Below are 72,089 nucleotides of genomic sequence, written 5' to 3' on the forward strand. Positions count from 1 at the left end.
TCGGGATACAGAAAATTTTTCACGAATGGAATCAAAATTTCTAGGCGAATTCAGTGAGTTCCCAAAGGGACATGCTTGTATGAGTTTGCTTTTCAATATCGAGCAACATTTTAAGGAACGGAATCCAAGTATCATGGTGAAATGAGTAGGTTCCCAATAGGATTCGCATGTAATAAGCTTGTTATTCAAGATAGAGCAACGTTTTAACGAACTGAAACACTGTTTCTTGGTGAATTCAGTTAGTTGCTAGTAGCCTGCTCTTCTAATATGTGTACTTTTAAAGATTTATAAAAATTTGTTGAGCCGAATCTGAGTAACATGGTAAATTCGGTTACTTCCCAATAGGCCGCAGTAGTAATAAGTGGACTGTTCGGGATATAGAAAAATTTTCACAAATGGAATCAAAATTTCTAGGCGAATTCAGTGAATTCCCAACGGGACATGCTTGTATGAGTTTGCTTTTCAATATCGAGGACATTTTAAGGAACGGAATCTAAGTATCATGGTGAATTGAGTAGGTTCAAATAGGATTCGCATGTAATAAGCTTGTTATTCAAGATAGAGCAACGTTTTAACGAACTGAAACACTGTTTCTTTGTGAATTCAGTTAGTTCCCAGTAGCCTGCTCTTGTAATATGTGTACTTTTAAAGATTTATAAAAATTTGGTGAGCCGAATCTGAGTAACATGGTGAATTCGATTAGTTCCCAATAGGCGGCAGTAGTAATAAGTGGACTGTTCGGGATACAGAAAAATTTTCACGAATGGAATCAAAATTTCTAGGCGAATTCAGTGAGTTCCCAAAGGGACATGCTTGTATGAGTTTGCTTTTCAATATCGAGCAACATTTTAAGGAATGGAATCCAAGTATCATGGTGAATTGAGTAGGTTCCCAATAGGATTCGCATGTAATAAGCTTGTTATTCAAGATAGAGCAACGTTTTAACGAACTGAAACACTGTTTCTTTGTGAATTCAGTTAGTTCCTAGTAGCCTGCTCTTGTAATATGTGTACTTTTAAAGATTTATAAAAATTTGGTGAGCCGAATCTGAGTAACATGGTGAATTCGGTTAGTTCCCAATAGGCGGCAGTAGTAATAAGTGGACTGTTCGGGATATAGAAAAATTTTAACGAATCGAATCAACATTTCTAGGCGAATTCAGTGAGTTCCCAATGGGACTTGCTTGTATGAGTTTGCTTTTCAATATCGAGCAACATTTTAAGGAACGGAATCCAAGTATCATGGTGAATTGAGGGGGTTCCCAATAGGATTCGCATGTAATAAGCTTGTTTTTCAAGTAGAGCAACGTTTTAATGAACTGAAACACTGTTTCTTTGTGAATTCAGTTAGTTCCTAGTAGCCTGCTCTTGTAATATGTGTACTTTTAAAGATTTATAAAAATTTGTTGAGCCGAATCTGAGTAACATGGTAAATTCGGTTACTTCCCAATAGGCCGCAGTAGTAATAAGTGGACTGTTCGGGATATAGAAAAATTTTCACGAATGGAATCAAAAGTTCTAGGCGAATTCATTGAGTTCCCAATGGGACATGCTTGTATGAGTTTGCCTTTCAATATCGAGGACATTTTAAGGAACGGAATCTAAGTATCATGGTGAATTGAGTAGGTTCCCAATAGGATTCGCATGTAATAAGCTTGTTATTCAAGATAGAGCAACGTTTTAACGAACTGAAACACTGTTTTTTTGTGAATTCAGTTAGTTCCCAGTAGCCTGCTCTTGTAAAATGTGTACTTTTAAAGATTTATAAAAATTTGGTGAGCCGAATCTGAGTAACATGGTGAATTCGGTTAGTTCCCAATAGGCGGCAGTAGTAGTAAGTGGACTGATCGGGATATAGAAAAATTTTTACGAATGGAATCAAAATTTCTAGGCGAATTCAGTGAGTTCCCAAAGGGACATACTTGTATGAGTTTGCTTTTCAATATCGAGCAACATTTTAAGGAACGGAATCCAAGTATCATAGTGAATTGAGTAGGTTCTCAATAGGATTCGCATGTAATAAGCTTGTTATTCAACATAGAGTAACGTTTTAACGAACTGAAACACTGTTTCTTTGTGAATTCAGTTAGTTCCTAGTAGCCTGCTCTTGTAATATGTGTACTTTTAAAGATTTATAAAAATTTAGTGAGACGAATCTGAGTAATATGGTGAATTCGGTTAGTTCCCAATAGGCCGCAGTAGTAATTAGTGGACTGTTCGGGATATAGAAAAATTTTCACGAATGGAATCAAAATTTCTAGGCGAATTCAGTGAGTTCCCAATGGGACATGCTTGTATGAGTTTCCTTTTCAATATCGAGCAACATTTTAAGGAACGGAATCTAAGTATCATGGTGAATTGTGTAGGTTCCCAATAGGATTCGCATGTAATAAGCTTGTTATTCAAGATAGAGCAACGTTTTAACGAACTGAAACACTGTTTCTTCGTGAATTCAGTTAGTTCCTAGTAGCCTGCTCTTGTAATATGTGTACTTTTAAAGATTTATAAAAATTTGGTGAGCCGAATCTGAGTAACATGTTGAATTTGGTTAGTTCCCAATAGGCGGCAGTAGTATTAAGTGGACTGTTCGGGATATAGAAAAATTTTAACGAATGGAATCAACATTTCTAGGCGAATTCAGTGAGTTCCCAATGGGACTTGCTTGTATGAGTTTGCTTTTCAATATCGAGCAACATTTTAAGGAACGGAATCCAAGTATCATGGTGAATTGAGTGGGTTCCCAATAGGATTCGCATGTAATAAGCTTGTTTTTCAAGTAGAGCAACGTTTTAATGAACTGAAACACTGTTTCTTGGTGAATTCAGTTAGTTCCTAGTAGCCTGCTCTTGTAATATGTGTACTTTTAAAGATTTATAAAAATTTGTTGAGCCGAATCTGAGTAACATGGTAAATTCGGTTACTTCCCAATTGGCCGCAGTAGTAATAAGTGGACTGTTCGGGATATAGAAAAATTTTCACGAATGGAATCAAAAGTTCTAGGCGAATTCAGTGAGTTCCCAATGGGACATGCTTGTATGAGTTTGCCTTTCAATATCGAGGACATTTTAAGGAACGGAATCTAAGTATCATGGTGAATTGAGTAGGTTCCCAATAGGATTCGCATGTAATAAGCTTGTTATTCAAGATAGAGCAACGTTTTAACGAACTGAAACACTGTTTCTTTGTGAATTCAGTTAGTTCCCAGTAGCCTGCTCTTGTAAAATGTGTACTTTTAAAGATTTATAAAAATTTGTTGAGCCGAATCTGAGTAACATGGTGAATTCGGTTAGTTCCCAATAGGCGGCAGTAGTAATAAGTGGACTGTTCGGGATACAGAAAAATTTTCACGAATGGAATCAAAAGTTCTAGGCGAATTCAGTGAGTTCCCAAAGGGACATGCTTGTATGAGTTCGCTTTTCAACATCGAGCAACATTTTAAGGAACGGAATCCAAGTATCATGGTGAATTGAGTAGGTTCCCAATAGGATTCGCATGTAATAAGCTTGTTATTCAAGATAGAGCAACGTTTTAACGAACTGAAACACTGTTTCTTGGTGAATTCAGTTAGTTCCTAGTAGCCTGCTCTTGTAATATGTGTACTTTTAAAGATTTATAAAAATTTGGTGACCCGAATCTGAGTAACATGGTGAATTCGGTTAGTTCCCAATAGGCGGCAGTAGTAATAAGTGGACTGTTCGGGATATAGAAAAATTTTCACGAATGGAATCAAAAGTTCTAGGCGAATTCAGTGAGTTCCCAATGGGACATGCTTGTATGAGTTTGCTTTTCAATATCGAGCAACATTTTAAGGGACGGAATCTAAGTATCATGGTGAATTGAGTAGGTTCCCAATAGGATTCGCATGTAATAAGCTTGTTATTCAACATAGAGTAACGTTTTAACGAACTGAAACACTGTTTCTTTGTGAATTCAGTTAGATCCTGGTTGCCTGCTCTTGTAATATGTGTACTTTTAAAGATTTTTAAAAATTTGGTGAGCCGAATCTGAGTAACATGGTGAATTCGGTTAGTTCCCAATAGGCCGCAGTAGTAATAAGTGGACTGTTCGGGATATAGAAAAATTTTCACGAATACAATCAAAATTTCTAGGCGAATTCAGTGAGTTCCCAATGGCACATGCTTGTATGAGTTTGCTTTTCAATATAGTCCAATATTTTAAGGAACGGAATCTAAGTTTCATGGTGAATTGAGTAGATTCCCAAAGGGATTCGCATGTAATAAGCTTGTTATTCAAGATAGAGCAACGTTTTAACGAACTGAAACAATGTTTCTTGGTGAATTCAGATAGTTCCTAGTAGCCTGCTCTTGTAATATGTGTACTTTTAAAGATTTATAAAAATTTGGTGACCCGAATCTGAGTAACATGGTGAATTTGGTTAGTTCCCAATAGGCGGCAGTAGTAATAAGTGGACTGTTCGAGATATAGAAAAATTTTCACGAATGTAATCAAAATTTCTAGGCGAATTCAGTGAGTTCCCAATGGGACATGCTTGAATGAGTTTGCTTTTCAATATCGAGCAACATTTTCAGGAACGGAATCTAAGTATCATGGTGAATTGAGTAGGTTCCCAATAGGATTCGCATGTAATAAGCTTGTTATTCAACATAGAGTAACGTTTTAACGAACTGAAACACTGTTTCTTTGTGAATTCAGTTAGTTCCCAGTAGCCTGCTCTTGTAAAATGTGTACTTTTAAAGATTTAAAAAATTTGGTGAGCCGAATCTGAGTAACATGGTAAATTCGGTTACTTCCCAATAGGCGGCATTAGTAATAAGTGGACAGTTCGGGTTACAAAAAATTTTTCACGAATGGAATCAAAATTTCTAGGCGAATTCAGTGAGTTCCCAAAGGGACATGCTTGTATGAGTTTGCTTTTCAATATCGAGCAACATTTTAAGGAACGGAATCCAAGTATCATGGTGAAATGAGTAGGTTCCCAATAGGATTCGCATGTAATAAGCTTGTTATTCAAGATAGAGCAACGTTTTAACGAACTGAAACACTGTTTCTTGGTGAATTCAGTTAGTTGCTAGTAGCCTGCTCTTCTAATATGTGTACTTTTAAAGATTTATAAAAATTTGTTGAGCCGAATCTGAGTAACATGGTAAATTCGGTTACTTCCCAATAGGCCGCAGTAGTAATAAGTGGACTGTTCGGGATATAGAAAAATTTTCACGAATGGAATCAAAATTTCTAGGCGAATTCAGTGAGTTCCCAACGGGACATACTTGTATGAGTTTGCTTTTCAATATCGAGGACATTTTAAGGAACGGAAACTAAGTATCATGGTGAATTGAGTAGGTTCAAATAGGATTCGCATGTAATAAGCTTGTTATTCAAGATAGAGCAACGTTTTAACGAACTGAAACACTGTTTCTTTGTGAATTCAGTTAGTTCCCAGTAGCCTGATCTTGTAATATGTGTACTTTTAAAGATTTATAAAAATTTGGTGAGCCGAATCTGAGTAACATGGTGAATTCGGTTAGTTCCCAATAGGCGGCAGTAGTAATAAGTGGACTGTTCGGGATACAGAAAAATTTTCACGAATGGAATCAAAATTTCTAGGCGAATTCAGTGAGTTCCCAAAGGGACATGCTTGTATGAGTTTGCTTTTCAATATCGAGCAACATTTTAAGGAACGGAATCTAAGTATCATGGTGAATTGAGTAGGTTCCCAATAGGATTCGCATGTAATAAGCTTGTTATTCAAGATAGAGCAACGTATTAACGAACTGAAACACTGTTTCTTGGTGAATTCAGTTAGTTCTAGTAGCCTGCTCTTGTAATATGTGTACTTTTAAAGATTTATAAAAATTTGGTGAGCCGAATCTGAGTAACATGGTGAATTCGGTTAGTTCCCAATAGGCGGCAGTAGTAATAAGAGGACTGTTCGGGATACAGAAAAATTTTCACGAATGGAATCAAAATTTCTAGGCGAATTCAGTGAGTTTCCAATGGGACTTGCTTGTATGAGTTTGCTTTTCAATATCGAGCAACATTTTAAGGAACGGAATCCAAGTATCATGGTGAATTGAGTAGGTTCCCAATAGGATTCGCATGTAATAAGCTTGTTATTCAAGATAGAGCAACGTTTTAACGAACTGAAACACTGTTTCTTTGTGAATTCAGTTAGTTCCTAGTAGCCTGCTCTTGTAATATGTGTACTTTTAAAGATTTATAAAAATTTAGTGAGCCGAATCTGAGTAACATGGTTAATTCGGTCAGTTCCCAATAGGCCGCACTAGTAATAAGTGGACTGTTCGGGATATAGAAAAATTTTCACGAATGGAATCAAAATTTCTAGGCGAATTCAGTGAGTTCCCAATGGGACATGCTTGTATGAGTTTGCTTTTCAATATCGAGCAACATTTTAAGGAATGGAATCCAAGTATCATGGTGAATTGAGTAGGTTCCCAATAGGATTCGCATGTAATAAGCTTGTTATTCAAGATAGAGCAACGTTTTAACGAACTGAAACACTGTTTCTTTGTGAATTCAGTTAGTTCCTAGTAGCCTGCTCTTGTAATATGTGTACTTTTAAAGATTTATAAAAATTTGGTGAGCCGAATCTGAGTAACATGGTGAATTTGGTTAGTTCCCAATAGGCGGCAGTAGTAATAAGTGGACTGTTCGGGATATAGAAAAATTTTAACGAATCGAATCAACATTTCTAGGCGAATTCAGTGAGTTCCCAATGGGACTTGCTTGTATGAGTTTGCTTTTCAATATCGAGCAACATTTTAAGGAACGGAATCCAAGTATCATGGTGAATTGAGGGGGTTCCCAATAGGATTCGCATGTAATAAGCTTGTTTTTCAAGTAGAGCAACGTTTTAATGAACTGAAACACTGTTTCTTGGTGAATTCAGTTAGTTCCTAGTAGCATGCTCTTGTAATATGTGTACTTTTAAAGATTTATAAAAATTTGTTGAGCCGAATCTTAGTAACATGGTAAATTCGGTTACTTCCCAATAGGCCGCAGTAGTAATAAGTGGACTGTTCGGGATATAGAAAAATTTTCACGAATGGAATCAAAAGTTCTAGGCGAATTCAGTGAGTTCCCAATGGGACATGCTTGTATGAGTTTGCCTTTCAATATCGAGGACATTTTAAGGAACGGAATCTAAGTATCATGGTGAATTGAGTAGGTTCCCAATAGGATTCGCATGTAATAAGCTTGTTATTCAAGATAGAGCAACGTTTTAACGAACTGAAACACTGTTTTTTTGTGAATTCAGTTAGTTCCCAGTAGCCTGCTCTTGTAAAATGTGTACTTTTAAAGATTTATAAAAATTTGGTGAGCCGAATCTGAGTAACATGGTGAATTCGGTTAGTTCCCAATAGGCGGCAGTAGTATTAAGTGGACTGATCGGGATATAGAAAAATTTTTACGAATGGACTCAAAATTTCTAGGCGAATTCAGTGAGTTCCCAAAGGGACATACTTGTATGAGTTTGCTTTTCAATATCGAGCAACATTTTAAGGAACGGAATCCAAGTATCATGGTGAATTGAGTAAGTTCCCAATAGGATTCGCATGTAATAAGCTTGTTATCCAAGATAGAGCAACGTTTTAACGAACTGAAACAATGTTTCTTGGTGAATTCAGTTAGTTCCTAGTAGCCTGCTCTTGTAATATGTCTACTTTTAAAGATTTATAAAAATTTGGTGACCCGAATCTGAGTAACATTGTGAATTTGGTTAGTTCCCAATAGGCGGCAGTAGTAATAAGTGGACTGTTCGGGATATAGAAAAATTTTCACGAATGGAATCAAAAGTTCTAGGCGAATTCAGTGAGTTCCCAATGGGACATGCTTGTATGAGTTTGCTTTTCAATATCGAGCAACATTTTAAGGGACGGAATCTAAGTATCATGGTGAATTGAGTAGGTTCTCAATAGGATTCGCATGTAATAAGCTTGTTATTCAAGATAGAGCAACGTTTTAACGAACTGAAACACTGTTTCTTTGTGAATTCAGTTAGTTCCTAGTAGCCTGCTCTTGTAATATGTGTACTTTTAAAGATTTATAAAAATTTGGTGAGCCGAATCTGAGTAACATGGTGAATTTGGTTAGTTCCCAATAGGCGGCAGTAGTAATAAGTGGACTGTTCGGGATATAGAAAAATTTTAACGAATCGAATCAACATTTCTAGGCGAATTCAGTGAGTTCCCAATGGGACTTGCTTGTACGAGTTTGCTTTTCAATATCGAGCAACATTTTAAGGAACGGAATCCAAGTATCATGGTGAATTGAGGGGGTTCCCAATAGGATTCGCATGTAATAAGCTTGTTTTTCAAGTAGAGCAACGTTTTAATGAACTGAAACACTGTTTCTTGGTGAATTCAGTTAGTTCCTAGTAGCCTGCTCTTGTAATATGTGTACTTTTAAAGATTTATAAAAATTTGTTGAGCCGAATCTGAGTAACATGGTAAATTCGGTTACTTCCCAATAGGCCGCAGTAGTAATAAGTGGACTGTTCGGGATATAGAAAAATTTTCACGAATGGAATCAAAAGTTCTAGGCGAATTCAGTGAGTTCCCAATGGGACATGCTTGTATGAGTTTGCCTTTCAATATCGAGGACATTTTAAGGAACGGAATCTAAGTATCATGGTGAATTGAGTAGGTTCCCAATAGGATTCGCATGTAATAAGCTTGTTATTCAAGATAGAGCAACGTTTTAACGAACTGAAACACTGTTTTTTTGTGAATTCAGTTAGTTCCCAGTAGCCTGCTCTTGTAAAATGTGTACTTTTAAAGATTTATAAAAATTTGGTGAGCCGAATCTGAGTAACATGTTGAATTCGGTTAGTTCCCAATAGGCGGCAGTAGTATTAAGTGGACTGATCGGGATATAGAAAAATTTTTACGAATGGAATCAAAATTTCTAGGCGAATTCAGTGAGTTCCCAAAGGGACATACTTGTATGAGTTTGCTTTTCAATATCGAGCAACATTTTAAGGAACGGAATCCAAGTATCATGGTGAATTGAGTAAGTTCCCAATAGGATTCGCATGTAATAAGCTTGTTATCCAAGATAGAGCAACGTTTTAACGAACTGAAACAATGTTTCTTGGTGAATTCAGTTAGTTCCTAGTAGCCTGCTCTTGTAATATGTGTACTTTTAAAGATTTATAAAAATTTGGTGACCCGAATCTGAGTAACATTGTGAATTTGGTTAGTTCCCAATAGGCGGCAGTAGTAATAAGTGGACTGTTCGGGATATAGAAAAATTTTCACGAATGGAATCAAAAGTTCTAGGCGAATTCAGTGAGTTCCCAATGGGACATGCTTGTATGAGTTTGCTTTTCAATATCGAGCAACATTTTAAGGGACGGAATCTAAGTATCATGGTGAATTGAGTAGGTTCTCAATAGGATTCGCATGTAATAAGCTTGTTATTCAACATAGAGTAACGTTTTAACGAACTGAAACACTGTTTCTTTGTGAATTCAGTTAGTTCCTAGTAGCCTGCTCTTGTAATATGTGTACTTTTAAAGATTTATAAAAATTTAGTGAGACGAATCTGAGTAATATGGTGAATTCGGTTAGTTCCCAATAGGCCGCAGTAGTATTAAGTGGACTGTTCGGGATATAGAAAAATTTTAACGAATGGAATCAACATTTCTAGGCGAATTCAGTGAGTTCCCAATGGGACTTGCTTGTATGAGTTTGCTTTTCAATATCGAGCAACATTTTAAGGAACGGAATCCAAGTATCATGGTGAATTGAGTGGGTTCCCAATAGGATTCGCATGTAATAAGCTTGTTTTTCAAGTAGAGCAACGTTTTAATGAACTGAAACACTGTTTCTTGGTGAATTCAGTTAGTTCCTAGTAGCCTGCTCTTGTAATATGTGTACTTTTAAAGATTTATAAAAATTTGTTGAGCCGAATCTGAGTAACATGGTAAATTCGGTTACTTCCCAATAGGCCGCAGTAGTAATAAGTGGACTGTTCGGGATATAGAAAAATTTTCACGAATGGAATCAAAAGTTCTAGGCGAATTCAGTGAGTTCCCAATGGGACATGCTTGTATGAGTTTGCCTTTCAATATCGAGGACATTTTAAGGAACGGAATCTAAGTATCATGGTGAATTGAGTAGGTTCCCAATAGGATTCGCATGTAATAAGCTTGTTATTCAAGATAGAGCAACGTTTTAACGAACTGAAACACTGTTTCTTTGTGAATTCAGTTAGTTCCCAGTAGCCTGCTCTTGTAAAATGTGTACTTTTAAAGATTTATAAAAATTTGGTGAGCCGAATCTGAGTAACATGGTGAATTCGGTTAGTTCCCAATAGGCGGCAGTAGTAATAAGTGGACTGTTCGGGATACAGAAAAATTTTCACGAATGGAATCAAAAGTTCTAGGCGAATTCAGTGAGTTCCCAAAGGGACATGCTTGTATGAGTTTGCTTTTCAATATCGAGCAACATTTTAAGGAACGGAATCCAAGTATCATGGTGAATTGAGTAGGTTCCCAATAGGATGCGCATGTAATAAGCTTGTTATTCAAGATAGAGCAACGTTTTAACGAACTGAAACACTGTTTCTTGGTGAATTCAGTTAGTTCCTAGTAGCCTGCTCTTGTAATATGTGTACTTTTAAAGATTTATAAAAATTTGTTGACCCGAATCTGAGTAACATGGTGAATTCGGTTAGTTCCCAATAGGCGGCAGTAGTAATAAGTGGACTGTTCGGGATATAGAAAAATTTTCACGAATGGAATCAAAAGTTCTAGGCGAATTCAGTGAGTTCCTAATGGGACATGCTTGTATGAGTTTGCTTTTCAATATCGAGCAACATTTTAAGGGACGGAATCTAAGTATCATGGTGAATTGAGTATGTTCCCAATAGGATTCGCATGTAATAATCTTGTTATTCAACATAGAGTAACGTTTTAACGAACTGAAACACTGTTTCTTTGTGAATTCAGTTAGTTCCTGGTTGCCTGCTCTTGTAATATGTGTACTTTTAAAGATTTATAAAAATTTGGTGAGCCGAATCTGAGTAACATGGTGAATTCGGTTAGTTCCCAATAGGCCGCAGTAGTAATAAGTGGACTGTTCGGGATATAGTAAAATTTTCACGAATACAATCAAAATTTCTAGGCGAATTCAGTGAGTTCCCAATGGCACGTGCTTGTATGAGTTTGCTTTTCAATATAGTCCAATATTTTAAGGAACGGAATCTAAGTTTCATGGTGAATTGAGAAGATTCATAAAGGGATTCGCATGTAATAAGCTTGTTATTCAAGATAGAGCAACGTTTTAACGAACTGAAACAATGTTTCTTGGTGAATTCAGATAGTTCCTAGTAGCCTGCTCTTGTAATATGTGTACTTTTAAAGATTTATAAAAATTTGGTGATCCGAATCTGAGTAACATGGTGAATTTGGTTAGTTCCCAATAGGCGGCAGTAGTAATAAGTGGTCTGTTCGAGATATAGAAAAATTTTCACGAATGGAATCAAAATTTCTAGGCGAATTCAGTGAGTTCCCAATGGGACATGCTTGAATGAGTTTGCTTTTCAATATCGAGCAACATTTTCAGGAACGGAATCTAAGTATCATGGTGAATTGAGTAGGTTCCCAATATGATTCGCATGTAATAAGCTTGTTATTCAACATAGAGTAACGTTTTAACGAACTGAAACACTGTTTCTTTGTGAATTCAGTTAGTTCCTAGTAGCCTGCTCTTGTAATATGTGTACTTTTAAAGATTTATAAAAATTTAGTGAGCCGAATCTTAGTAACAGGGTGAATTCGGTTAGTTCCCAATAGGCCGCAGTAGTAATAAGTGGACTGTTCGGGATATAGAAAAATTTTCACGAATGGAATCAAAATTTCTAGGCGAATTCAGTGAGTTCCCAATGGGACATGCTTGTATGAGTTTGCTTTTCAATATCGAGCAACATTTTAAGGAATGGAATCCAAGTATCATGGTGAATTGAGTAGGTTCCCAATAGGATTCGCATGTAATAAGCTTGTTTTCAAGATAGAGCAACGTTTTAATGAACTGAAACACTGTTTCTTTGTGAATTCAGTTAGTTCCCAGTAGCCTGCTCTTGTAAAATGTGTACTTTTAAAGATTTATAAAAATTTGGTGAGCCGAATCTGAGTAACATGGTGAATTCGGTTAGTTCACAATAGGCGGCAGTAGTAATAAGTGGACTGTTCGGGATACAGAAAAATTTTCACGAATGGAATCAAAATTTCTAGGCGAATTCAGTGAGTTCCCAAAGGGACATGCTTGTATGAGTTTGCTTTTCAATATCGAGCAACATTTTAAGGAACGGAATCCAAGAATCATGGTGAATTGAGTAGGTTCCCAATAGGATTCGCATGTAATAAGCTTGTTATTCAAGATAGAGCAACGTTTTAACGAACTGACACACTGTTTCTTGGTGAATTCAGTTAGTTCGTAGTAGCCTGCTCTTGTAATATGTGTACTTTTAAAGATTTATAAAAATTTGGTGACCCGAATCTGAGTAACATGGTGAATTTGGTTAGTTCCCAATAGGTGGCAGTAGTAATAAGTGGACTGTTCGGGATATAGAAAAATTTTCACGAATGGAATCAAAAGTTCTAGGCGAATTCAGTGAGTTCCCAATGGGACATGCTTGTATGAGTTTGCTTTTCAATATCGAGCAACATTTTAAGGGACGGAATCTAAGTATCATGGTGAATTGAGTAGGTTCCCAATAGGATTCGCATGTAATAAGCTTGTTATTCAACATAGAGTAACGTTTTAACGAACTGAAACACTGTTTCTTTGTGAATTCAGTTAGTTCCTAGTAGCCTGCTCTTGTAATATGTGTACTTTTAAAGATTTATAAAAATTTGTTGAGCCGAATCAAATTAACATGGTAAATTCGGTTACTTCCCAATAGGCGGCATTAGTAATAAGTGGATAGTTCGGGATACAGAAAAATTATCACGAATGGAATCAAAATTTCTAGGCGAATTCAGTGAGTTCCCAAAGGGACATGCTTGTATGAGTTTGCTTTTCAATATCGAGCAACATTTTGAGGAACGGAATCCAAGTATCATGGTGAATTGAGTAGGTTCCCAATAGGATTCGCATGTAATAAGCTTGTTATTCAAGATAGAGCAACGTTTTAACGAACTGAAACACTGTTTCTTGGTGAATTCAGTTAGTTCCTAGTAGCCTGCTCTTGTAATATGTGTACTTTTAAAGATTTATAAAAATTTGTTGAGCCGAATCTGAGGTACATGGTAAATTCGGTTACTTCCCATAGGCCGCAGTAGTAATAAGTGGACTGTTCGGGATATAGAAAAATTTTCACGAATGGAATCCAAATTTCTAGGCGCATTCAGTGAGTTCCCAATGGGACATGCTTGTATGAGTTTGCTTTTCAATATCGAGGACATTTTAAGGAACGGAATCTAAGTATCATGGTGAATTGAGTAGGTTCCCAATAGGATTCACATGAAATAAGCTTGTTATTCAAGATAGAGCAACGTTTAACGAACAGAAACACTGTTTCTTTGTGAATTCAGTTAGTTCCTGGTAGCCTGCTCTTGTAATATGTGTACTTTTAAAGATTTATAAATATTTGGGGAGCCGAATCTGAGTAACATGGTGAATTCGATTAGTTCCCAATAGGCCGCAGTAGTAATAAGTGGACTGTTCGTGATATAGAAAAATTTTCACGAATACAATCAAAATTTCTAGGCGAATTCAGTGAGTTCCCAATGCACATGCTTGTATGAGTTTGCTTTTCAATATAGACCAACATTTTAAGGAACGGAATCTAAGTATCATGGTGAATTGAGTAGATTCCCAAAGGGATTCGCATGTAATAAGCTTGTTATTCAAGATAGAGCAACGTTTTAACGAACTGAAACAATGTTTCTTTGTGAATTCAGATAGTTCCTAGTAGCCTGCTCTTGTAATATGTGTACTTTTAAAGATTTATAAAAATTTAGTGAGCCGAATCTGAGTAACATGGTGAATTTGGTTAGTTCCCAATAGGCGGCAGTAGTAATAAGTGGACTGTTCGAGATATAGAAAAATTTTCACGAATGGAATCAAAATTTCTAGGCGAATTCAGTGAGTTCCCAATGGGACATGCTTGTATGAGTTTGCTTTTCAATATCGAGCAACATTTTCAGGAACGGAATCTAAGTATCATGGTGAATTGAGTAGGTTCCCAATATGATTCGCATGTAATAAGCTTGTTATTCAAGATAGAGTAATGTTTAACGAACTGAACCACTGTTTCCTTGTGAATTCAGTTAGTTCCTAGTAGCCTGCTCTTGTAATATGTGTACTTTTAAAGATTTATAAAAATTTAGTGAGCTGAATCTGAGTATCATGGTGAATTCGGTCAGTTCCCAATAGGCCGCAGTAGTAATAAGTGGATTGTTCGGGATATAGAAAAATTTTCACGAATGGAATGAAAATTTCTAGGCGAATTCAGTGAGTTCTCAATGGGACATGCTTGTATGAGTTTGCTTTTCAATATCGAGCAACATTTTAAAAAAACGGAATTCAAGTATCATGGTGAATTGAGTAGGTTCCCAATAGGATACGCATGTAATAAGCTTGTTATTCAAGATAGAGCAACGTTTTAACGAACTGAAACACTGTTTCTTGGTGAATTCAGTTATTTCCTAGTAGCCTGCTCTTTTAACATGTGTACTTTTAAAGATATATAAAAATTTGGTGAGCCGAATCTGAGTAACATGGTGAATTTGGTTAGTTCCCAATAGGCGGCAGTAGTAATAAGTGGACTGTTCGGGATATAGAAAAATTTTCACGAATGGAATCAAAATTTCTAGGCGAATTCAGTGAGTTCCCAATGGGACTTGCTTGTATGAGTTTGCTTTTCAATATCGAGCAACATTTTAAGGAACGGAATCCAAGTATCATGGTGAATTGAGTAGGTTCCCAATAGGATTCGCATGTAATAAGCTTGTTATTCAAGATAGAGCAACGTTTTAACGAACTGAAACACTGTTTCTTGGTGAATTCAGTTAGTTCCTAGTAGCCTGCTCTTGTAATATGTGTACGTTTAAAGATTTATATAAATTTGTTGAGCCGAATCTGAGTAACATGGTAAATTCGGTTACTTCCCATAGGCCGCAGTAGTAATAAGTGGACTGTTCGGGATATAGAAAAATTTTCACGAATGGAATAAAAATTTCTAGGCGAATTCATTGAGTTCCCAATAGGACATGCTTGTATGAGTTTGCTTTTCAATATCGATGACATTTTAAGGAACGGAATCTAAGTATCATGGTGAATTGAGTAGGTTCCCAATAGGATTCGCGTGTAATAAGCTTGTTATTCAAGATAGAGCAACGTTTTAACGAACTGAAACACTGTTTCTTTGTGAATTCAGTTAGTTCCCAGTAGCCTGCTCTTGTAATATGTGTACTTTTAAAGATTTATAAAAATATGGTGAGCCAAATCTGAGTAACATGGTGAATTCGGTTAGTTCACAATAGGCGGCAGTAGTAGTAAGTGGACTGTTCGGGATACAGAAAATTTTCACGAATGGAATCAAAATTTCTAGGCGAATTCAGTGAGTTCCCAAAGGGACATGCTTGTATGAGTTTGCTTTTCAATATCGAGGAACATTTTAAGGAACGGAATCTAAGTATCATGGTGAATTGAGTAGGTTCCCAATAGGATTCGCATGTAATAAGCTTGTTATTCAAGATAGAGCAACGTTTAACGAACAGAAACACTGTTTCTTTGTGAATTCAGTTAGTTCCTAGTAGCCTGCTCTTGTAATATGTGTACTTTTAAAGATTTATAAAAATTTGGTGAGCCGAATCTGAGTAACATGGTGAATTCGGTTAGTTCCCAATAGGCCGCAGTAGTAATAAGTGGACTGTTCGGGATATAGAAAAATTTTCACGAATCGAATCAAAAGTTCTAGGCGAATTCAGTGAGTTCCCAATGGGACATGCTTGTATGAGTTTGCTTTTCAATATCGAGCAACATTTTAAGGAACGGAATCCAAGTATCATGGTGAATTGAGTAGGTTCCCAATAGGATTCGCATGAAATAAGCTTGTTATTCAAGATAGAGCAACGTTTTAACGAACTGAAACACTGTTTCTTTGTGAATTCAGTTAGTTCCTGGTAGCCTGCTCTTGTAATATGTGTACTTTTAAAGATTTATAAATATTTGGGGAGCCGAATCTGAGTAACATGGTGATTTCGGTCAGTTCCCAATAGGCCGCAGTAGTAATACGTGGACTGTTCGTGATATAGAAAAATTTTCACGAATACAATCAAAATTTCTAGGCGAATTCAGTGAGTTCCCAATGGGACATGCTTGTATGAGTTTGCTTTTCAATATAGACCAACATTTTAAGGAACGGAATTTAAGTTTAATGGTGAATTGAGTAGATTCCCAAAGGGATTCGCATGTAATAAGCTTGTTATTCAAGATAGAGCAACGTTTTAACGAACTGAAACAATGTTTCTTGGTGAATTCAGATAGTTCCTAGTAGCCTGCTCTTGTAATATGTGTACTCTTAAAGATTTATAAAAATTTGGTGACCCGAATCTGAGTAACATGGTGAATTTGGTTAGTTCCCAATAGGCGGCAGTAGTAATAAGTGGACTGTTCGAGATATAGAAAAATTTTCACGAATGGAATCAAAATTTCTAGGCGAATTCAGTGAGTTCCCAATGGGACATGCTTGAATGAGTTTGCTTTTCAAAATCGAGCAACATTTTCAGGAAAGGAATCTAAGTATCATGGTGAATTGAGTAGGTTCCCAATATGATTCGCATGTAATAAGCTTGTTATTCAACATAGAGTAACGATTTAACGAACTGAAACACAGTTTCTTTGTGAATTCAGTTAGTTCCTAGTAGCCTGCTCTTGTAATTTGTGTACTTTTAAAGATTTATAAAAATTTGGTGAGCCGAATCTGAGTAACATGGTGAATTCCGTTAGTTCCCAATAGGCCGCAGTAGTAATAAGTGGACTGTTCCGGATATAGAAAATTTTTCACGAAAGGAATCAATATTTCTAGGCGAATTCAGTGAGTTCCCAATGGGACATGCTTGTATGAGTTTGCTTTTCATTATCGAGCAACATTTTAAGGAACGGAATCTAAGTATCATGGTGAATTGAGTCGCTTCCCAATAGGATTCGCATGAAATAAGCTTGTTATTCAAGATAGAGCAACGTTTTAACGAACTGAAACACTGTTTCTTGGTGAATTCAGTTATTTCCTAGTAGCCTGCTCTTTTAACATGTGTACTTTTAAAGATATATAAAAATTTGGTGAGCCGAATCTGAGTAACATGGTGAATTTGGTTAGTTCCCAATAGGCGGCAGTAGTAATAAGTGGACTGTTCGGGATATAGAAAAATTTTCACGAATGGAATCAAAATTTCTAGGCGAATTCAGTGAGTTCCCAATGGGACTTGCTTGTATGAGTTTGCTTTTCAATATCGAGCAACATTTTAAGGATCGGAATCCAAGTATCATGGTGAATTGAGTAGGTTCCCAATAGGATTCGCATGTAATAAGCTTGTTATTCAAGATAGAGCAACGTTTTAACGAACTGAAACACTGTTTCTTGGTGAATTCAGTTAGTTCCTAGTAGCCTGCTCTTGTAATATGTGTACTTTTAAAGATTTATATAAATTTGTTGAGCCGAATCTGAGTAACATGGTAAATTCGGTTACTTCCCATAGGCCGCAGTAGTAATAAGTGGACTGTTCGGGATATAGAAAAATTTTCACGAATGGAATAAAAATTTCTAGGCGAATTCAGTGAGTTCCCAATAGGACATGCTTGTATGAGTTTGCTTTTCAATATCGATGACATTTTAAGGAACGGAATCTAAGTATCATGGTGAATTGAGTAGGTTCCCAATAGGATTCGCGTGTAATAAGCTTGTTATTCAAGATAGAGCAACGTTTTAACGAACTGAAACACTGTTTCTTTGTGAATTCAGTTAGTTCCCAGTAGCCTGCTCTTGTAATATGTGTACTTTTAAAGATTTATAAAAATATGGTGAGCCAAATCTGAGTAACATGGTGAATTCGGTTAGTTCACAATAGGCGGCAGTAGTAGTAAGTGGACTGTTCGGGATACAGAAAATTTTCACGAATGGAATCAAAATTTCTAGGCGAATTCAGTGAGTTCCCAAAGGGACATGCTTGTATGAGTTTGCTTTTCAATATCGAGGAACATTTTAAGGAACGGAATCTAAGTATCATGGTGAATTGAGTAGGTTCCCAATAGGATTCGCATGTAATAAGCTTGTTATTCAAGATAGAGCAACGTTTAACGAACAGAAACACTGTTTCTTTGTGAATTCAGTTAGTTCCTAGTAGCCTGCTCTTGTAATATGTGTACTTTTAAAGATTTATAAAAATTTGGTGAGCCGAATCTGAGTAACATGGTGAATTTGGTTAGTTCCCAATAGGCGGCAGTAGTAATAAGTGGACTGTTCGGGATATAGAAAAATTTTAACGAATCGAATCAACATTTCTAGGCGAATTCAGTGAGTTCCCAATGGGACTTGCTTGTATGAGTTTGCTTTTCAATATCGAGCAACATTTTAAGGAACGGAATCCAAGTATCATGGTGAATTGAGGGGGTTCCCAATAGGATTCGCATGTAATAAGCTTGTTTTTCAAGTAGAGCAACGTTTTAATGAACTGAAACACTGTTTCTTGGTGAATTCAGTTAGTTCCTAGTAGCCTGCTCTTGTAATATGTGTACTTTTAAAGATTTATAAAAATTTGGTGAGCCGAATCTGAGTAACATGGTGAATTTGGTTAGTTCCCAATAGGCGGCAGTAGTAATAAGTGGACTGTTCGGGATATAAAAAAATTTTAACGAATCGAATCAACATTTCTAGGCGAATTCAGTGAGTTCCCAATGGGACTTGCTTGTATGAGTTTGCTTTTCAATATCGAGCAACATTTTAAGGAACGGAATCCAAGTATCATGGTGAATTGAGGGGGTTCCCAATAGGATTCGCATGTAATAAGCTTGTTTTTCAAGTAGAGCAACGTTTTAATGAACTGAAACACTGTTTCTTGGTGAATTCAGTTAGTTCCTAGTAGCCTGCTCTTGTAATTTGTGTACTTTTAAAGATTTATAAAAATTTGGTGAGCCGAATCTGAGTAACATGGTGAATTCCGTTAGTTCCCAATAGGCCGCAGTAGTAATAAGTGGACTGTTCCGGATATAGAAAATTTTTCACGAAAGGAATCAATATTTCTAGGCGAATTCAGTGAGTTCCCAATGGGACATGCTTGTATGAGTTTGCTTTTCATTATCGAGCAACATTTTAAGGAACGGAATCTAAGTATCATGGTGAATTGAGTCGCTTCCCAATAGGATTCGCATGAAATAAGCTTGTTATTCAAGATAGAGCAACGTTTTAACGAACTGAAACACTGTTTCTTGGTGAATTCAGTTATTTCCTAGTAGCCTGCTCTTTTAAAATGTGTACTTTTAAAGATATATAAAAATTTGGTGAGCCGAATCTGAGTAACATGGTGAATTTGGTTAGTTCCCAATAGGCCGCAGTAGTATTAAGTGGACTGTTCGGGATATAGAAAAATTTTAACGAATGGAATCAACATTTCTAGGCGAATTCAGTGAGTTCCCAATGGGACTTGCTTGTATGAGTTTGCTTTTCAATATCGAGCAACATTTTAAGGAACGGAATCCAAGTATCATGGTGAATTGAGTGGGTTCCCAATAGGATTCGCATGTAATAAGCTTGTTTTTCAAGTAGAGCAACGTTTTAATGAACTGAAACACTGTTTCTTGGTGAATTCAGTTAGTTCCTAGTAGCCTGCTCTTGTAATATGTGTACTTTTAAAGATTTATAAAAATTTGTTGAGCCGAATCTGAGTAACATGGTAAATTCGGTTACTTCCCAATAGGCCGCAGTAGTAATAAGTGGACTGTTCGGGATATAGAAAAATTTTCACGAATGGAATCAAAAGTTCTAGGCGAATTCAGTGAGTTCCCAATGGGACATGCTTGTATGAGTTTGCCTTTCAATATCGAGGACATTTTAAGGAACGGAATCTAAGTATCATGGTGAATTGAGTAGGTTCCCAATAGGATTCGCATGTAATAAGCTTGTTATTCAAGATAGAGCAACGTTTTAACGAACTGAAACACTGTTTCTTTGTGAATTCAGTTAGTTCCCAGTAGCCTGCTCTTGTAAAATGTGTACTTTTAAAGATTTATAAAAATTTGGTGAGCCGAATCTGAGTAACATGGTGAATTCGGTTAGTTCCCAATAGGCGGCAGTAGTAATAAGTGGACTGTTCGGGATACAGAAAAATTTTCACGAATGGAATCAAAAGTTCTAGGCGAATTCAGTGAGTTCCCAAAGGGACATGCTTGTATGAGTTTGCTTTTCAATATCGAGCAACATTTTAAGGAACGGAATCCAAGTATCATGGTGAATTGAGTAGGTTCCCAATAGGATGCGCATGTAATAAGCTTGTTATTCAAGATAGAGCAACGTTTTAACGAACTGAAACACTGTTTCTTGGTGAATTCAGTTAGTTCCTAGTAGCCTGCTCTTGTAATATGTGTACTTTTAAAGATTTATAAAAATTTGTTGACCCGAATCTGAGTAACATGGTGAATTCGGTTAGTTCCCAATAGGCGGCAGTAGTAATAAGTGGACTGTTCGGGATATAGAAAAATTTTCACGAATGGAATCAAAAGTTCTAGGCGAATTCAGTGAGTTCCTAATGGGACATGCTTGTATGAGTTTGCTTTTCAATATCGAGCAACATTTTAAGGGACGGAATCTAAGTATCATGGTGAATTGAGTAGGTTCCCAATAGGATTCGCATGGAATAATCTTGTTATTCAACATAGAGTAACGTTTTAACGAACTGAAACACTGTTTCTTTGTGAATTCAGTTAGTTCCTGGTTGCCTGCTCTTGTAATATGTGTACTTTTAAAGATTTATAAAAATTTGGTGAGCCGAATCTGAGTAACATGGTGAATTCGGTTAGTTCCCAATAGGCCGCAGTAGTAATAAGTGGACTGTTCGGGATATAGTAAAATTTTCACGAATACAATCAAAATTTCTAGGCGAATTCAGTGAGTTCCCAATGGCACGTGCTTGTATGAGTTTGCTTTTCAATATAGTCCAATATTTTAAGGAACGGAATCTAAGTTTCATGGTGAATTGAGAAGATTCATAAAGGGATTCGCATGTAATAAGCTTGTTATTCAAGATAGAGCAACGTTTTAACGAACTGAAACAATGTTTCTTGGTGAATTCAGATAGTTCCTAGTAGCCTGCTCTTGTAATATGTGTACTTTTAAAGATTTATAAAAATTTGGTGATCCGAATCTGAGTAACATGGTGAATTTGGTTAGTTCCCAATAGGCGGCAGTAGTAATAAGTGGTCTGTTCGAGATATAGAAAAATTTTCACGAATGGAATCAAAATTTCTAGGCGAATTCAGTGAGTTCCCAATGGGACATGCTTGAATGAGTTTGCTTTTCAATATCGAGCAACATTTTCAGGAACGGAATCTAAGTATCATGGTGAATTGAGTAGGTTCCCAATATGATTCGCATGTAATAAGCTTGTTATTCAACATAGAGTAACGTTTTAACGAACTGAAACACTGTTTCTTTGTGAATTCAGTTAGTTCCTAGTAGCCTGCTCTTGTAATATGTGTACTTTTAAAGATTTATAAAAATTTAGTGAGCCGAATCTTAATAACAGGGTGAATTCGGTTAGTTCCCAATAGGCCGCAGTAGTAATAAGTGGACTGTTCGGGATATAGAAAAATTTTCACGAATGGAATCAAAATTTCTAGGCGAATTCAGTGAGTTCCCAATGGGACATGCTTGTATGAGTTTGCTTTTCAATATCGAGCAACATTTTAAGGAATGGAATCCAAGTATCATGGTGAATTGAGTAGGTTCCCAATAGGATTCGCATGTAATAAGCTTGTTTTCAAGATAGAGCAACGTTTTAATGAACTGAAACACTGTTTCTTTGTGAATTCAGTTAGTTCCCAGTAGCCTGCTCTTGTAAAATGTGTACTTTTAAAGATTTATAAAAATTTGGTGAGCCGAATCTGAGTAACATGGTGAATTCGGTTAGTTCACAATAGGCGGCAGTAGTAATAAGTGGACTGTTCGGGATATAGAAAAATTTTCACGAATGGAATCAAAATTTCTAGGCGAATTCAGTGAGTTCCCAAAGGGACATGCTTGTATGAGTTTGCTTTTCAATATCGAGCAACATTTTAAGGAACGGAATCCAAGAATCATGGTGAATTGAGTAGGTTCCCAATAGGATTCGCATGTAATAAGCTTGTTATTCAAGATAGAGCAACGTTTTAACGAACTGACACACTGTTTCTTGGTGAATTCAGTTAGTTCGTAGTAGCCTGCTCTTGTAATATGTGTACTTTTAAAGATTTATAAAAATTTGGTGACCCGAATCTGAGTAACATGGTGAATTTGGTTAGTTCCCAATAGGTGGCAGTAGTAATAAGTGGACTGTTCGGGATATAGAAAAATTTTCACGAATGGAATCAAAAGTTCTAGGCGAATTCAGTGAGTTCCCAATGGGACATGCTTGTATGAGTTTGCTTTTCAATATCGAGCAACATTTTAAGGGACGGAATCTAAGTATCATGGTGAATTGAGTAGGTTCCCAATAGGATTCGCATGTAATAAGCTTGTTATTCAACATAGAGTAACGTTTTAACGAACTGAAACACTGTTTCTTTGTGAATTCAGTTAGTTCCTAGTAGCCTGCTCTTGTAATATGTGTACTTTTAAAGATTTATAAAAATTTGTTGAGCCGAATCAAATTAACATGGTAAATTCGGTTACTTCCCAATAGGCGGCATTAGTAATAAGTGGATAGTTCGGGATACAGAAAAATTATCACGAATGGAATCAAAATTTCTAGGCGAATTCAGTGAGTTCCCAAAGGGACATGCTTGTATGAGTTTGCTTTTCAATATCGAGCAACATTTTGAGGAACGGAATCCAAGTATCATGGTGAATTGAGTAGGTTCCCAATAGGATTCGCATGTAATAAGCTTGTTATTCAAGATAGAGCAACGTTTTAACGAACTGAAACACTGTTTCTTGGTGAATTCAGTTAGTTCCTAGTAGCCTGCTCTTGTAATATGTGTACTTTTAAAGATTTATAAAAATTTGTTGAGCCGAATCTGAGGTACATGGTAAATTCGGTTACTTCCCATAGGCCGCAGTAGTAATAAGTGGACTGTTCGGGATATAGAAAAATTTTCACGAATGGAATCCAAATTTCTAGGCGCATTCAGTGAGTTCCCAATGGGACATGCTTGTATGAGTTTGCTTTTCAATATCGAGGACATTTTAAGGAACGGAATCTAAGTATCATGGTGAATTGAGTAGGTTCCCAATAGGATTCACATGAAATAAGCTTGTTATTCAAGATAGAGCAACGTTTAACGAACAGAAACACTGTTTCTTTGTGAATTCAGTTAGTTCCTGGTAGCCTGCTCTTGTAATATGTGTACTTTTAAAGATTTATAAATATTTGGGGAGCCGAATCTGAGTAACATGGTGAATTCGATTAGTTCCCAATAGGCCGCAGTAGTAATAAGTGGACTGTTCGTGATATAGAAAAATTTTCACGAATACAATCAAAATTTCTAGGCGAATTCAGTGAGTTCCCAATGCACATGCTTGTATGAGTTTGCTTTTCAATATAGACCAACATTTTAAGGAACGGAATCTAAGTATCATGGTGAATTGAGTAGATTCCCAAAGGGATTCGCATGTAATAAGCTTGTTATTCAAGATAGAGCAACGTTTTAACGAACTGAAACAATGTTTCTTTGTGAATTCAGATAGTTCCTAGTAGCCTGCTCTTGTAATATGTGTACTTTTAAAGATTTATAAAAATTTAGTGAGCCGAATCTGAGTAACATGGTGAATTTGGTTAGTTCCCAATAGGCGGCAGTAGTAATAAGTGGACTGTTCGAGATATAGAAAAATTTTCACGAATGGAATCAAAATTTCTAGGCGAATTCAGTGAGTTCCCAATGGGACATGCTTGTATGAGTTTGCTTTTCAATATCGAGCAACATTTTCAGGAACGGAATCTAAGTATCATGGTGAATTGAGTAGGTTCCCAATATGATTCGCATGTAATAAGCTTGTTATTCAAGATAGAGTAATGTTTAACGAACTGAACCACTGTTTCCTTGTGAATTCAGTTAGTTCCTAGTAGCCTGCTCTTGTAATATGTGTACTTTTAAAGATTTATAAAAATTTAGTGAGCTGAATCTGAGTATCATGGTGAATTCGGTCAGTTCCCAATAGGCCGCAGTAGTAATAAGTGGATTGTTCGGGATATAGAAAAATTTTCACGAATGGAATGAAAATTTCTAGGCGAATTCAGTGAGTTCTCAATGGGACATGCTTGTATGAGTTTGCTTTTCAATATCGAGCAACATTTTAAAAAAACGGAATTCAAGTATCATGGTGAATTGAGTAGGTTCCCAATAGGATACGCATGTAATAAGCTTGTTATTCAAGATAGAGCAACGTTTTAACGAACTGAAACACTGTTTCTTGGTGAATTCAGTTATTTCCTAGTAGCCTGCTCTTTTAACATGTGTACTTTTAAAGATATATAAAAATTTGGTGAGCCGAATCTGAGTAACATGGTGAATTTGGTTAGTTCCCAATAGGCGGCAGTAGTAATAAGTGGACTGTTCGGGATATAGAAAAATTTTCACGAATGGAATCAAAATTTCTAGGCGAATTCAGTGAGTTCCCAATGGGACTTGCTTGTATGAGTTTGCTTTTCAATATCGAGCAACATTTTAAGGAACGGAATCCAAGTATCATGGTGAATTGAGTAGGTTCCCAATAGGATTCGCATGTAATAAGCTTGTTATTCAAGATAGAGCAACGTTTTAACGAACTGAAACACTGTTTCTTGGTGAATTCAGTTAGTTCCTAGTAGCCTGCTCTTGTAATATGTGTACTTTTAAAGATTTATATAAATTTGTTGAGCCGAATCTGAGTAACATGGTAAATTCGGTTACTTCCCATAGGCCGCAGTAGTAATAAGTGGACTGTTCGGGATATAGAAAAATTTTCACGAATGGAATAAAAATTTCTAGGCGAATTCATTGAGTTCCCAATAGGACATGCTTGTATGAGTTTGCTTTTCAATATCGATGACATTTTAAGGAACGGAATCTAAGTATCATGGTGAATTGAGTAGGTTCCCAATAGGATTCGCGTGTAATAAGCTTGTTATTCAAGATAGAGCAACGTTTTAACGAACTGAAACACTGTTTCTTTGTGAATTCAGTTAGTTCCCAGTAGCCTGCTCTTGTAATATGTGTACTTTTAAAGATTTATAAAAATATGGTGAGCCAAATCTGAGTAACATGGTGAATTCGGTTAGTTCACAATAGGCGGCAGTAGTAGTAAGTGGACTGTTCGGGATACAGAAAATTTTCACGAATGGAATCAAAATTTCTAGGCGAATTCAGTGAGTTCCCAAAGGGACATGCTTGTATGAGTTTGCTTTTCAATATCGAGGAACATTTTAAGGAACGGAATCTAAGTATCATGGTGAATTGAGTAGGTTCCCAATAGGATTCGCATGTAATAAGCTTGTTATTCAAGATAGAGCAACGTTTAACGAACAGAAACACTGTTTCTTTGTGAATTCAGTTAGTTCCTAGTAGCCTGCTCTTGTAATATGTGTACTTTTAAAGATTTATAAAAATTTGGTGAGCCGAATCTGAGTAACATGGTGAATTCGGTTAGTTCCCAATAGGCCGCAGTAGTAATAAGTGGACTGTTCGGGATATAGAAAAATTTTCACGAATCGAATCAAAAGTTCTAGGCGAATTCAGTGAGTTCCCAATGGGACATGCTTGTATGAGTTTGCTTTTCAATATCGAGCAACATTTTAAGGAACGGAATCCAAGTATCATGGTGAATTGAGTAGGTTCCCAATAGGATTCGCATGAAATAAGCTTGTTATTCAAGATAGAGCAACGTTTTAACGAACTGAAACACTGTTTCTTTGTGAATTCAGTTAGTTCCTGGTAGCCTGCTCTTGTAATATGTGTACTTTTAAAGATTTATAAATATTTGGGGAGCCGAATCTGAGTAACATGGTGATTTCGGTCAGTTCCCAATAGGCCGCAGTAGTAATACGTGGACTGTTCGTGATATAGAAAAATTTTCACGAATACAATCAAAATTTCTAGGCGAATTCAGTGAGTTCCCAATGGGACATGCTTGTATGAGTTTGCTTTTCAATATAGACCAACATTTTAAGGAACGGAATTTAAGTTTAATGGTGAATTGAGTAGATTCCCAAAGGGATTCGCATGTAATAAGCTTGTTATTCAAGATAGAGCAACGTTTTAACGAACTGAAACAATGTTTCTTGGTGAATTCAGATAGTTCCTAGTAGCCTGCTCTTGTAATATGTGTACTCTTAAAGATTTATAAAAATTTGGTGACCCGAATCTGAGTAACATGGTGAATTTGGTTAGTTCCCAATAGGCGGCAGTAGTAATAAGTGGACTGTTCGAGATATAGAAAAATTTTCACGAATGGAATCAAAATTTCTAGGCGAATTCAGTGAGTTCCCAATGGGACATGCTTGAATGAGTTTGCTTTTCAAAATCGAGCAACATTTTCAGGAAAGGAATCTAAGTATCATGGTGAATTGAGTAGGTTCCCAATATGATTCGCATGTAATAAGCTTGTTATTCAACATAGAGTAACGATTTAACGAACTGAAACACAGTTTCTTTGTGAATTCAGTTAGTTCCTAGTAGCCTGCTCTTGTAATTTGTGTACTTTTAAAGATTTATAAAAATTTGGTGAGCCGAATCTGAGTAACATGGTGAATTCCGTTAGTTCCCAATAGGCCGCAGTAGTAATAAGTGGACTGTTCCGGATATAGAAAATTTTTCACGAAAGGAATCAATATTTCTAGGCGAATTCAGTGAGTTCCCAATGGGACATGCTTGTATGAGTTTGCTTTTCATTATCGAGCAACATTTTAAGGAACGGAATCTAAGTATCATGGTGAATTGAGTCGCTTCCCAATAGGATTCGCATGAAATAAGCTTGTTATTCAAGATAGAGCAACGTTTTAACGAACTGAAACACTGTTTCTTGGTGAATTCAGTTATTTCCTAGTAGCCTGCTCTTTTAACATGTGTACTTTTAAAGATATATAAAAATTTGGTGAGCCGAATCTGAGTAACATGGTGAATTTGGTTAGTTCCCAATAGGCGGCAGTAGTAATAAGTGGACTGTTCGGGATATAGAAAAATTTTCACGAATGGAATCAAAATTTCTAGGCGAATTCAGTGAGTTCCCAATGGGACTTGCTTGTATGAGTTTGCTTTTCAATATCGAGCAACATTTTAAGGATCGGAATCCAAGTATCATGGTGAATTGAGTAGGTTCCCAATAGGATTCGCATGTAATAAGCTTGTTATTCAAGATAGAGCAACGTTTTAACGAACTGAAACACTGTTTCTTGGTGAATTCAGTTAGTTCCTAGTAGCCTGCTCTTGTAATATGTGTACTTTTAAAGATTTATATAAATTTGTTGAGCCGAATCTGAGTAACATGGTAAATTCGGTTACTTCCCATAGGCCGCAGTAGTAATAAGTGGACTGTTCGGGATATAGAAAAATTTTCACGAATGGAATAAAAATTTCTAGGCGAATTCAGTGAGTTCCCAATAGGACATGCTTGTATGAGTTTGCTTTTCAATATCGATGACATTTTAAGGAACGGAATCTAAGTATCATGGTGAATTGAGTAGGTTCCCAATAGGATTCGCGTGTAATAAGCTTGTTATTCAAGATAGAGCAACGTTTTAACGAACTGAAACACTGTTTCTTTGTGAATTCAGTTAGTTCCCAGTAGCCTGCTCTTGTAATATGTGTACTTTTAAAGATTTATAAAAATATGGTGAGCCAAATCTGAGTAACATGGTGAATTCGGTTAGTTCACAATAGGCGGCAGTAGTAGTAAGTGGACTGTTCGGGATACAGAAAATTTTCACGAATGGAATCAAAATTTCTAGGCGAATTCAGTGAGTTCCCAAAGGGACATGCTTGTATGAGTTTGCTTTTCAATATCGAGGAACATTTTAAGGAACGGAATCTAAGTATCATGGTGAATTGAGTAGGTTCCCAATAGGATTCGCATGTAATAAGCTTGTTATTCAAGATAGAGCAACGTTTAACGAACAGAAACACTGTTTCTTTGTGAATTCAGTTAGTTCCTAGTAGCCTGCTCTTGTAATATGTGTACTTTTAAAGATTTATAAAAATTTGGTGAGCCGAATCTGAGTAACATGGTGAATTCGGTTAGTTCCCAATAGGCCGCAGTAGTAATAAGTGGACTGTTCGGGATATAGAAAAATTTTCACGAATCGAATCAAAAGTTCTAGGCGAATTCAGTGAGTTCCCAATGGGACATGCTTGTATGAGTTTGCTTTTCAATATCGAGCAACATTTTAAGGAACGGAATCCAAGTATCATGGTGAATTGAGTAGGTTCCCAATAGGATTCGCATGAAATAAGCTTGTTATTCAAGATAGAGCAACGTTTTAACGAACTGAAACACTGTTTCTTTGTGAATTCAGTTAGTTCCTTGTAGCCTGCTCTTGTAATATGTGTACTTTTAAAGATTTATAAATATTTGGGGAGCCGAATCTGAGTAACATGGTGATTTCGGTCAGTTCCCAATAGGCCGCAGGAGTAATAAGTGGACTGTTCGTGATATAGAAAAATTTTCACGAATACAATCAAAATTTCTAGGCGAATTCAGTGAGTTCCCAATGGGACATGCTTGTATGAGTTTGCTTTTCAATATAGACCAACATTTTAAGGAACGGAATTTAAGTTTAATGGTGAATTGAGTAGATTCCCAAAGGGATTCGCATGTAATAAGCTTGTTATTCAAGATAGAGCAACGTTTTAACGAACTGAAACAATGTTTCTTGGTGAATTCAGATAGTTCCTAGTAGCCTGCTCTTGTAATATGTGTACTCTTAAAGATTTATAAAAATTTGGTGACCCGAATCTGAGTAACATGGTGAATTTGGTTAGTTCCCAATAGGCGGCAGTAGTAATAAGTGGACTGTTCGAGATATAGAAAAATTTTCACGAATGGAATCAAAATTTCTAGGCGAATTCAGTGAGTTCCCAATGGGACATGCTTGAATGAGTTTGCTTTTCAAAATCGAGCAACATTTTCAGGAAAGGAATCTAAGTATCATGGTGAATTGAGTAGGTTCCCAATATGATTCGCATGTAATAAGCTTGTTATTCAACATAGAGTAACGATTTAACGAACTGAAACACAGTTTCTTTGTGAATTCAGTTAGTTCCTAGTAGCCTGCTCTTGTAATTTGTGTACTTTTAAAGATTTATAAAAATTTGGTGAGCCGAATCTGAGTAACATGGTGAATTCCGTTAGCTCCCAATAGGCCGCAGTAGTAATAAGTGGACTGTTCCGGATATAGAAAATTTTTCACGAAAGGAATCAATATTTCTAGGCGAATTCAGTGAGTTCCCAATGGGACATGCTTGTATGAGTTTGCTTTTCATTATCGAGCAACATTTTAAGGAACGGAATCTAAGTATCATGGTGAATTGAGTCGCTTCCCAATAGGATTCGCATGAAATAAGCTTGTTATTCAAGATAGAGCAACGTTTTAACGAACTGAAACACTGTTTCTTGGTGAATTCAGTTATTTCCTAGTAGCCTGCTCTTTTAACATGTGTACTTTTAAAGATATATAAAAATTTGGTGAGCCGAATCTGAGTAACATGGTGAATTTGGTTAGTTCCCAATAGGCGGCAGTAGTAATAAGTGGACTGTTCGGGATATAGAAAAATTTTCACGAATGGAATCAAAATTTCTAGGCGAATTCAGTGAGTTCCCAATGGGACTTGCTTGTATGAGTTTGCTTTTCAATATCGAGCAACATTTTAAGGATCGGAATCCAAGTATCATGGTGAATTGAGTAGGTTCCCAATAGGATTCGCATGTAATAAGCTTGTTATTCAAGATAGAGCAACGTTTTAACGAACTGAAACACTGTTTCTTGGTGAATTCAGTTAGTTCCTAGTAGCCTGCTCTTGTAATATGTGTACTTTTAAAGATTTATATAAATTTGTTGAGCCGAATCTGAGTAACATGGTAAATTCGGTTACTTCCCATAGGCCGCAGTAGTAATAAGTGGACTGTTCGGGATATAGAAAAATTTTCACGAATGGAATAAAAATTTCTAGGCGAATTCAGTGAGTTCCCAATAGGACATGCTTGTATGAGTTTGCTTTTCAATATCGATGACATTTTAAGGAACGGAATCTAAGTATCATGGTGAATTGAGTAGGTTCCCAATAGGATTCGCGTGTAATAAGCTTGTTATTCAAGATAGAGCAACGTTTTAACGAACTGAAACACTGTTTCTTTGTGAATTCAGTTAGTTCCCAGTAGCCTGCTCTTGTAATATGTGTACTTTTAAAGATTTATAAAAATATGGTGAGCCAAATCTGAGTAACATGGTGAATTCGGTTAGTTCACAATAGGCGGCAGTAGTAGTAAGTGGACTGTTCGGGATACAGAAAATTTTCACGAATGGAATCAAAATTTCTAGGCGAATTCAGTGAGTTCCCAAAGGGACATGCTTGTATGAGTTTGCTTTTCAATATCGAGGAACATTTTAAGGAACGGAATCTAAGTATCATGGTGAATTGAGTAGGTTCCCAATAGGATTCGCATGTAATAAGCTTGTTATTCAAGATAGAGCAACGTTTAACGAACAAAAACACTGTTTCTTTGTGAATTCAGTTAGTTCCTAGTAGCCTGCTCTTGTAATATGTGTACTTTTAAAGATTTATAAAAATTTGGTGAGCCGAATCTGAGTAACATGGTGAATTCGGTTAGTTCCCAATAGGCCGCAGTAGTAATAAGTGGACTGTTCGGGATATAGAAAAATTTTCACGAATCGAATCAAAAGTTCTAGGCGAATTCAGTGAGTTCCCAATGGGACATGCTTGTATGAGTTTGCTTTTCAATATCGAGCAACATTTTAAGGAACGGAATCCAAGTATCATGGTGAATTGAGTAGGTTCCCAATAGGATTCGCATGAAATAAGCTTGTTATTCAAGATAGAGCAACGTTTTAACGAACTGAAACACTGTTTCTTTGTGAATTCAGTTAGTTCCTTGTAGCCTGCTCTTGTAATATGTGTACTTTTAAAGATTTATAAATATTTGGGGAGCCGAATCTGAGTAACATGGTGATTTCGGTCAGTTCCCAATAGGCCGCAGGAGTAATAAGTGGACTGTTCGTGATATAGAAAAATTTTCACGAATACAATCAAAATTTCTAGGCGAATTCAGTGAGTTCCCAATGGGACATGCTTGTATGAGTTTGCTTTTCAATATAGACCAACATTTTAAGGAACGGAATTTAAGTTTAATGGTGAATTGAGTAGATTCCCAAAGGGATTCGCATGTAATAAGCTTGTTATTCAAGATAGAGCAACGTTTTAACGAACTGAAACAATGTTTCTTGGTGAATTCAGATAGTTCCTAGTAGCCTGCTCTTGTAATATGTGTACTCTTAAAGATTTATAAAAATTTGGTGACCCGAATCTGAGTAACATGGTGAATTTGGTTAGTTCCCAATAGGCGGCAGTAGTAATAAGTGGACTGTTCGAGATATAGAAAAATTTTCACGAATGGAATCAAAATTTCTAGGCGAATTCAGTGAGTTCCCAATGGGACATGCTTGAATGAGTTTGCTTTTCAAAATCGAGCAACATTTTCAGGAACGGAATCTAAGTATCATGGTGAATTGAGTAGGTTCCCAATATGATTCGCATGTAATAAGCTTGTTATTCAACATAGAGTAACGATTTAACGAACTGAAACACAGTTTCTTTGTGAATTCAGTTAGTTCCTAGTAGCCTGCTCTTGTAATTTGTGTACTTTTAAAGATTTATAAAAATTTGGTGAGCCGAATCTGAGTAACATGGTGAATTCCGTTAGTTCCCAATAGGCCGCAGTAGTAATAAGTGGACTGTTCGGGATATAGAAAATTTTTCACGAAAGGAATCAAAATTTCTAGGCGAATTCAGTGAGTTCCCAATGGGACATGCTTGTATGAGTTTGCTTTTCATTATCGAGCAACATTTTAAGGAACGGAATCTAAGTATCATGGTGAATTGAGTCGCTTCCCAATAGGATTCGCATGAAATAAGCTTGTTATTCAAGATAGAGCAACGTTTTAACGAACTGAAACACTGTTTCCTTGTGAATTCAGTTAGTTCCCAGTAGCCTGCTCTTGTAATATGTGTACTTTTAAAGATTTATAAAAATTTGGTGAGCCGAATCTGAGTAACATGGTGAATTCGGTTAGTTCCCAATAGCCGGCAGTAGTAGTAAGTAGACTGATCGGGATATAGAAAAATTTTTACGAATGGAATCAAAATTTCTAGGCGAATTCAGTGAGTTCTCAAAGGGACATGCTTGTATTAGTTTGCTTTTCAATATCGAGCAACATTTTAAGGAACGGAATCTAAGTATCATGGTGAATTGAGTAGGTTCCCAATAGGATTCGCATGTAATAAGCTTGTTATTCAAGATAGAGCAACGTTTAACGAACAGAAACACTGTTTCTTTGTGAATTCAGTTAGTTCCTAGTAGCCTGCTCTTGTAATATGTGTACTTTTAAAGATTTATAAAAATTTGGTGAGCCGAATCTGAGTAACATGGTGAATTCGGTTAGTTCCCAATAGGCCGCAGTAGTAATAAGTGGACTGTTCGGGATATAGAAAAATTTTCACGAATGGAATCAAAATTTCTAGGCGAATTCAGTGAGTTCTCAATGGGACATGCTTGTATGAGTTTGCTTTTCAATATCGAGCAACATTTTAAAAAAACGGAATCCAAGTATCATGGTGAATTGAGTAGGTTCCCAATAGGATTCGCATGTAATAAGCTTGTTATTCAAGATAGAGCAACGTTTTAACGAACTGAAACACTGTTTCTTGGTGAATTCAGTTATTTCCTAGTAGCCTGCTCTTGTAATATGTGTACTTTTAAAGATATATAAAAATTTGGTGACCCGAATCTGAGTAACATGGTGAATTCGGTTAGTTCCCAATAGGCCGCAGTAGTAATAAGTGGACTGTTCGGGATATAGAAAAATTTTCACGAATGGAATCAAAATTTCTAGGCGAATTCAGTGAGTTCCCAATGGGACTTGCTTGTATGAGTTTGCTTTTCAATATCGAGCAACATTTTAAGGAACGGAATCCAAGTATCATGGTGAATTGAGTAGGTTCCCAATAGGATTCGCATGTAATAAGCTTGTTATTCAAGATAGAGCAACGTTTAACGAACAGAAACACTGTTTCTTGGTGAATTCAGTTAGTTCCTAGTAGCCTGCTCTTGTAATATGTGTACTTTTAAAGATTTATAAAAATTTGTTGAGCCGAATCTGAGTAACATGGTAAATTCGGTTACTTCCCATAGGCCGCAGTAGTAATAAGTGGACTGTTCGGGATATAGAAAAATTTTCACGAATGGAATGAAAATTTCTAGGCAAATTCAGTGAGTTCCCAATGGGACATGCTTGTATGAGTTTGCTTTTCAATATCGATGACATTTTAAGGAACGGAATCTAAGTATCATGGTGAATTGAGTAGGTTCCCAATAGGATTCGCGTGTAATAAGCTTGTTATTCAAGATAGAGCAACGTTTTAACGACCTGAAACACTGTTTCTTTGTGAATTCAGTTAGTTCCCAGTAGCCTGCTCTTGTAATATGTGTACTTTTAAAGATTTATAAAAATATGGTGAGCCGAATCTGAGTAACATGGTGAATTCGGTTAGTTCCCAATAGGCGGCAGTAGTAGTAAGTGGACTGTTCGGGATACAGAAAATTTTCACGAATGGAATCAAAATTTCTAGACGAATTCAGTGAGTTCCCAAAGGGACATGCTTGTATGAGTTTGCTTTTCAATATCGAGGAACATTTTAAGGAACGGAATCTAAGTATCATGGTGAATTGAGTAGGTTCCCAATAGGATTCGCATGTAATAAGCTTGTTATTCAAGATAGAGCAACGTTTAACGAACAGAAACACTGTTTCTTTGTGAATTCAGTTAGTTCCTAGTAGCCTGCTCTTGTAATATGTGTACTTTTAAAGATTTATAAAAATTTGGTGAGCCGAATCTGAGTAACATGGTGAATTCGGTTAGTTCCCAATAGGCCGCAGTAGTAATAAGTGGACTGTTCGGGATATAGAAAAATTTTCAGGAATCGAATCAAAAGTTCTAGGCGAATTCAGTGAGTTCCCAATGGGACATGCTTGTATGAGTTTGCTTTTCAATATCGAGCAACATTTTAAGGAACGGAATCCAAGTATCATGGTGAATTGAGTAGGTTCCCAATAGGATTCGCATGAAATAAGCTTGTTATTCAAGATAGAGCAACGTTTTAACGAACTGAAACACTGTTTCTTTGTGAATTCAGTTAGTTCCTGGTAGCCTGCTCTTGTAATATGTGTACTTTTAAAGATTTATAAATATTTGGGGAGCCGAATCTGAGTAACATGGTGATTTCGGTCAGTTCCCAATAGGCCGCAGTAGTAATAAGTGGACTGTTCGTGATATAGAAAAATTTTCACGAATACAATCAAAATTTCTAGGCGAATTCAGTGAGTTCCCAATGGGACATGCTTGTATGAGTTTGCTTTTCAATATAGACCAACATTTTAAGGAACGGAATTTAAGTTTAATGGTGAATTGAGTAAATTCCCAAAGCGATTCGCATGTAATAAGCTTGTTATTCAAGATAGAGCAACGTTTTAACGAACTGAAACAATGTTTCTTGGTGAATTCAGATAGTTCCTAGTAGCCTGCTCTTGTAATATGTGTACTCTTAAAGATTTATAAAAATTTGGTGACCCGAATCTGAGTAACATGGTGAATTTGGTTAGTTCCCAATAGGCGGCAGTAGTAATAAGTGGACTGTTCGAGATATAGAAAAATTTTCACGAATGGAATCAAAATTTCTAGGCGAATTCAGTGAGTTCCCAATGGGACATGCTTGAATGAGTTTGCTTTTCAAAATCGAGCAACATTTTAAGGAACGGAATCTAAGTATCATGGTGAATTGAGTAGGTTCCCAATAGGATTCGCATGTAATAAGCTTGTTATTCAAGATAGAGCAACGTTTTAACGAACTGAAACACTGTTTCTTGGTGAATTCAGTTAGTTCCTGGTAGCCTGCTCTTGTAATATGTGTACTTTTAAAGATTTATAAAAATTTGGTGAGCCGAATCTGAGTAACATGGTGAATTCGGTTAGTTCCCAATAGGCCGAAGTAGTAATAAGTGGACTGTTCGGGATATAGAAAAATTTCCACGAATAGAATCAAAATTTCTAGGCAAATTCAGTGAGTTCCCAATGGCACATGCTTGTATGAGTTTGCTTTTCAATATAGACCAACATTTTAAGGAACGGAATCTAAGTTTCATGGTGAATTGAGTAGATTCCCAAAGGGATTCGCATGTAATAAGCTTGTTATTCAAGATAGAGCAACGTTTTAACGAACTGAAACAATGTTTCTTGGTGAATTCAGATAGTTCCTAGTAGCCTGCTCTTGTAATATGTGTACTTTTAAAGATTTATAAAAATTTGGTGACCCGAATCTGAGTAACATGGTGAATTTGGTTAGTTCCCAATAGGCGGCAGTAGTAATAAGTGGACTGTTCGAGATATAGAAAAATTTTCACGAATGGAATCAAAATTTCTAGGCGAATTCAGTGAGTTCCCAATGGGACATGCTTGAATGAGTTTGCTTTTCAATATCGAGCAACATTTTCAGGAACGGAATCTAAGTAGCATGGTGAATTGAGTAGGTTCCCAATATGATTCGCATGTAATAAGCTTGTTATTCAACATAGAGTAACGATTTAACGAACTGAAACACTGTTTCTTTGTGAATTCAGTTAGTTCCTAGTAGCCTGCTCTTGTAATATGTGTACTTTTAAAGATTTATAGAAATTTAGTGAGCCGAATCTGAGTAACATGGTGAATTCGGTCAGTTCCCAATAGGCCGCAGTAGTAATAAGTGGACTGTTCGGGATATAGAAAAATTTTCACGAATGGAATCAAAATTTCTAGGCGAATTCAGTGAGTTCCCAATGGGACATGCTTGTATGAGTTTGCTTTTCAATATCGAGCAACATTTTAAAAATGGAATCCAAGTATCATGGTGAATTGAGTAGGTTCCCAATAGGATTAGCATGTAATAAGCTTGTTATTCAAGATAGAGCAACGTTTTAACGAACTGAAACACTGTTTCTTTGTGAATTCAGTTAGTTCCTAGTAGCCTGCTCTTGTAATATGTGTACTTTTGAAGATTTATAAAAATTTGGTGAGCCGAATCTGAGTAACATGGTGAATTCGGTTAGTTCCCAATAGGCGGCAGTAGTAATAAGTGGACTGTTCGGGATATAGAAAAATTTTAACGAATGGAATCAACATTTCTAGGCGAATTCAGTGTGTTCCCAATGGGACTTGCTTGTATGAGTTTGCTTTTCAATATCGAGCAACATTTTAATGAACGGAATCCAAGTATCATGGTGAATTGAGTGGGTTCCCAATAGGATTCGCATGTAATAAGCTTGTTTTTCAAGATAGAGCAACGTTTTAATGAACTGAAACACTGTTTCTTGGTGAATTCAGTTAGTTCCTAGTAGCCTGCTCTTGTAATATGTGTACTTTTAAAGATTTATAAAAATTTGGTGAGCCGAATCTGAGTAACATGGTGAATTCGGTTAGTTCCCAATAGGCCGCAGTAGTAATAAGTGGACTGTTCGGGATATAGAAAAATTTTCACGAATGGAATCAAAAGTTCTAGGCGAATTCAGTGAGTTCCCAAAGGGACATGCTTGTATGAGTTTGCTTTTCAATATCGAGCAACATTTTGAGGAACGGAATCCAAGTATCATGGTGAATTGAGTAGGTTCCCAATAGGATTCGCATGTAATAAGCTTGTTATTCAAGATAGAGCAACGTTTAAACGAACTGAAACACTGTTTCTTGGTGAATTCAGTTAGTTCCTAGTAGCCTGCTCTTGTTATATGTGTACTTTTAAAGATTTATAAAAATTTGGTGACCCGAATCTGAGTAACATGGTGAATTTGGTTAGTTCCCAATAGGCCGCAGTAGTAATAAGTGGACTGTTCGGGATATAGAAAAATTTTCACGAAAGGAATCAAAATTTCTAGGCGAATTCAGTGAGTTCCCAATGGGACATGCTTGTATGAGTTTGCTTTTCAATATCGAGCAACATTTTAAGGGACGGAATCTAAGTATCATGGTGAATTGAGTAGGTTCCCAATAGGATTCGCATGTAATAAGCTTGTTATTCAACATAGAGTAACGTTTTAACGAACTGAAACACTGTTTCTTTGTGAATTCAGTTAGTTCCTAGTAGCCTGCTCTTGTAATATGTGTACTTTTAAAGATTTATAAAAATTTAGTGAGACGAATCTGAGTAATATGGTGAATTCGGTTAGTTCCCAATAGGCCGCAGTAGAAATAAGTGGACTGTTCGGGATATAGAAAAATTTTCACGAATGGAATCAAAATTTCTAGGCGAATTCAGTGAGTTCCCAATGGGACATGCTTGTATGAGTTTGCTTTTCAATATCGAGCAACATTTTAAGGAACGGAATCTAAGTATCATGGTGAATTGAGTAGGTTCCCAATAGAATTCGCATGTAATAAGCTTGTTATTCAAGATAGAGCAACGTTTTAACGAACTGAAACACTGTTTCTTGGTGAATTCAGTTATTTCCTAGTAGCCTGCTCTTTTAACATGTGTACTTTTAAAGATATATAAAAATTTGGTGAGCCGAATCTGAGTAACATGGTGAATTTGGTTAGTTCCCAATAGGCGGCATTAGTAATAAGTGGACTGTTCGGGATATAGAAAAATTTTCACGAATGGAATCAAAATTTCTAGGCGAATTCAGTGAGTTCCCAATGGGACTTGCTTGTATGAGTTTGCTTTTCAATATCGAGCAACATTTTAAGGATCGGAATCCAAGTATCATGGTGAATTGAGTAGGTTCCCAATAGGATTCGCATGTAATAAGCTTGTTATTCAAGATAGAGCAACGTTTTAACGAACTGAAACACTGTTTTTTGGTGAATTCAGTTAGTTCCTAGTAGCCTGCTCTTGTAATATGTGTACTTTTAAAGATTTATATAAATTTGTTGAGCCGAATCTGAGTAACATGGTAAATTCGGTTACTTCCCATAGGCCGCAGTAGTAATAAGTGGACTGTTCGGGATATAGAAAAATTTTCACGAATGGAATAAAAATTTCTAGGCGAATTCAGTGAGTTCCCAATAGGACATGCTTGTATGAGTTTGCTTTTCAATATCGATGACATTTTAAGGAACGGAATCTAAGTATCATGGTGAATTGAGTAGGTTCCCAATAGGATTCGCGTGTAATAAGCTTGTTATTCAAGATAGAGCAACGTTTTAACGAACTGAAACACTGTTTCTTTGTGAATTCAGTTAGTTCCCAGTAGCCTGCTCTTGTAATATGTGTACTTTTAAAGATTTATAAAAATATGGTGAGCCAAATCTGAGTAACATGGTGAATTCGGTTAGTTCACAATAGGCGGCAGTAGTAGTAAGTGGACTGTTCGGGATACAGAAAATTTTCACGAATGGAATCAAAATTTCTAGGCGAATTCAGTGAGTTCCCAAAGGGACATGCTTGTATGAGTTTGCTTTTCAATATCGAGGAACATTTTAAGGAACGGAATCTAAGTATCATGGTGAATTGAGTAGGTTCCCAATAGGATTCGCATGTAATAAGCTTGTTATTCAAGATAGAGCAACGTTTAACGAACAGAAACACTGTTTCTTTGTGAATTCAGTTAGTTCCTAGTAGCCTGCTCTTGTAATATGTGTACTTTTAAAGATTTATAAAAATTTGGTGAGCCGAATCTGAGTAACATGGTGAATTTGGTTAGTTCCCAATAGGCGGCAGTAGTAATAAGTGGACTGTTCGGGATATAGAAAAATTTTAACGAATCGAATCAACATTTCTAGGCGAATTCAGTGAGTTCCCAATGGGACTTGCTTGTATGAGTTTGCTTTTCAATATCGAGCAACATTTTAAGGAACGGAATCCAAGTATCATGGTGAATTGAGGGGGTTCCCAATAGGATTCGCATGTAATAAGCTTGTTTTTCAAGTAGAGCAACGTTTTAATGAACTGAAACACTGTTTCTTGGTGAATTCAGTTAGTTCCTAGTAGCCTGCTCTTGTAATATGTGTACTTTTAAAGATTTATAAAAATTTGGTGAGCCGAATCTGAGTAACATGGTGAATTTGGTTAGTTCCCAATAGGCGGCAGTAGTAATAAGTGGACTGTTCGGGATATAGAAAAATTTTAACGAATCGAATCAACATTTCTAGGCGAATTCAGTGAGTTCCCAATGGGACTTGCTTGTATGAGTTTGCTTTTCAATATCGAGCAACATTTTAAGGAACGGAATCCAAGTATCATGGTGAATTGAGGGGGTTCCCAATAGGATTCGCATGTAATAAGCTTGTTTTTCAAGTAGAGCAACGTTTTAATGAACTGAAACACTGTTTCTTGGTGAATTCAGTTAGTTCCTAGTAGCCTGCTCTTGTAATTTGTGTACTTTTAAAGATTTATAAAAATTTGGTGAGCCGAATCTGAGTAACATGGTGAATTCCGTTAGTTCCCAATAGGCCGCAGTAGTAATAAGTGGACTGTTCCGGATATAGAAAATTTTTCACGAAAGGAATCAATATTTCTAGGCGAATTCAGTGAGTTCCCAATGGGACATGCTTGTATGAGTTTGCTTTTCATTATCGAGCAACATTTTAAGGAACGGAATCTAAGTATCATGGTGAATTGAGTCGCTTCCCAATAGGATTCGCATGAAATAAGCTTGTTATTCAAGATAGAGCAACGTTTTAACGAACTGAAACACTGTTTCTTGGTGAATTCAGTTATTTCCTAGTAGCCTGCTCTTTTAAAATGTGTACTTTTAAAGATATATAAAAATTTGGTGAGCCGAATCTGAGTAACATGGTGAATTTGGTTAGTTCCCAATAGGCGGCAGTAGTAATAAGTGGACTGTTCGGGATATAGAAAAATTTTCACGAATGGAATCAAAATTTCTAGGCGAATTCAGTGAGTTCCCAATGGGACTTGCTTGTATGAGTTTGCTTTTCAATATCGAGCAACATTTTAAGGATCGGAATCCAAGTATCATGGTGAATTGAGTAGGTTCCCAATAGGATTCGCATGTAATAAGCTTGTTATTCAAGATAGAGCAACGTTTTAACGAACTGAAACACTGTTTCTTGGTGAATTCAGTTAGTTCCTAGTAGCCTGCTCTTGTAATATGTGTACTTTTAAAGATTTATATAAATTTGTTGAGCCGAATCTGAGTAACATGGTAAATTCGGTTACTTCCCATAGGCCGCAGTAGTAATAAGTGGACTGTTCGGGATATAGAAAAATTTTCACGAATGGAATAAAAATTTCTAGGCGAATTCAGTGAGTTCCCAATAGGACATGCTTGTATGAGTTTGCTTTTCAATATCGATGACATTTTAAGGAACGGAATCTAAGTATCATGGTGAATTGAGTAGGTTCCCAATAGGATTCGCGTGTAATAAGCTTGTTATTCAAGATAGAGCAACGTTTTAACGAACTGAAACACTGTTTCTTTGTGAATTCAGTTAGTTCCCAGTAGCCTGCTCTTGTAATATGTGTACTTTTAAAGATTTATAAAAATATGGTGAGCCAAATCTGAGTAACATGGTGAATTCGGTTAGTTCACAATAGGCGGCAGTAGTAGTAAGTGGACTGTTCGGGATACAGAAAATTTTCACGAATGGAATCAAAATTTCTAGGCGAATTCAGTGAGTTCCCAAAGGGACATGCTTGTATGAGTTTGCTTTTCAATATCGAGGAACATTTTAAGGAACGGAATCTAAGTATCATGGTGAATTGAGTAGGTTCCCAATAGGATTCGCATGTAATAAGCTTGTTATTCAAGATAGAGCAACGTTTAACGAACAGAAACACTGTTTCTTTGTGAATTCAGTTAGTTCCTAGTAGCCTGCTCTTGTAATATGTGTACTTTTAAAGATTTATAAAAATTTGGTGAGCCGAATCTGAGTAACATGGTGAATTTGGTTAGTTCCCAATAGGCGGCAGTAGTAATAAGTGGACTGTTCGGGATATAGAAAAATTTTAACGAATCGAATCAACATTTCTAGGCGAATTCAGTGAGTTCCCAATGGGACTTGCTTGTATGAGTTTGCTTTTCAATATCGAGCAACATTTTAAGGAACGGAATCCAAGTATCATGGTGAATTGAGGGGGTTCCCAATAGGATTCGCATGTAATAAGCTTGTTTTTCAAGTAGAGCAACGTTTTAATGAACTGAAACACTGTTTCTTGGTGAATTCAGTTAGTTCCTAGTAGCCTGCTCTTGTAATATGTGTACTTTTAAAGATTTATAAAAATTTGGTGAGCCGAATCTGAGTAACATGGTGAATTTGGTTAGTTCCCAATAGGCGGCAGTAGTAATAAGTGGACTGTTCGGGATATAGAAAAATTTTAACGAATCGAATCAACATTTCTAGGCGAATTCAGTGAGTTCCCAATGGGACTTGCTTGTATGAGTTTGCTTTTCAATATCGAGCAACATTTTAAGGAACGGAATCCAAGTATCATGGTGAATTGAGGGGGTTCCCAATAGGATTCGCATGTAATAAGCTTGTTTTTCAAGTAGAGCAACGTTTTAATGAACTGAAACACTGTTTCTTGGTGAATTCAGTTAGTTCCTAGTAGCCTGCTCTTGTAATATGTGTACTTTTAAAGATTTATAAAAATTTGTTGAGCCGAATCTGAGTAACATGGTAAATTCGGTTACTTCCCAATAGGCCGCAGTAGTAATAAGTGGACTGTTCGGGATATAGAAAAATTTTCACGAATGGAATCAAAAGTTCTAGGCGAATTCAGTGAGTTCCCAATGGGACATGCTTGTATGAGTTTGCCTTTCAATATCGAGGACATTTTAAGGAACGGAATCTAAGTATCATGGTGAATTGAGTAGGTTCCCAATAGGATTCGCATGTAATAAGCTTGTTATTCAAGATAGAGCAACGTTTTAACGAACTGAAACACTGTTTTTTTGTGAATTCAGTTAGTTCCCAGTAGCCTGCTCTTGTAAAATGTGTACTTTTAAAGATTTATAAAAATTTGGTGAGCCGAATCTGAGTAACATGTTGAATTCGGTTAGTTCCCAATAGGCGGCAGTAGTATTAAGAGGACTGATCGGGATATAGAAAAATTTTTACGAATGGAATCAAAATTTCTAGGCGAATTCAGTGAGTTCCCAAAGGGACATACTTGTATGAGTTTGCTTTTCAATATCGAGCAACATTTTAAGGAACGGAATCCAAGTATCATGGTGAATTGAGTAAGTTCCCAATAGGATTCGCATGTAATAAGCTTGTTATCCAAGATAGAGCAACGTTTTAACGAACTGAAACAATGTTTCTTGGTGAATTCAGTTAGTTCCTAGTAGCCTGCTCTTGTAATATGTGTACTTTTAAAGATTTATAAAAATTTGGTGACCCGAATCTGAGTAACATTGTGAATTTGGTTAGTTCCCAATAGGCGGCAGTAGTAATAAGTGGACTGTTCGGGATATAGAAAAATTTTCACGAATGGAATCAAAAGTTCTAGGCGACTTCAGTGAGTTCCCAATGGGACATGCTTGTATGAGTTTGCTTTTCAATATCGAGCAACATTTTAAGGGACGGAATCTAAGTATCATGGTGAATTGAGTAGGTTCTCAATAGGATTCGCATGTAATAAGCTTGTTATTCAACATAGAGTAACGTTTTAACGAACTGAAACACTGTTTCTTTGTGAATTCAGTTAGTTCCTAGTAGCCTGCTCTTGTAATATGTGTACTTTTAAAGATTTATAAAAATTTAGTGAGACGAATCTGAGTAATATGGTGAATTCGGTTAGTTCCCAATAGGCCGCAGTAGTATTAAGTGGACTGTTCGGGATATAGAAAAATTTTAACGAATGGAATCAACATTTCTAGGCGAATTCAGTGAGTTCCCAATGGGACTTGCTTGTATGAGTTTGCTTTTCAATATCGAGCAACATTTTAAGGAACGGAATCCAAGTATCATGGTGAATTGAGTGGGTTCCCAATAGGATTCGCATGTAATAAGCTTGTTTTTCAAGTAGAGCAACGTTTTAATGAACTGAAACACTGTTTCTTGGTGAATTCAGTTAGTTCCTAGTAGCCTGCTCTTGTAATATGTGTACTTTTAAAGATTTATAAAAATTTGTTGAGCCGAATCTGAGTAACATGGTAAATTCGGTTACTTCCCAATAGGCCGCAGTAGTAATAAGTGGACTGTTCGGGATATAGAAAAATTTTCACGAATGGAATCAAAAGTTCTAGGCGAATTCAGTGAGTTCCCAATGGGACATGCTTGTATGAGTTTGCCTTTCAATATCGAGGACATTTTAAGGAACGGAATCTAAGTATCATGGTGAATTGAGTAGGTTCCCAATAGGATTCGCATGTAATAAGCTTGTTATTCAAGATAGAGCAACGTTTTAACGAACTGAAACACTGTTTCTTTGTGAATTCAGTTAGTTCCCAGTAGCCTGCTCTTGTAAAATGTGTACTTTTAAAGATTTATAAAAATTTGGTGAGCCGAATCTGAGTAACATGGTGAATTCGGTTAGTTCCCAATAGGCGGCAGTAGTAATAAGTGGACTGTTCGGGATACAGAAAAATTTTCACGAATGGAATCAAAAGTTCTAGGCGAATTCAGTGAGTTCCCAAAGGGACATGCTTGTATGAGTTTGCTTTTCAATATCGAGCAACATTTTAAGGAACGGAATCCAAGTATCATGGTGAATTGAGTAGGTTCCCAATAGGATGCGCATGTAATAAGCTTGTTATTCAAGATAGAGCAACGTTTTAACGAACTGAAACACTGTTTCTTGGTGAATTCAGTTAGTTCCTAGTAGCCTGCTCTTGTAATATGTGTACTTTTAAAGATTTATAAAAATTTGTTGACCCGAATCTGAGTAACATGGTGAATTCGGTTAGTTCCCAATAGGCGGCAGTAGTAATAAGTGGACTGTTCGGGATATAGAAAAATTTTCACGAATGGAATCAAAAGTTCTAGGCGAATTCAGTGAGTTCCTAATGGGACATGCTTGTATGAGTTTGCTTTTCAATATCGAGCAACATTTTAAGGGACGGAATCTAAGTATCATGGTGAATTGAGTAGGTTCCCAATAGGATTCGCATGGAATAATCTTGTTATTCAACATAGAGTAACGTTTTAACGAACTGAAACACTGTTTCTTTGTGAATTCAGTTAGTTCCTGGTTGCCTGCTCTTGTAATATGTGTACTTTTAAAGATTTATAAAAATTTGGTGAGCCGAATCTGAGTAACATGGTGAATTCGGTTAGTTCCCAATAGGCCGCAGTAGTAATAAGTGGACTGTTCGGGATATAGTAAAATTTTCACGAATACAATCAAAATTTCTAGGCGAATTCAGTGAGTTCCCAATGGCACGTGCTTGTATGAGTTTGCTTTTCAATATAGTCCAATATTTTAAGGAACGGAATCTAAGTTTCATGGTGAATTGAGAAGATTCATAAAGGGATTCGCATGTAATAAGCTTGTTATTCAAGATAGAGCAACGTTTTAACGAACTGAAACAATGTTTCTTGGTGAATTCAGATAGTTCCTAGTAGCCTGCTCTTGTAATATGTGTACTTTTAAAGATTTATAAAAATTTGGTGATCCGAATCTGAGTAACATGGTGAATTTGGTTAGTTCCCAATAGGCGGCAGTAGTAATAAGTGGTCTGTTCGAGATATAGAAAAATTTTCACGAATGGAATCAAAATTTCTAGGCGAATTCAGTGAGTTCCCAATGGGACATGCTTGAATGAGTTTGCTTTTCAATATCGAGCAACATTTTCAGGAACGGAATCTAAGTATCATGGTGAATTGAGTAGGTTCCCAATATGATTCGCATGTAATAAGCTTGTTATTCAACATAGAGTAACGTTTTAACGAACTGAAACACTGTTTCTTTGTGAATTCAGTTAGTTCCTAGTAGCCTGCTCTTGTAATATGTGTACTTTTAAAGATTTATAAAAATTTAGTGAGCCGAATCTTAGTAACAGGGTGAATTCGGTTAGTTCCCAATAGGCCGCAGTAGTAATAAGTGGACTGTTCGGGATATAGAAAAATTTTCACGAATGGAATCAAAATTTCTAGGCGAATTCAGTGAGTTCCCAATGGGACATGCTTGTATGAGTTTGCTTTTCAATATCGAGCAACATTTTAAGGAATGGAATCCAAGTATCATGGTGAATTGAGTAGGTTCCCAATAGGATTCGCATGTAATAAGCTTGTTTTCAAGATAGAGCAACGTTTTAATGAACTGAAACACTGTTTCTTTGTGAATTCAGTTAGTTCCCAGTAGTCTGCTCTTGTAAAATGTGTACTTTTAAAGATTTATAAAAATTTGGTGAGCCGAATCTGAGTAACATGGTGAATTCGGTTAGTTCACAATAGGCGGCAGTAGTAATAAGTGGACTGTTCGGGATACAGAAAAATTTTCACGAATGGAATCAAAATTTCTAGGCGAATTCAGTGAGTTCCCAAAGGGACATGCTTGTATGAGTTTGCTTTTCAATATCGAGCAACATTTTAAGGAACGGAATCCAAGAATCATGGTGAATTGAGTAGGTTCCCAATAGGATTCGCATGTAATAAGCTTGTTATTCAAGATAGAGCAACGTTTTAACGAACTGACACACTGTTTCTTGGTGAATTCAGTTAGTTCGTAGTAGCCTGCTCTTGTAATATGTGTACTTTTAAAGATTTATAAAAATTTGGTGACCCGAATCTGAGTAACATGGTGAATTTGGTTAGTTCCCAATAGGTGGCAGTAGTAATAAGTGGACTGTTCGGGATATAGAAAAATTTTCACGAATGGAATCAAAAGTTCTAGGCGAATTCAGTGAGTTCCCAATGGGACATGCTTGTATGAGTTTGCTTTTCAATATCGAGCAACATTTTAAGGGACGGAATCTAAGTATCATGGTGAATTGAGTAGGTTCCCAATAGGATTCGCATGTAATAAGCTTGTTATTCAACATAGAGTAACGTTTTAACGAACTGAAACACTGTTTCTTTGTGAATTCAGTTAGTTCCTAGTAGCCTGCTCTTGTAATATGTGTACTTTTAAAGATTTATAAAAATTTGTTGAGCCGAATCAAATTAACATGGTAAATTCGGTTACTTCCCAATAGGCGGCATTAGTAATAAGTGGATAGTTCGGGATACAGAAAAATTATCACGAATGGAATCAAAATTTCTAGGCGAATTCAGTGAGTTCCCAAAGGGACATGCTTGTATGAGTTTGCTTTTCAATATCGAGCAACATTTTGAGGAACGGAATCCAAGTATCATGGTGAATTGAGTAGGTTCCCAATAGGATTCGCATGTAATAAGCTTGATATTCAAGATAGAGCAACGTTTTAACGAACTGAAACACTGTTTCTTGGTGAATTCAGTTAGTTCCTAGTAGCCTGCTCTTGTAATATGTGTACTTTTAAAGATTTATAAAAATTTGTTGAGCCGAATCTGAGGTACATGGTAAATTCGGTTACTTCCCATAGGCCGCAGTAGTAATAAGTGGACTGTTCGGGATATAGAAAAATTTTCACGAATGGAATCCAAATTTCTAGGCGCATTCAGTGAGTTCCCAATGGGACATGCTTGTATGAGTTTGCTTTTCAATATCGAGGACATTTTAAGGAACGGAATCTAAGTATCATGGTGAATTGAGTAGGTTCCCAATAGGATTCACATGAAATAAGCTTGTTATTCAAGATAGAGCAACGTTTAACGAACAGAAACACTGTTTCTTTGTGAATTCAGTTAGTTCCTGGTAGCCTGCTCTTGTAATATGTGTACTTTTAAAGATTTATAAATATTTGGGGAGCCGAATCTGAGTAACATGGTGAATTCGATTAGTTCCCAATAGGCCGCAGTAGTAATAAGTGGACTGTTCGTGATATAGAAAAATTTTCACGAATACAATCAAAATTTCTAGGCGAATTCAGTGAGTTCCCAATGCACATGCTTGTATGAGTTTGCTTTTCAATATAGACCAACATTTTAAGGAACGGAATCTAAGTATCATGGTGAATTGAGTAGATTCCCAAAGGGATTCGCATGTAATAAGCTTGTTATTCAAGATAGAGCAACGTTTTAACGAACTGAAACAATGTTTCTTTGTGAATTCAGATAGTTCCTAGTAGCCTGCTCTTGTAATATGTGTACTTTTAAAGATTTATAAAAATTTAGTGAGCCGAATCTGAGTAACATGGTGAATTTGGTTAGTTCCCAATAGGCGGCAGTAGTAATAAGTGGACTGTTCGAGATATAGAAAAATTTTCACGAATGGAATCAAAATTTCTAGGCGAATTCAGTGAGTTCCCAATGGGACATGCTTGTATGAGTTTGCTTTTCAATATCGAGCAACATTTTCAGGAACGGAATCTAAGTATCATGGTGAATTGAGTAGGTTCCCAATATGATTCGCATGTAATAAGCTTGTTATTCAAGATAGAGTAATGTTTAACGAACTGAACCACTGTTTCCTTGTGAATTCAGTTAGTTCCTAGTAGCCTGCTCTTGTAATATGTGTACTTTTAAAGATTTATAAAAATTTAGTGAGCTGAATCTGAGTATCATGGTGAATTCGGTCAGTTCCCAATAGGCCGCAGTAGTAATAAGTGGATTGTTCGGGATATAGAAAAATTTTCACGAATGGAATGAAAATTTCTAGGCGAATTCAGTGAGTTCTCAATGGGACATGCTTGTATGAGTTTGCTTTTCAATATCGAGCAACATTTTAAAAAAACGGAATTCAAGTATCATGGTGAATTGAGTAGGTTCCCAATAGGATACGCATGTAATAAGCTTGTTATTCAAGATAGAGCAACGTTTTAACGAACTGAAACACTGTTTCTTGGTGAATTCAGTTATTTCCTAGTAGCCTGCTCTTTTAACATGTGTACTTTTAAAGATATATAAAAATTTGGTGAGCCGAATCTGAGTAACATGGTGAATTTGGTTAGTTCCCAATAGGCGGCAGTAGTAATAAGTGGACTGTTCGGGATATAGAAAAATTTTCACGAATGGAATCAAAATTTCTAGGCGAATTCAGTGAGTTCCCAATGGGACTTGCTTGTATGAGTTTGCTTTTCAATATCGAGCAACATTTTAAGGAACGGAATCCAAGTATCATGGTGAATTGAGTAGGTTCCCAATAGGATTCGCATGTAATAAGCTTGTTATTCAAGATAGAGCAACGTTTTAACGAACTGAAACACTGTTTCTTGGTGAATTCAGTTAGTTCCTAGTAGCCTGCTCTTGTAATATGTGTACTTTTAAAGATTTATATAAATTTGTTGAGCCGAATCTGAGTAACATGGTAAATTCGGTTACTTCCCATAGGCCGCAGTAGTAATAAGTGGACTGTTCGGGATATAGAAAAATTTTCACGAATGGAATAAAAATTTCTAGGCGAATTCATTGAGTTCCCAATAGGACATGCTTGTATGAGTTTGCTTTTCAATATCGATGACATTTTAAGGAACGGAATCTAAGTATCATGGTGAATTGAGTAGGTTCCCAATAGGATTCGCGTGTAATAAGCTTGTTATTCAAGATAGAGCAACGTTTTAACGAACTGAAACACTGTTTCTTTGTGAATTCAGTTAGTTCCCAGTAGCCTGCTCTTGTAATATGTGTACTTTTAAAGATTTATAAAAATATGGTGAGCCAAATCTGAGTAACATGGTGAATTCGGTTAGTTCACAATAGGCGGCAGTAGTAGTAAGTGGACTGTTCGGGATACAGAAAATTTTCACGAATGGAATCAAAATTTCTAGGCGAATTCAGTGAGTTCCCAAAGGGACATGCTTGTATGAGTTTGCTTTTCAATATCGAGGAACATTTTAAGGAACGGAATCTAAGTATCATGGTGAATTGAGTAGGTTCCCAATAGGATTCGCATGTAATAAGCTTGTTATTCAAGATAGAGCAACGTTTAACGAACAGAAACACTGTTTCTTTGTGAATTCAGTTAGTTCCTAGTAGCCTGCTCTTGTAATATGTGTACTTTTAAAGATTTATAAAAATTTGGTGAGCCGAATCTGAGTAACATGGTGAATTCGGTTAGTTCCCAATAGGCCGCAGTAGTAATAAGTGGACTGTTCGGGATATAGAAAAATTTTCACGAATCGAATCAAAAGTTCTAGGCGAATTCAGTGAGTTCCCAATGGGACATGCTTGTATGAGTTTGCTTTTCAATATCGAGCAACATTTTAAGGAACGGAATCCAAGTATCATGGTGAATTGAGTAGGTTCCCAATAGGATTCGCATGAAATAAGCTTGTTATTCAAGATAGAGCAACGTTTTAACGAACTGAAACACTGTTTCTTTGTGAATTCAGTTAGTTCCTGGTAGCCTGCTCTTGTAATATGTGTACTTTTAAAGATTTATAAATATTTGGGGAGCCGAATCTGAGTAACATGGTGATTTCGGTCAGTTCCCAATAGGCCGCAGTAGTAATACGTGGACTGTTCGTGATATAGAAAAATTTTCACGAATACAATCAAAATTTCTAGGCGAATTCAGTGAGTTCCCAATGGGACATGCTTGTATGAGTTTGCTTTTCAATATAGACCAACATTTTAAGGAACGGAATTTAAGTTTAATGGTGAATTGAGTAGATTCCCAAAGGGATTCGCATGTAATAAGCTTGTTATTCAAGATAGAGCAACGTTTTAACGAACTGAAACAATGTTTCTTGGTGAATTCAGATAGTTCCTAGTAGCCTGCTCTTGTAATATGTGTACTCTTAAAGATTTATAAAAATTTGGTGACCCGAATCTGAGTAACATGGTGAATTTGGTTAGTTCCCAATAGGCGGCAGTAGTAATAAGTGGACTGTTCGAGATATAGAAAAATTTTCACGAATGGAATCAAAATTTCTAGGCGAATTCAGTGAGTTCCCAATGGGACATGCTTGAATGAGTTTGCTTTTCAAAATCGAGCAACATTTTCAGGAAAGGAATCTAAGTATCATGGTGAATTGAGTAGGTTCCCAATATGATTCGCATGTAATAAGCTTGTTATTCAACATAGAGTAACGATTTAACGAACTGAAACACAGTTTCTTTGTGAATTCAGTTAGTTCCTAGTAGCCTGCTCTTGTAATTTGTGTACTTTTAAAGATTTATAAAAATTTGGTGAGCCGAATCTGAGTAACATGGTGAATTCCGTTAGTTCCCAATAGGCCGCAGTAGTAATAAGTGGACTGTTCCGGATATAGAAAATTTTTCACGAAAGGAATCAATATTTCTAGGCGAATTCAGTGAGTTCCCAATGGGACATGCTTGTATGAGTTTGCTTTTCATTATCGAGCAACATTTTAAGGAACGGAATCTAAGTATCATGGTGAATTGAGTCGCTTCCCAATAGGATTCGCATGAAATAAGCTTGTTATTCAAGATAGAGCAACGTTTTAACGAACTGAAACACTGTTTCTTGGTGAATTCAGTTATTTCCTAGTAGCCTGCTCTTTTAACATGTGTACTTTTAAAGATATATAAAAATTTGGTGAGCCGAATCTGAGTAACATGGTGAATTTGGTTAGTTCCCAATAGGCGGCAGTAGTAATAAGTGGACTGTTCGGGATATAGAAAAATTTTCACGAATGGAATCAAAATTTCTAGGCGAATTCAGTGAGTTCCCAATGGGACTTGCTTGTATGAGTTTGCTTTTCAATATCGAGCAACATTTTAAGGATCGGAATCCAAGTATCATGGTGAATTGAGTAGGTTCCCAATAGGATTCGCATGTAATAAGCTTGTTATTCAAGATAGAGCAACGTTTTAACGAACTGAAACACTGTTTCTTGGTGAATTCAGTTAGTTCCTAGTAGCCTGCTCTTGTAATATGTGTACTTTTAAAGATTTATATAAATTTGTTGAGCCGAATCTGAGTAACATGGTAAATTCGGTTACTTCCCATAGGCCGCAGTAGTAATAAGTGGACTGTTCGGGATATAGAAAAATTTTCACGAATGGAATAAAAATTTCTAGGCGAATTCAGTGAGTTCCCAATAGGACATGCTTGTATGAGTTTGCTTTTCAATATCGATGACATTTTAAGGAACGGAATCTAAGTATCATGGTGAATTGAGTAGGTTCCCAATAGGATTCGCGTGTAATAAGCTTGTTATTCAAGATAGAGCAACGTTTTAACGAACTGAAACACTGTTTCTTTGTGAATTCAGTTAGTTCCCAGTAGCCTGCTCTTGTAATATGTGTACTTTTAAAGATTTATAAAAATATGGTGAGCCAAATCTGAGTAACATGGTGAATTCGGTTAGTTCACAATAGGCGGCAGTAGTAGTAAGTGGACTGTTCGGGATACAGAAAATTTTCACGAATGGAATCAAAATTTCTAGGCGAATTCAGTGAGTTCCCAAAGGGACATGCTTGTATGAGTTTGCTTTTCAATATCGAGGAACATTTTAAGGAACGGAATCTAAGTATCATGGTGAATTGAGTAGGTTCCCAATAGGATTCGCATGTAATAAGCTTGTTATTCAAGATAGAGCAACGTTTAACGAACAGAAACACTGTTTCTTTGTGAATTCAGTTAGTTCCTAGTAGCCTGCTCTTGTAATATGTGTACTTTTAAAGATTTATAAAAATTTGGTGAGCCGAATCTGAGTAACATGGTGAATTCGGTTAGTTCCCAATAGGCCGCAGTAGTAATAAGTGGACTGTTCGGGATATAGAAAAATTTTCACGAATCGAATCAAAAGTTCTAGGCGAATTCAGTGAGTTCCCAATGGGACATGCTTGTATGAGTTTGCTTTTCAATATCGAGCAACATTTTAAGGAACGGAATCCAAGTATCATGGTGAATTGAGTAGGTTCCCAATAGGATTCGCATGAAATAAGCTTGTTATTCAAGATAGAGCAACGTTTTAACGAACTGAAACACTGTTTCTTTGTGAATTCAGTTAGTTCCTGGTAGCCTGCTCTTGTAATATGTGTACTTTTAAAGATTTATAAATATTTGGGGAGCCGAATCTGAGTAACATGGTGATTTCGGTCAGTTCCCAATAGGCCGCAGGAGTAATAAGTGGACTGTTCGTGATATAGAAAAATTTTCACGAATACAATCAAAATTTCTAGGCGAATTCAGTGAGTTCCCAATGGGACATGCTTGTATGAGTTTGCTTTTCAATATAGACCAACATTTTAAGGAACGGAATTTAAGTTTAATGGTGAATTGAGTAGATTCCCAAAGGGATTCGCATGTAATAAGCTTGTTATTCAAGATAGAGCAACGTTTTAACGAACTGAAACAATGTTTCTTGGTGAATTCAGATAGTTCCTAGTAGCCTGCTCTTGTAATATGTGTACTCTTAAAGATTTATAAAAATTTGGTGACCCGAATCTGAGTAACATGGTGAATTTGGTTAGTTCCCAATAGGCGGCAGTAGTAATAAGTGGACTGTTCGAGATATAGAAAAATTTTCACGAATGGAATCAAAATTTCTAGGCGAATTCAGTGAGTTCCCAATGGGACATGCTTGAATGAGTTTGCTTTTCAAAATCGAGCAACATTTTCAGGAAAGGAATCTAAGTATCATGGTGAATTGAGTAGGTTCCCAATATGATTCGCATGTAATAAGCTTGTTATTCAACATAGAGTAACGATTTAACGAACTGAAACACAGTTTCTTTGTGAATTCAGTTAGTTCCTAGTAGCCTGCTCTTGTAATTTGTGTACTTTTAAAGATTTATAAAAATTTGGTGAGCCGAATCTGAGTAACATGGTGAATTCCGTTAGCTCCCAATAGGCCGCAGTAGTAATAAGTGGACTGTTCCGGATATAGAAAATTTTTCACGAAAGGAATCAATATTTCTAGGCGAATTCAGTGAGTTCCCAATGGGACATGCTTGTATGAGTTTGCTTTTCATTATCGAGCAACATTTTAAGGAACGGAATCTAAGTATCATGGTGAATTGAGTCGCTTCCCAATAGGATTCGCATGAAATAAGCTTGTTATTCAAGATAGAGCAACGTTTTAACGAACTGAAACACTGTTTCTTGGTGAATTCAGTTATTTCCTAGTAGCCTGCTCTTTTAACATGTGTACTTTTAAAGATATATAAAAATTTGGTGAGCCGAATCTGAGTAACATGGTGAATTTGGTTAGTTCCCAATAGGCGGCAGTAGTAATAAGTGGACTGTTCGGGATATAGAAAAATTTTCACGAATGGAATCAAAATTTCTAGGCGAATTCAGTGAGTTCCCAATGGGACTTGCTTGTATGAGTTTGCTTTTCAATATCGAGCAACATTTTAAGGATCGGAATCCAAGTATCATGGTGAATTGAGTAGGTTCCCAATAGGATTCGCATGTAATAAGCTTGTTATTCAAGATAGAGCAACGTTTTAACGAACTGAAACACTGTTTCTTGGTGAATTCAGTTAGTTCCTAGTAGCCTGCTCTTGTAATATGTGTACTTTTAAAGATTTATATAAATTTGTTGAGCCGAATCTGAGTAACATGGTAAATTCGGTTACTTCCCATAGGCCGCAGTAGTAATAAGTGGACTGTTCGGGATATAGAAAAATTTTCACGAATGGAATAAAAATTTCTAGGCGAATTCAGTGAGTTCCCAATAGGACATGCTTGTATGAGTTTGCTTTTCAATATCGATGACATTTTAAGGAACGGAATCTAAGTATCATGGTGAATTGAGTAGGTTCCCAATAGGATTCGCGTGTAATAAGCTTGTTATTCAAGATAGAGCAACGTTTTAACGAACTGAAACACTGTTTCTTTGTGAATTCAGTTAGTTCCCAGTAGCCTGCTCTTGTAATATGTGTACTTTTAAAGATTTATAAAAATATGGTGAGCCAAATCTGAGTAACATGGTGAATTCGGTTAGTTCACAATAGGCGGCAGTAGTAGTAAGTGGACTGTTCGGGATACAGAAAATTTTCACGAATGGAATCAAAATTTCTAGGCGAATTCAGTGAGTTCCCAAAGGGACATGCTTGTATGAGTTTGCTTTTCAATATCGAGGAACATTTTAAGGAACGGAATCTAAGTATCATGGTGAATTGAGTAGGTTCCCAATAGGATTCGCATGTAATAAGCTTGTTATTCAAGATAGAGCAACGTTTAACGAACAGAAACACTGTTTCTTTGTGAATTCAGTTAGTTCCTAGTAGCCTGCTCTTGTAATATGTGTACTTTTAAAGATTTATAAAAATTTGGTGAGCCGAATCTGAGTAACATGGTGAATTCGGTTAGTTCCCAATAGGCCGCAGTAGTAATAAGTGGACTGTTCGGGATATAGAAAAATTTTCACGAATCGAATCAAAAGTTCTAGGCGAATTCAGTGAGTTCCCAATGGGACATGCTTGTATGAGTTTGCTTTTCAATATCGAGCAACATTTTAAGGAACGGAATCCAAGTATCATGGTGAATTGAGTAGGTTCCCAATAGGATTCGCATGAAATAAGCTTGTTATTCAAGATAGAGCAACGTTTTAACGAACTGAAACACTGTTTCTTTGTGAATTCAGTTAGTTCCTTGTAGCCTGCTCTTGTAATATGTGTACTTTTAAAGATTTATAAATATTTGGGGAGCCGAATCTGAGTAACATGGTGATTTCGGTCAGTTCCCAATAGGCCGCAGGAGTAATAAGTGGACTGTTCGTGATATAGAAAAATTTTCACGAATACAATCAAAATTTCTAGGCGAATTCAGTGAGTTCCCAATGGGACATGCTTGTATGAGTTTGCTTTTCAATATAGACCAACATTTTAAGGAACGGAATTTAAGTTTAATGGTGAATTGAGTAGATTCCCAAAGGGATTCGCATGTAATAAGCTTGTTATTCAAGATAGAGCAACGTTTTAACGAACTGAAACAATGTTTCTTGGTGAATTCAGATAGTTCCTAGTAGCCTGCTCTTGTAATATGTGTACTCTTAAAGATTTATAAAAATTTGGTGACCCGAATCTGAGTAACATGGTGAATTTGGTTAGTTCCCAATAGGCGGCAGTAGTAATAAGTGGACTGTTCGAGATATAGAAAAATTTTCACGAATGGAATCAAAATTTCTAGGCGAATTCAGTGAGTTCCCAATGGGACATGCTTGAATGAGTTTGCTTTTCAAAATCGAGCAACATTTTCAGGAACGGAATCTAAGTATCATGGTGAATTGAGTAGGTTCCCAATATGATTCGCATGTAATAAGCTTGTTATTCAACATAGAGTAACGATTTAACGAACTGAAACACAGTTTCTTTGTGAATTCAGTTAGTTCCTAGTAGCCTGCTCTTGTAATTTGTGTACTTTTAAAGATTTATAAAAATTTGGTGAGCCGAATCTGAGTAACATGGTGAATTCCGTTAGTTCCCAATAGGCCGCAGTAGTAATAAGTGGACTGTTCGGGATATAGAAAATTTTTCACGAAAGGAATCAAAATTTCTAGGCGAATTCAGTGAGTTCCCAATGGGACATGCTTGTATGAGTTTGCTTTTCATTATCGAGCAACATTTTAAGGAACGGAATCTAAGTATCATGGTGAATTGAGTCGCTTCCCAATAGGATTCGCATGAAATAAGCTTGTTATTCAAGATAGAGCAACGTTTTAACGAACTGAAACACTGTTTCCTTGTGAATTCAGTTAGTTCCCAGTAGCCTGCTCTTGTAATATGTGTACTTTTAAAGATTTATAAAAATTTGGTGAGCCGAATCTGAGTAACATGGTGAATTCGGTTAGTTCCCAATAGCCGGCAGTAGTAGTAAGTAGACTGATCGGGATATAGAAAAATTTTTACGAATGGAATCAAAATTTCTAGGCGAATTCAGTGAGTTCTCAAAGGGACATGCTTGTATTAGTTTGCTTTTCAATATCGAGCAACATTTTAAGGAACGGAATCTAAGTATCATGGTGAATTGAGTAGGTTCCCAATAGGATTCGCATGTAATAAGCTTGTTATTCAAGATAGAGCAACGTTTAACGAACAGAAACACTGTTTCTTTGTGAATTCAGTTAGTTCCTAGTAGCCTGCTCTTGTAATATGTGTACTTTTAAAGATTTATAAAAATTTGGTGAGCCGAATCTGAGTAACATGGTGAATTCGGTTAGTTCCCAATAGGCCGCAGTAGTAATAAGTGGACTGTTCGGGATATAGAAAAATTTTCACGAATGGAATCAAAATTTCTAGGCGAATTCAGTGAGTTCTCAATGGGACATGCTTGTATGAGTTTGCTTTTCAATATCGAGCAACATTTTAAAAAAACGGAATCCAAGTATCATGGTGAATTGAGTAGGTTCCCAATAGGATTCGCATGTAATAAGCTTGTTATTCAAGATAGAGCAACGTTTTAACGAACTGAAACACTGTTTCTTGGTGAATTCAGTTATTTCCTAGTAGCCTGCTCTTGTAATATGTGTACTTTTAAAGATATATAAAAATTTGGTGACCCGAATCTGAGTAACATGGTGAATTCGGTTAGTTCCCAATAGGCCGCAGTAGTAATAAGTGGACTGTTCGGGATATAGAAAAATTTTCACGAATGGAATCAAAATTTCTAGGCGAATTCAGTGAGTTCCCAATGGGACTTGCTTGTATGAGTTTGCTTTTCAATATCGAGCAACATTTTAAGGAACGGAATCCAAGTATCATGGTGAATTGAGTAGGTTCCCAATAGGATTCGCATGTAATAAGCTTGTTATTCAAGATAGAGCAACGTTTAACGAACAGAAACACTGTTTCTTGGTGAATTCAGTTAGTTCCTAGTAGCCTGCTCTTGTAATATGTGTACTTTTAAAGATTTATAAAAATTTGTTGAGCCGAATCTGAGTAACATGGTAAATTCGGTTACTTCCCATAGGCCGCAGTAGTAATAAGTGGACTGTTCGGGATATAGAAAAATTTTCACGAATGGAATGAAAATTTCTAGGCAAATTCAGTGAGTTCCCAATGGGACATGCTTGTATGAGTTTGCTTTTCAATATCGATGACATTTTAAGGAACGGAATCTAAGTATCATGGTGAATTGAGTAGGTTCCCAATAGGATTCGCGTGTAATAAGCTTGTTATTCAAGATAGAGCAACGTTTTAACGACCTGAAACACTGTTTCTTTGTGAATTCAGTTAGTTCCCAGTAGCCTGCTCTTGTAATATGTGTACTTTTAAAGATTTATAAAAATATGGTGAGCCGAATCTGAGTAACATGGTGAATTCGGTTAGTTCCCAATAGGCGGCAGTAGTAGTAAGTGGACTGTTCGGGATACAGAAAATTTTCACGAATGGAATCAAAATTTCTAGACGAATTCAGTGAGTTCCCAAAGGGACATGCTTGTATGAGTTTGCTTTTCAATATCGAGGAACATTTTAAGGAACGGAATCTAAGTATCATGGTGAATTGAGTAGGTTCCCAATAGGATTCGCATGTAATAAGCTTGTTATTCAAGATAGAGCAACGTTTAACGAACAGAAACACTGTTTCTTTGTGAATTCAGTTAGTTCCTAGTAGCCTGCTCTTGTAATATGTGTACTTTTAAAGATTTATAAAAATTTGGTGAGCCGAATCTGAGTAACATGGTGAATTCGGTTAGTTCCCAATAGGCCGCAGTAGTAATAAGTGGACTGTTCGGGATATAGAAAAATTTTCAGGAATCGAATCAAAAGTTCTAGGCGAATTCAGTGAGTTCCCAATGGGACATGCTTGTATGAGTTTGCTTTTCAATATCGAGCAACATTTTAAGGAACGGAATCCAAGTATCATGGTGAATTGAGTAGGTTCCCAATAGGATTCGCATGAAATAAGCTTGTTATTCAAGATAGAGCAACGTTTTAACGAACTGAAACACTGTTTCTTTGTGAATTCAGTTAGTTCCTGGTAGCCTGCTCTTGTAATATGTGTACTTTTAAAGATTTATAAATATTTGGGGAGCCGAATCTGAGTAACATGGTGATTTCGGTCAGTTCCCAATAGGCCGCAGTAGTAATAAGTGGACTGTTCGTGATATAGAAAAATTTTCACGAATACAATCAAAATTTCTAGGCGAATTCAGTGAGTTCCCAATGGGACATGCTTGTATGAGTTTGCTTTTCAATATAGACCAACATTTTAAGGAACGGAATTTAAGTTTAATGGTGAATTGAGTAAATTCCCAAAGCGATTCGCATGTAATAAGCTTGTTATTCAAGATAGAGCAACGTTTTAACGACCTGAAACACTGTTTCTTTGTGAATTCAGTTAGTTCCCAGTAGCCTGCTCTTGTAATATGTGTACTTTTAAAGATTTATAAAAATATGGTGAGCCGAATCTGAGTAACATGGTGAATTCGGTTAGTTCCCAATAGCCGGCAGTAGTAGTAAGTAGACTGATCGGGATATAGAAAAATTTTTACGAATGGAATCAAAATTTCTAGGCGAATTCAGTGAGTTCTCAAAGGGACATGCTTGTATTAGTTTGCTTTTCAATATCGAGCAACATTTTAAGGAACGGAATCTAAGTATCATGGTGAATTGAGTAGGTTCCCAATAGGATTCGCATGTAATAAGCTTGTTATTCAAGATAGAGCAACGTTTAACGAACAGAAACACTGTTTCTTTGTGAATTCAGTTAGTTCCTAGTAGCCTGCTCTTGTAATATGTGTACTTTTAAAGATTTATAAAAATTTGGTGAGCCGAATCTGAGTAACATGGTGAATTCGGTTAGTTCCCAATAGGCCGCAGTAGTAATAAGTGGACTGTTCGGGATATAGAAAAATTTTCACGAATGGAATCAAAATTTCTAGGCGAATTCAGTGAGTTCTCAATGGGACATGCTTGTATGAGTTTGCTTTTCAATATCGAGCAACATTTTAAAAAAACGGAATCCAAGTATCATGGTGAATTGAGTAGGTTCCCAATAGGATTCGCATGTAATAAGCTTGTTATTCAAGATAGAGCAACGTTTTAACGAACTGAAACACTGTTTCTTGGTGAATTCAGTTATTTCCTAGTAGCCTGCTCTTGTAATATGTGTACTTTTAAAGATATATAAAAATTTGGTGACCCGAATCTGAGTAACATGGTGAATTCGGTTAGTTCCCAATAGGCCGCAGTAGTAATAAGTGGACTGTTCGGGATATAGAAAAATTTTCACGAATGGAATCAAAATTTCTAGGCGAATTCAGTGAGTTCCCAATGGGACTTGCTTGTATGAGTTTGCTTTTCAATATCGAGCAACATTTTAAGGAACGGAATCCAAGTATCATGGTGAATTGAGTAGGTTCCCAATAGGATTCGCATGTAATAAGCTTGTTATTCAAGATAGAGCAACGTTTAACGAACAGAAACACTGTTTCTTGGTGAATTCAGTTAGTTCCTAGTAGCCTGCTCTTGTAATATGTGTACTTTTAAAGATTTATAAAAATTTGTTGAGCCGAATCTGAGTAACATGGTAAATTCGGTTACTTCCCATAGGCCGCAGTAGTAATAAGTGGACTGTTCGGGATATAGAAAAATTTTCACGAATGGAATGAAAATTTCTAGGCAAATTCAGTGAGTTCCCAATGGGACATGCTTGTATGAGTTTGCTTTTCAATATCGATGACATTTTAAGGAACGGAATCTAAGTATCATGGTGAATTGAGTAGGTTCCCAATAGGATTCGCGTGTAATAAGCTTGTTATTCAAGATAGAGCAACGTTTTAACGACCTGAAACACTGTTTCTTTGTGAATTCAGTTAGTTCCCAGTAGCCTGCTCTTGTAATATGTGTACTTTTAAAGATTTATAAAAATATGGTGAGCCGAATCTGAGTAACATGGTGAATTCGGTTAGTTCCCAATAGGCGGCAGTAGTAGTAAGTGGACTGTTCGGGATACAGAAAATTTTCACGAATGGAATCAAAATTTCTAGACGAATTCAGTGAGTTCCCAAAGGGACATGCTTGTATGAGTTTGCTTTTCAATATCGAGGAACATTTTAAGGAACGGAATCTAAGTATCATGGTGAATTGAGTAGGTTCCCAATAGGATTCGCATGTAATAAGCTTGTTATTCAAGATAGAGCAACGTTTAACGAACAGAAACACTGTTTCTTTGTGAATTCAGTTAGTTCCTAGTAGCCTGCTCTTGTAATATGTGTACTTTTAAAGATTTATAAAAATTTGGTGAGCCGAATCTGAGTAACATGGTGAATTCGGTTAGTTCCCAATAGGCCGCAGTAGTAATAAGTGGACTGTTCGGGATATAGAAAAATTTTCAGGAATCGAATCAAAAGTTCTAGGCGAATTCAGTGAGTTCCCAATGGGACATGCTTGTATGAGTTTGCTTTTCAATATCGAGCAACATTTTAAGGAACGGAATCCAAGTATCATGGTGAATTGAGTAGGTTCCCAATAGGATTCGCATGAAATAAGCTTGTTATTCAAGATAGAGCAACGTTTTAACGAACTGAAACACTGTTTCTTTGTGAATTCAGTTAGTTCCTGGTAGCCTGCTCTTGTAATATGTGTACTTTTAAAGATTTATAAATATTTGGGGAGCCGAATCTGAGTAACATGGTGATTTCGGTCAGTTCCCAATAGGCCGCAGTAGTAATAAGTGGACTGTTCGTGATATAGAAAAATTTTCACGAATACAATCAAAATTTCTAGGCGAATTCAGTGAGTTCCCAATGGGACATGCTTGTATGAGTTTGCTTTTCAATATAGACCAACATTTTAAGGAACGGAATTTAAGTTTAATGGTGAATTGAGTAAATTCCCAAAGCGATTCGCATGTAATAAGCTTGTTATTCAAGATAGAGCAACGTTTTAACGAACTGAAACAATGTTTCTTGGTGAATTCAGATAGTTCCTAGTAGCCTGCTCTTGTAATATGTGTACTCTTAAAGATTTATAAAAATTTGGTGACCCGAATCTGAGTAACATGGTGAATTTGGTTAGTTCCCAATAGGCGGCAGTAGTAATAAGTGGACTGTTCGAGATATAGAAAAATTTTCACGAATGGAATCAAAATTTCTAGGCGAATTCAGTGAGTTCCCAATGGGACATGCTTGAATGAGTTTGCTTTTCAAAATCGAGCAACATTTTAAGGAACGGAATCTAAGTATCATGGTGAATTGAGTAGGTTCCCAATAGGATTCGCATGTAATAAGCTTGTTATTCAAGATAGAGCAACGTTTTAACGAACTGAAACACTGTTTCTTGGTGAATTCAGTTAGTTCCTGGTAGCCTGCTCTTGTAATATGTGTACTTTTAAAGATTTATAAAAATTTGGTGAGCCGAATCTGAGTAACATGGTGAATTCGGTTAGTTCCCAATAGGCCGAAGTAGTAATAAGTGGACTGTTCGGGATATAGAAAAATTTCCACGAATAGAATCAAAATTTCTAGGCAAATTCAGTGAGTTCCCAATGGCACATGCTTGTATGAGTTTGCTTTTCAATATAGACCAACATTTTAAGGAACGGAATCTAAGTTTCATGGTGAATTGAGTAGATTCCCAAAGGGATTCGCATGTAATAAGCTTGTTATTCAAGATAGAGCAACGTTTTAACGAACTGAAACAATGTTTCTTGGTGAATTCAGATAGTTCCTAGTAGCCTGCTCTTGTAATATGTGTACTTTTAAAGATTTATAAAAATTTGGTGACCCGAATCTGAGTAACATGGTGAATTTGGTTAGTTCCCAATAGGCGGCAGTAGTAATAAGTGGACTGTTCGAGATATAGAAAAATTTTCACGAATGGAATCAAAATTTCTAGGCGAATTCAGTGAGTTCCCAATGGGACATGCTTGAATGAGTTTGCTTTTCAATATCGAGCAACATTTTCAGGAACGGAATCTAAGTAGCATGGTGAATTGAGTAGGTTCCCAATATGATTCGCATGTAATAAGCTTGTTATTCAACATAGAGTAACGATTTAACGAACTGAAACACTGTTTCTTTGTGAATTCAGTTAGTTCCTAGTAGCCTGCTCTTGTAATATGTGTACTTTTAAAGATTTATAGAAATTTAGTGAGCCGAATCTGAGTAACATGGTGAATTCGGTCAGTTCCCAATAGGCCGCAGTAGTAATAAGTGGACTGTTCGGGATATAGAAAAATTTTCACGAATGGAATCAAAATTTCTAGGCGAATTCAGTGAGTTCCCAATGGGACATGCTTGTATGAGTTTGCTTTTCAATATCGAGCAACATTTTAAAAATGGAATCCAAGTATCATGGTGAATTGAGTAGGTTCCCAATAGGATTAGCATGTAATAAGCTTGTTATTCAAGATAGAGCAACGTTTTAACGAACTGAAACACTGTTTCTTTGTGAATTCAGTTAGTTCCTAGTAGCCTGCTCTTGTAATATGTGTACTTTTGAAGATTTATAAAAATTTGGTGAGCCGAATCTGAGTAACATGGTGAATTCGGTTAGTTCCCAATAGGCGGCAGTAGTAATAAGTGGACTGTTCGGGATATAGAAAAATTTTAACGAATGGAATCAACATTTCTAGGCGAATTCAGTGTGTTCCCAATGGGACTTGCTTGTATGAGTTTGCTTTTCAATATCGAGCAACATTTTAATGAACGGAATCCAAGTATCATGGTGAATTGAGTGGGTTCCCAATAGGATTCGCATGTAATAAGCTTGTTTTTCAAGATAGAGCAACGTTTTAATGAACTGAAACACTGTTTCTTGGTGAATTCAGTTAGTTCCTAGTAGCCTGCTCTTGTAATATGTGTACTTTTAAAGATTTATAAAAATTTGGTGAGCCGAATCTGAGTAACATGGTGAATTCGGTTAGTTCCCAATAGGCCGCAGTAGTAATAAGTGGACTGTTCGGGATATAGAAAAATTTTCACGAATGGAATCAAAAGTTCTAGGCGAATTCAGTGAGTTCCCAAAGGGACATGCTTGTATGAGTTTGCTTTTCAATATCGAGCAACATTTTGAGGAACGGAATCCAAGTATCATGGTGAATTGAGTAGGTTCCCAATAGGATTCGCATGTAATAAGCTTGTTATTCAAGATAGAGCAACGTTTAAACGAACTGAAACACTGTTTCTTGGTGAATTCAGTTAGTTCCTAGTAGCCTGCTCTTGTTATATGTGTACTTTTAAAGATTTATAAAAATTTGGTGACCCGAATCTGAGTAACATGGTGAATTTGGTTAGTTCCCAATAGGCCGCAGTAGTAATAAGTGGACTGTTCGGGATATAGAAAAATTTTCACGAAAGGAATCAAAATTTCTAGGCGAATTCAGTGAGTTCCCAATGGGACATGCTTGTATGAGTTTGCTTTTCAATATCGAGCAACATTTTAAGGGACGGAATCTAAGTATCATGGTGAATTGAGTAGGTTCCCAATAGGATTCGCATGTAATAAGCTTGTTATTCAACATAGAGTAACGTTTTAACGAACTGAAACACTGTTTCTTTGTGAATTCAGTTAGTTCCTAGTAGCCTGCTCTTGTAATATGTGTACTTTTAAAGATTTATAAAAATTTAGTGAGACGAATCTGAGTAATATGGTGAATTCGGTTAGTTCCCAATAGGCCGCAGTAGAAATAAGTGGACTGTTCGGGATATAGAAAAATTTTCACGAATGGAATCAAAATTTCTAGGCGAATTCAGTGAGTTCCCAATGGGACATGCTTGTATGAGTTTGCTTTTCAATATCGAGCAACATTTTAAGGAACGGAATCTAAGTATCATGGTGAATTGAGTAGGTTCCCAATAGAATTCGCATGTAATAAGCTTGTTATTCAAGATAGAGCAACGTTTTAACGAACTGAAACACTGTTTCTTGGTGAATTCAGTTAGTTCCTGGTAGCCTGCTCTTGTAATATGTGTACTTTTAAAGATTTATAAAAATTTGGTGAGCCGAATCTGAGTAACATGGTGAATTCGGTTAGTTCCCAATAGGCCGAAGTAGTAATAAGTGGACTGTTCGGGATATAGAAAAATTTTCACGAATAGAATCAAAATTTCTAGGCAAATTCAGTGAGTTCCCAATGGCACATGCTTGTATGAGTTTGCTTTTCAATATAGACCAACATTTTAAGGAACGGAATCTAAGTTTCATGGTGAATTGAGTAGATTCCCAAAGGGATTCGCATGTAATAAGCTTGTTATTCAAGATAGAGCAACGTTTTAACGAACTGAAACAATGTTTCTTGGTGAATTCAGATAGTTCCTAGTAGCCTGCTCTTGTAATATGTGTACTTTTAAAGATTTATAAAAATTTGGTGACCCGAATCTGAGTAACATGGTGAATTTGGTTAGTTCCCAATAGGCGGCAGTAGTAATAAGTGGACTGTTCGAGATATAGAAAAATTTTCACGAATGGAATCAAAATTTCTAGGCGAATTCAGTGAGTTCCCAATGGGACATGCTTGAATGAGTTTGCTTTTCAATATCGAGCAACATTTTCAGGAACGGAATCTAAGTATCATGGTGAATTGAGTAGGTTCCCAATATGATTCGCATGTAATAAGCTTGTTATTCAACATAGAGTAACGATTTAACGAACTGAAACACTGTTTCTTTGTGAATTCAGTTAGTTCCTAGTAGCCTGCTCTTGTAATATGTGTACTTTTAAAGATTTATAAAAATTTAGTGAGCCGAATCTGAGTAACATGGTGAATTCGGTCAGTTCCCAATAGGCGGCAGTAGTAATAAGTGGACTGTTCGGGATATAGAAATATTTTCACGAATGGAATCAAAATTTCTAGGCGAATTCAGTGAGTTCCCAATGGGACATGCTTGTATGAGTTTGCTTTTCAATATCGAGCAACATTTTAAGGAATGGAATCCAAGTATCATGGTGAATTGAGTAGGTTCCCAATAGGATTCGCATGTAATAAGCTTGTTATTCAAGATAGAGCAACGTTTTAACGAACTGAAACACTGTTTCTTTGTGAATTCAGTTAGTTCCTAGTAGCCTGCTCTTGTAATATGTGTACTTTTGAAGATTTATAAAAATTTGGTGAGCCGAATCTGAGTAACATGGTGAATTCGGTTAGTTCCCAATAGGCGGCAGTAGTAATAAGTGGACTGTTCGGGATATAGAAAAATTTTAACGAATGGAATCAACATTTCTAGGCGAATTCAGTGTGTTCCCAATGGGACTTGCTTGTATGAGTTTGCTTTTCAATATCGAGCAACATTTTAAGGAACGGAATCCAAGTATCATGGTGAATTGAGTGGGTTCCCAATAGGATTCCCATGTAATAAGCTTGTTTTTCAAGATAGAGCAACGTTTTAATGAACTGAAACACTGTTTCTTGGTGAATTCAGTTAGTTCCTAGTAGCCTGCTCTTGTAATATGTGTACTTTTAAAGATTTATAAAAATTTGGTGAGCCGAATCTGAGTAACATGGTAAATTCGGTTACTTCCCAATAGGCCGCAGTAGTAATAAGTGGACTGTTCGGGATATAGAAAAATTTTCACGAATGGAATCAAAAGTTCTAGGCGAATTCAGTGAGTTCCCAAAGGGACATGCTTGTATGAGTTTGCTTTTCAATATCGAGCAACATTTTGAGGAACGGAATCCAAGTATCATGGTGAATTGAGTAGGTTCCCAATAGGATTCGCATGTAATAAGCTTGTTTTCAAGATAGAGCAACGTTTTAACGAACTGAAACACTGTTTCTTGGTGAATTCAGTTAGTTCCTAGTAGCCTGCTCTTGTTATATGTGTACTTTTAAAGATTTATAAAAATTTGGTGACCCGAATCTGAGTAACATGGTGAATTTGGTTAGTTCCCAATAGGCGGCAGTAGTAATAAGTGGACTGTTCGAGATATAGAAAAATTTTCACGAATGGAATCAAAATTTCTAGGCGAATTCAGTGAGTTCCCAATGGGACATGCTTGAATGAGTTTGCTTTTCAATATCGAGCAACATTTTCAGGAACGGAATCTAAGTATCATGGTGAATTGAGTAGGTTCCCAATAGGATTCGCATGTAATAAGCTTGTTTTTCAAGTAGAGCAACGTTTTAATGAACTGAAACACTGTTTCTTTGTGAATTCAGTTAGTTCAGAGTAGCCTGCTCTTGTAATATGTGTACTTTTAAAGATTTATAAAAATTTGTTGAGCCGAATCTGAGTAACATGGTAAATTCGGTTACTTCCCAATAGGCCGCAGTAGTAATAAGTGGACTGTTCGGGATATAGAAAAATTTTCACGAATGGAATCAAAAGTTCTAGGCGAATTCAGTGAGTTCCCAATGGGACATGCTTGTATGAGTTTGCCTTTCAATATCGAGGACATTTTAAGGAACGGAATCTAAGTATCATGGTGAATTGAGTAGGTTCCCAATAGGATTCGCATGTAATAAGCTTGTTATTCAAGATAGAGCAACGTTTTAACGAACTGAAACACTGTTTCTTTGTGAATTCAGTTAGTTCCCAGTAGCCTGCTCTTGTAAAATGTGAACTTTTAAAGATTTATAAAAATTTGGTGAGCCGAATCTGAGTAACATGGTGAATTCGGTTAGTTCCCAATAGGCGGCAGTAGTAGTAAGTGGACTGATCGGGATATAGAAAAATTTTTACGAATGGAATCAAAATTTCTAGGCGAATTCAGTGAGTTCCCAAAGGGACATACTTGTATGAGTTTGCTTTTCAATATCGAGCAACATTTTAAGGAACGGAATCCAAGTATCATGGTGAATTGAGTAGGTTCTCAATAGGATTCGCATGTAATAAGCTTGTTATTCAACATAGAGTAACGTTTTAACGAACTGAAACACTGTTTCTTTGTGAATTCAGTTAGTTCCTAGTAGCCTGCTCTTGTAATATGTGTACTTTTAAAGATTTATAAAAATTTAGTGAGACGAATCTGAGTAATATGGTGAATTCGGTTAGTTCCCAATAGGCCGCAGTAGTAATAAGTGGACTGTTCGGGATATAGAAAAATTTTCACGAATGGAATCAAAAGTTCTAGGCGAATTCAGTGAGTTCCCAATGGGACATGCTTGTATGAGTTTGCCTTTCAATATCGAGGACATTTTAAGGAACGGAATCTAAGTATCATGGTGAATTGAGTAGGTTCCCAATAGGAATCGCATGTAATAAGCTTGTTATTCAAGATAGAGCAACGTTTTAACGAACTGAAACACTGTTTCTTTGTGAATTCAGTTAGTTCCCAGTAGCCTGCTCTTGTAAAATGTGAACTTTTAAAGATTTATAAAAATTTGGTGAGCCGAATCTGAGTAACATGGTGAATTCGGTTAGTTCCCAATAGGCGGCAGTAGTAGTAAGTGGACTGATCGGGATATAGAAAAATTTTTACGAATGGAATCAAAATTTCTAGGCGAATTCAGTGAGTTCCCAAAGGGACATACTTGTATGAGTTTGCTTTTCAATATCGAGCAACATTTTAAGGAACGGAATCCAAGTATCATGGTGAATTGAGTAGGTTCTCAATAGGATTCGCATGTAATAAGCTTGTTATTCAACATAGAGTAACGTTTTAACGAACTGAAACACTGTTTCTTTGTGAATTCAGTTAGTTCCTAGTAGCCTGCTCTTGTAATATGTGTACTTTTAAAGATTTATAAAAATTTGGTGAGCCGAATCTGAGTAACATGTTGAATTTGGTTAGTTCCCAATAGGCGGCAGTAGTATTAAGTGGACTGTTCGGGATATAGAAAAATTTTAACGAATGGAATCAACATTTCTAGGCGAATTCAGTGAGTTCCCAATGGGACTTGCTTGTATGAGTTTGCTTTTCAATATCGAGCAACATTTTAAGGAATGGAATCCAAGTATCATGGTGAATTGAGTGGGTTCCCAATAGGATTTGCATGTAATAAGCTTGTTTTTCAAGTAGAGCAACGTTTTAATGAACTGAAACACTGTTTCTTGGTGAATTCAGTTAGTTCCTAGTAGCCTGCTCTTGTAATATGTGTACTTTTAAAGATTTATAAAAATTTGGTGAGCCGAATCTGAGTAACATGGTGAATTCGGTTAGTTCCCAATAGGCGGCAGTAGTAATAAGTGGACTGTTCGGGATACAGAAAAATTTTCACGAATGGAATCAAAAGTTCTAGGCGAATTCAGTGAGTTCCCAAAGGGACATGCTTGTATGAGTTTGCTTTTCAACATCGAGCAACATTTTAAGGAACGGAATCCAAGTATCTTGGTGAATTGAGTAGGTTCCCAATAGGATTCGCATGTAATAAGCTTGTTATTCAAGATAGAGCAACGTTTTAACGAACTGAAACACTGTTTCTTGGTGAATTCAGTTAGTTCCTAGTAGCCTGCTCTTGTAATATGTGTACTTTTAAAGATTTATAAAAATTTGGTGACCCGAATCTGAGTAACATGGTGAATTCGGGTAGTTCCCAATAGGCGGCAGTAGTAATAAGTGGACTGTTCGGGATATAGAAAAATTTTCACGAATGGAATCAAAATTTCTAGGCGAATTCAGTGAGTTCCCAATGGGACATGCTTGTATGAGTTTGCTTTTCAATATCGAGCAACATTTTAAGGGACGGAATCTAAGTATCATGGTGAATTGAGTAGGTTCCCAATAGGATTCGCATGTAATAAGCTTGTTATTCAACATAGAGTAACGTTTTAACGAACTGAAACACTGTTTCTTTGTGAATTCAGTTAGTTCCTGGTTGCCTGCTCTTGTAAAATGTGTACTTTTAAAGATTTATAAAAATTTGGTGAGCCGAATCTGAGTAACATGGTGAATTCGGTTAGTTCCCAATAGGCCGCAGTAGTAATAAGTGGACTGTTCGGGATATAGAAAATTTTTCACGAATACAATCAAAATTTCTAGGCGAATTCAGTGAGTTCCCAATGGGACATGCTTGTATGAGTTTGCTTTTCAATATCGAGCAACATTTTAAGGAACGGAATCTAAGTATCATGGTGAATTGAGTAGGTTCCCAATAGGATTCGCATGTAATAAGCTTGTTATTCAAGATAGAGCAACGTTTTAACGAACTGAAACACTGTTTCTTTGTGAATTCAGTTAGTTCCTAGTAGCCTGCTCTTGTAATATGTGTACTTTTAAAGATTTATAAAAATTTGGTGAGCCGAATCTTAGTAACATGTTGAATTTGGTTAGTTCCCAATAGGCGGCAGTAGTATTAAGTGGACTGTTCGGGATATAGAAAAATTTTAACGAATGGAATCAACATTTCTAGGCGAATTCAGTGAGTTCCCAATGGGACTTGCTTGTATGAGTTTGCTTTTCAATATCGAGCAACATTTTAAGGAACGGAATCCAAGTATCATGGTGAATTTAGTGGGTTCCCAATAGGATTCGCATGTAATAAGCTTGTTTTTCAAGTAGAGCAACGTTTTAATGAACTGAAACACTGTTTCTTGGTGAATTCAGTTAGTTCCTAGTAGCCTGGTCTTGTAATATGTGTACTTTTAAAGATTTATAAAAATTTGTTGAGCCGAATCTGAGTAACATGGTAAATTCGGTTACTTCCCAATAGGCCGCACTAGTAATAAGTGGACTGTTCGGGATATAGAAAAATTTTCACGAATGGAATCAAAAGTTCTAGGCGAATTCAGTGAGTTCCCAATGGGACATGCTTGTATGAGTTTGCCTTTCAATATCGAGGATATTTTAAGGAACGGAATCTAAGTATCATGGTGAATTGAGTAGGTTCCCAATAGGATTCGCATGTAATAAGCTTGTTATTCAAGATAGAGCAACGTTTTAACGAACTGAAACACTGTTTCTTTGTGAATTCAGTTAGTTCCCAGTAGCCTGCTCTTGTAAAATGTGTACTTTTAAAGATTTATAAAAATTTGGTGAGCCGAATCTGAGTAACATGGTGAATTCGGTTAGTTCCCAATAGGCGGCAGTAGTAATAAGTGGACTGTTCGGGATACAGAAAAATTTTCACGAATGGAATCAAAAGTTCTAGGCGAATTCAGTGAGTTCCCAAAGGGACATGCTTCTATGAGTTTGCTTTTCAATATCGAGCAACATTTTAAGGAACGGAATCCAAGTATCATGGTGAATTGAGTAGGTTCCCAATAGGATTCGCATGTAATAAGCTTGTTATTCAAAATAGAGCAACGTTTTAACGAACTGAAACACTGTTTCATGGTGAATTCAGTTAGTTCCTAGTAGCCTGCTCTTGTAATATGTGTACTTTTAAAGATTTATAAAAATTTGGTGACCCGAATCTGAGTAACATGGTGAATTCGGTTAGTTCCCAATAGGCGGCAGTAGTAATAAGTGGACTGTTCGGGATATAGAAAAATTTTCACGAATGGAATCAAAAGTTCTAGGCGAATTCAGTGAGTTCCCAATGGGACATGCTTGTATGACTTTGCTTTTCAATATCGAGCAACATTTTAAGGGACGGAATCTAAGTATCATGGTGAATTGAGTAGGTTCCCAATAGGATTCGCATGTAATAAGCTTGTTATACAACATAGAGTAACGTTTTAACGAACTGAAACACTGTTTCTTTGTGAATTCAGTTAGTTCCTGGTTGCCTGCTCTTGTAATATGTGTACTTTTAAAGATTTATAAAAATTTGGTGAGCCGAATCTGAGTAACATGGTGAATTCGGTTAGTTCCCAATAGGCCGCAGTAGTAATAAGTGGACTATTCGGGATATAGAAAAATTTTCACGAATACAATCAAAATTTCTAGGCGAATTCAGTGAGTTCCCAATGGCACATGCTTGTATGAGTTTGCTTTTCAATATAGTCCAATATTTTAAGGAACGGAATCTAAGTTTCATGGTGAATTGAGTAGATTCCCAAAGGGATTCGCATGTTATAAGCTTGTTATTCAAGATAGAGCAACGTTTTAACGAACTGAAACAATGTTTCTTGGTGAATTCAGATAGTTCCTAGTAGCCTGCTCTTGTAATAGGTGTACTTTTAAAGATTTATAAAAATTTGGTGACCCGAATCTGAGTAACATGGTGAATTTGGTTAGTTCCCAATAGGCGGCAGTAGTAATAAGTGGACTGTTCGAGATATAGAAAAATTTTCACGAATGTAATCAAAATTTCTAGGCGAATTCAGTGAGTTCCCAATGGGACATGCTTGAATGAGTTTGCTTTTCAATATCGAGCAACATTTTCAGGAACGGAATCTAAGTATCATGGTGAATTGAGTAGGTTCCCAATATGATTCGCATGTAATAAGCTTGTTATTCAACATAGAGTAACGTTTTAACGAACTGAAACACTGTTTCTTTGTGAATTCAGTTAGTTCCTAGTAGCCTGCTCTTGTAATATGTGTACTTTTAAAGATTTATAAAAATTTAGTGAGCCGAATCTTAGTAACAGGGTGAATTCGGTTAGTTCCCAATAGGCCGCAGTAGTAATAAGTGGACTGTTCGGGATATAGAAAAATTTTCACAAATGGAATCAAAATTTCTAGGCGAATTCAGTGAGTTCCCAATGGGACATGCTTGTATGAGTTTGCTTTTCAATATCGAGCAACATTTTAAGGAATGGAATCCAAGTATCATGGTGAATTGAGTAGGTTCCCAATAGGATTCGCATGTAATAAGCTTGTTATTCAAGATAGAGCAACGTTTTAATGAACTGAAACACTGTTTCTTTGTGAATTCAGTTAGTTCCCAGTAGCCTGCTCTTGTAAAATGTGTACTTTTAAAGATTTATAAAAATTTGGTGAGCCGAATCTGAGTAACATGGTGAATTCGGTTAGTACAAAATAGGCGGCAGTAGTAATAAGTGGACTGTTCGGGATACAGAAAAATTTTCACGAATGGAATCAAAATTTCTAGG

Source organism: Rattus norvegicus, chromosome 17 (genome assembly GCF_021556685.1).
Source record: "Rattus norvegicus strain SHRSP/BbbUtx chromosome 17, alternate assembly SHRSP_T2T, whole genome shotgun sequence".
Lineage (NCBI taxonomy): Eukaryota > Metazoa > Chordata > Mammalia > Rodentia > Muridae > Rattus > Rattus norvegicus.